A 68,410-nucleotide genomic window follows, 5' to 3' on the forward strand; every position below is an offset into this window, starting at 1 on the left:
AGAGCTTGGATATCCTTGATGATGTAGGGCAAGAGAGCTTCTGGATCTGGACACTCTTTACACACATGCCGGGCAACTCCAAGAAGGAGACGGTCTTCACCACTTCTAACTGGGCAGCTTTCACATACCTGTGGGACTTGACCTGTCTTGAGTAAGTCTGCTAGCATCTCCAGCACTGAAGAGTAAGAGGCGCAGCCATGAGCAGACATAGAGAGGTAACTCATACAATCTTGTCCCATCTTTTTCAGACATTCTTGCTGATCATCACTGAAACTCTGGTTCTGAGATAAATAATTGGTAACAAGTTGCAGGAATTGACGGAACTGGTACGCTTCTAAGAATTCACGTCCTGATTGAGCTTGATACAATTCACTCTTCACCGTCCCTGGCAGAAGGGAGAGACCCATTTGGTTGAGAATGTGGTTGCCTGGGTATTTAATGAGTGTTTTTTCGGCAGTATTGGTGGCGGCCCAGTACCAGGCATGTCCTCCAATTAGGAGCCCTCCTCCTTCAGCAACAAACCTCTGGATTTCATTGCAATGGTCATCACTGTATGAGGTGCAGACATAGACACTTACGTTGTCACTTAAGTCAGTCACTTGGCACTGCAGACCTGACCTGCTTAGGAGATCTGTTACCCAGCTAAGTTTGGGTGAAACACCAACAAGACCCTTGCGTCCCTTGTCCAGCCAGAGCACAGCATTCATTAAGAAGCGGGACAAAGGTTCATGACTCAGATAGGTTTCGTGGGTGGCAATGATGACGCGGCCCTGCCCATAGGTCGATCCAGCAAGGAAGGCCCTGCCGTCAGATGTGGTACCAATGGGGAATGCTAGAGGGCCATGGACGAGGACCTCTGAAGGTACTGCATCACCACGGATATCAAATTTCGTGACTCCATCCAGCAGCACGTCAAGGTCTTCTTTTAAATATCCCTTCACCCTGGATTGGAAAAAAAAATTCAAAACAGTAAACTACACATACAGTACCAGTACTAGGCCAATAGGAAATGCCGAAGACACTTACGACTTAAAGGACCATCGGAGGGGAATTTGTGGTTGGACAGATGTCTGTCCATGTGATCCATAGTGCTCAGTGAAGTAAATACCAGCCACACTGCACACCTTGTTTCCAGTATAGTTCAGCAGAACATTTTCTTGAGGATGCACTTGGTGCCAGTACCAGGCCTGGCCAGCAATGAGGACCCCTCCTCCCTCCTTGAGGAAATTCACCAGCTCCTTAGTAAATGGACCCACTTTATGGCCATCTGTAACATACACTCCAAGATCACTTCTGAATTGACAGACCTCTGCATCAATTGAGGAGGAGAGGTTTTCAACAACAGCCTGGCAGGTCGGATGGACACCTACTTTAGCCCTCCCAGAGGAGGGTTGAAGCCATCCCAGGGCATTCTTAACTAGGTCTGGGAAGTCTTGAAGGTGCACCTCATGTCCCATCACCACTATGCGGCCAAGGCCATAGCATGAGGCAGCTATGATAACCTGATCTTGGGCGTTCACAGCCAGAGGAAACGCATGATGACCATTCAGCAGCAGCTCACTGGGTACCGGTGGCCCTTTAAATGTGAGCTCCTGTATTCCATGCATCAGGGTGGAATAGGCTCCTTCTAACGCCCTGTGCAAACAATTACAGTGCGTACAGTAAAGAAGTCAAATTATTTAACCTGACATATAATTCTTAAATTTGCTATAAAATTGATGAGAATATGGTCAATGGTCATTTCCATCAACCTTAGTAGTATTATAAGTTATAACTTTGAGGAAGTCTAGAACTAACCCATCCTCCTCTATTGCATTAGAAAATGTTATGCATATCACACGTTTCCAGACAGGATTTCTTATTCAAATGGTTAAAATGTGCATGAAAACGTTGTCTGGAAACCCAGCTAGTGGTAAATAATCGAACATGTAGTATTTAGGACATATTTGTACAGTCAAGTCTTCAAACTATATAACAACACTGCACAAAAAGTCATACTTACATTGCCGACCAACTGGAAGGCATCCGCGATGGCACAGCCACAGATCCATGAGACCCATAGGTCTCAGTGAAGTAGATACCAGCCACACCAGACACTTTGTTACCCTGAAATTGGAGCTTTACATTTGCATGGGGATTTGTATGCTGCCAGTGCCAGGCCTGGCCAGCAATGAGGAGCCCTCCTCCTTCCTTGAGGAAGCGCACCATCTCTTCAGCAAATGGATCTATATTATAAGCATCAGTGATATAGACTCCAAGATCACTTCTGAATCGGCAGACATCAGCATCAACTGAAGAGAGATTCCCCATAATGCGCTGGCAGCTGGAATGGACACCTACTTTAGCCCTCCCAGAGGAGGGTTGAAGCCAACCCAGGGCATTCTTAACTAGGTCTGGGAAGTCTTGAAGGTACGCCTCATGCCCCATCACCACTATGCGGCCAAGGCCATAGCATGAGGCAGCTATGATGACCTGATCTTGGGCGTTCACAGCCAGAGGAAATGCATGATGACCATTCAGCAGCAGCTCACTGGGTACCGACGGCCCTTTAAATGTGAGCTCCTGTATTCCATGCATCAGGGAGGAGTAAGCTTCATCTTGGGCCATTTTGAACTGATTTAACTTTTATAATAGGAAAAGTAAGTAGGAATATCTTGTTGTAGCCCCTTTTGTTATAATGTACTGTAGCCTATTCTGTGCAGCTTGGTCTGGGGTTTTGCAGCACCATAAACTGTAACAAAGACATACAGTTGAAAAGACATGTTAGAGCAGCATGACTGAGGCCTGTTCAACTACAAATATAATAGAATACTGTATCGTTGATGGTCATCAAACTCAAACAGTAATAGTGACAGGTTTGCAATTTTATGTTATTTTGGTTTTGTCTTATAACAGACACCTGACAATTACTGCTAACTTTGCTCATATACAACCAGCCATACTTTCTTGTTGCTGTCAGAGGGACAGATGTGGCCACGCACGTCCACCACTAGGATACGTAAGACCCCAGGAATCAGGAGAATGATTTAATCTGTGCATGTGCGAGTTTCTCTTCCTGTTTATCACTAGATGTCACATAATGTATACAGTATACAGTACAGCTAATTGTAAATACGTTCCATACTTTAAAAAAGTTAATACTTTTCATCCACATTGTGATGTTTTCTCTTGGGTACAATCAAATGTAAAACCCAAACCTTCATCCATAGTCATGGCAATGATGTAAAGATGAAGACTTAAGTTCAGTATTCCTCAACATTCATTTGCTTTGCCTACTTACTGTTTAACTATCACAGGCCTGACATTGCATTTTTTTTTTAAAAATCTTTATTCTTTCCTAAACACTTGCATCTTTAAATGACATGTAATGCAGATACGCCACATTGAATGTGACCATTAAAACATTACTTTAACTTATGGTCTTAATCTATGAAATATGTTAAGGTACATCATTACAAAAAGATGTCTAATGGAAGTAAACTACTGTATGAAATACCAAGAAAAATTTTTTTTGGTCAATGTTTTTTTATTGTGATTTACACAAATAAAATAATACACAAATACAGTTAACACTTGAGACAAAAAACTCCACAAACAAACAAACAAAATAAAATAAAATAAAATAAATCATACAGTACACAGAGAAAGTCCACATAGTAGTAGTCATCTTGTACAACCGCTATTCAGAGCCAAGGTGCATTGTAAGTTGTTCCACATGTGAGATAAAAGGTTGCCATACAACATCAAACTTCCCCATTGATCCATTCAGTGTGTATCTGATTTTTTCTACCTTAAGAAAAAACATGACATCACAGACCCATCTGCCAAAAGAAGGGGGCTTGTCATTCTTCCAATTTAAAAGAACGAGTCGCCGAGCTAAAAGGGAGGAGTAGGCTATACAGTTTAGTTGTGACTTTTGTAACGGGAAATCCTCTGAAGGAATACCAAAAAGTCCAATGAAAGGACAGGGGTCAACAGTTAAACCTGAAATTGCAGAGTATACTTCAAATATTGAGGACCAAAAAGCTGTTAAACTAGAACATGACCAAAATGTATGGTACAGAGTGGCAGGTGCCTGCTTACATCTGTTACAAATAGGGTCAACCCCTGGAAATATTTTAGATAGTTTAACCTTGGACATATGAAGCCTATGTACAATCTTAAACTGAATAAGACTATGCCTTGCACAAATGGAGGAAGAATGGATTCTTTGAATGATGTCAGACCATTGACTTTCAGTTATGTTGGCATCCATATCCTTTTCCCAGTTTTCTTTTATTATAGACAATGAGGAACCTTCCATTTCAAATATCGCTGCATATAACCTTGACACTGTTCCCTTTGCCTCAGGAGGGGTTTCAAGGATGGAATCAAGTGAAGATTTTGGTGGGAGTGAGGGAAATTGAGTGATTTGATTCTGTATAAAATGTCTGACTTGTAGGTATCTGAAAAAGTTACTAGTTGGTAAAGAAAAATCCTGTCTAACCTGATCAAATGACATGAAAACACCATCCTTATATAGCATCTTGATATTTAAGACTCCATTTTTTACCCACCTTGTAAAAGTATTATCTAAAGAGGCCGGGAATAAATGGTTGGCTGTAATAGGAGAATAAACTGACATAGAAACTAGCCCATAACGTTTTCGGAACTGAGACCAGATTTTTAAGGAGTGAAGAACTACTGGGTTCTGACAAGACCGGGGTGAAGGTAGGGGAAGAGATGAACACACAAGAGCTGAAAGTGAGGTTGGACTGCAAGAACTAGACTCAATTTGTAACCAGCCAGGCAGATCCCGGGTTGATATATCCCACCGCCAGCACAATAAGCTTTTGATATTAGCAGCCCAGTAATACATTTGAAAATTTGGTAGAGCCATCCCGCCCTGTATTTTAGGTCTTTGTAAAAACAGTTTCCTGATCCTAGGTGTTTTGTTATTCCAAATAAAAGATGAAATAAGACTATCAAGCTTTGTAAAGAAAGTTTTTGTAAGGAAATATGGGATGCACTGAAACAAAAACAAGAATTTGGGAAGGATATTCATTTTAATTATACTGATTCGCCCAGCCAAAGACAAGGGCATGGTGGACCAGCGGGTCAGGTCCTGTTTGGTGCGCTCTATGAGTGGGGTAAAATTGGCCTTCAGAAGCTGAGAGTGGGACTTTGTTACACACACACCAAGATAATTAAATCTATTATTAGTCACTTTGAAAGGTAATGAATGAAGTGAGGTCTGAGTGGCAACTGTAGTAATTGGTAAGAGCTCACTTTTTCCAAGGTTGAGTTTGTACCCTGAAAAACTGCCAAAATCTTTAAGGATATTGATAATATGTGGAATAGATACAAGTGGGTCAGATATATAAAGAAGGACATCGTCAGCATACAGTGAAATTTTGTGTTCCTGATTTGCTCTGAAGATCCCTTTGATATCTGTACACTGCCTGATGGAGGTTGCAAGAGGCTCCATTACCAGAGCAAAAAGTAGAGGAGAGAGCGGACAACCCTGTCTAGTCCCGCGCTGAAGAGGAAAGTATGGGGAATAGGTGTCATTAGTTCTGACAGAAGCCAGAGGTGAAGAGTACAACAGTCTGACCCAAGAAATAAAAGTTTCTCCAAACCCAAACCGCTTAAGAACATAAAACAAATAATTCCACTCGACACGGTCAAAAGCTTTCTCGGCGTCCAAAGCGAGAAGTGCTTCTTGGTGCTGAAAGGTGGAGGATGTGTAAAGGATATTGAATACACGCCTGACATTAAAAAATAAATGTCTGTTTTTTATAAATCCACTCTGGTCTGGTGACACAATGGTGGGCAAAACCGATTCAAGACGGAGAGCCAGCACTTTAGCCAGTATCTTCACATCGACATTGAGAAGGCTTATTGGGCGGTAAGAGGAACAATCGCGGGGGTTCTTGCCTTTCTTAAGAAGAAGGGATATAGATGCCTGGCGTAGAGTTGGTGGAAGACATTGAGAATCTAGACTATCATCAAACACAGCTTTGAGTAAGGGGGCTAACTTTGCTGAGCACTTCTTATAAAATTCTGTGGGAAAGCCATCAGGGCCTGGACATTTCCCACTCTGCATACATGCAATGGCTTTGGTTATCTCTTCTAAAGAAACAGGGCTATCCAAAGATTCCCTTAACTTTTCATCCACAGTAGGGATAGCCAGGTCTCTGAAAAAAGTATCCATTAGACTCAGATCAGTGGGAGGTTCAGATGTATACAAATTAGAGTAAAAATGACAAAACTGTTGATTGATATCTGCTGGTTCCGATAATAATCCTGAATCAGAATCAATTTGATCAATGATATGACTAATGGAAGTATGTCGCAGACTATAAGCAAGGCCTCTGCTGGGTTTCTCTCCATATTCATAGGACATATGTCTAGATTTTAACATAGCACGTTCTGCCTGTCCAGTTGAAAGCCTGTCAAATTCAGCCTGGTGCAACATTCTTTGTTTATAAAGCTCTGGGGTTGGGGCCGAAGCATACGCCTTGTCCACCTCAGAGATGAGTTCAGAAAGTTCTGTCTGTCTGGCTATACGTGCTTTGTGAATACTGCCATTGAAGGAGATAATCATCCCCCTCAGGTAGGCCTTAAGGGCCTCCCAGAGCAATGAAGGGGAGGTCTCATCATTTGAGTTAGTTTCTAAGAATATGTCTATGTAAGTATTAACAAAGGCAATAAATGACTCGTCAGACAAAAGGAGTGGATTGAGCCTCCATCTGAATCTGTTAGGTCTATGGGTGGGGAGAGTCAAAACTAATGTAACAGGGGCATGATCAGATATCACTATACTATTATAATCACAGGCATTTACCAAGGGCAGTAGGGTTTTATGTATGAAGAAATAATCTATGCGTGAATAGGTGTGGTGCACAGGTGAAAAAAAAGAAAATTCCTTCTTTGTAGGATAAAGGTATCTCCATGGGTCAGACATTGCGCAACATTGTAAAAAGTCCTCAATGCATTCTGCCGTTTTTGATTTAGTGACTATGCGAGTGGAAGATCTATCCAATAAGGGATTAATTACACAGTTACAATCACCAGCTATTATAAGTTGATGAGTGTCTAAGTATGGTATACTTGACAGGAAGTTACTCATAAATTTAGAATCATCCCAATTTGGGGCATAAACACAAGCTAATGTCACAGGCAGACTATGTAGTTTACCAACCACAATAACAAAACGGCCATTAGGGTCTGATTTGATTTCAGACAATACAAATGGTACTGATTTATTAATCAGAATCCCAGCACCCCTGGCCTTACCCTGAAATGTGGAATGATATACCTGTCCCACCCAGCCTCTCTTCAGGCCAATATAGCCAGACCCACATAAATGAGTCTCAGTGAGGAAAGCTATGTCAGTTTTCAAGAGTTTAAGGTGAGCAAGGACTCTGGTGCGTTTAATAGGGTGGTTAAGTCCTTTCACGTTCCAATTGGTAAACTTTATTGGCAGCCCACTCCCCCTACAGGGTGTATTTGAATTAGCCATATTTGGAAATGTGGATATTGAAGTACGGCAATCTATTTTGTAACAGATGACATCTATGACTCAGGGAACAGTAATAATCAAAGTAAAGTGCAACCACAAGTGGACAAAGTGAAAAGAAAAATAACATACAAAAAACGAAAAAGACACTTACCCCCCACCCCCCAGCACTTTCCCAAACAAAGTGCATAAGCCCCAACAGAAACATGCTCAAAATCACTTGCTTGGGTCTCTAACTTAACCTAAACAGACCCAAAGCTCAGCAAGCAACCAAATACAAATATATAGCAGTGCCAAATACCATGCACACAGCATAAACAAATGGGTAAAAAAAAAAACTCAGGTAGCCTAGTGTAATAACAGCTAAGCTGTGCAATACAGTTACCCCCAAATCCAATGTTTAAACTACAAAAGTGCAGCCTTGAATTTTTATCTTCCTTTTACGCTCAAAACAAATAAAACATTTAGAAAAAAAAGTTCACCCGAACAACTCAGAGTCGAGTCAATTCACTATTATGTGTCACGTCCATGTACCTGATCATGATGATGGGAGGATGTTATCCTTTATGTAGGATACTGCCAGTTCGGGATTAGTGAAAGATTTCTCCTCACCTTTGAACGTGACACGAAATATGGCTGGAAAACGAAGACCAAACTTGACATCCTTGATACCTTTAAGGAGCTGCCTCGCCTCGACAAAAGCAGCTCGCTTCTTGGCTACTTCTGGTGCAAAATCGGGAAATATGTGCACACGCTTCTCATTGTAGAACAGCTGCTTCTTTTGACTTGAAACGCGGAGGATGCGATCCTTCACGTCTCCGTGGTGTACTCGAATTATGAACGGCCTTGGCCTCTCACCGTCTCGAGGTTTTGGTGCCAGCGAACGATGGCCACGGTCAAGGCGTGGTGTGTCTTCCAGGTCCAATATCTCCTTCAATGCAGCCGCACAGAATTGTCGCGGGTTGTTCCCCTCTTTCCCCTCCTCTATTCCAATTAGGCGTATATTCTGACGGCGGCTACGGCTTTCCAAGTCCAAACACTTCTCTGTCAAGCCACACACTTCTGACTGCAATTTTTTCACTGTAGTTTCGAGGGTCATGACAGTTGAGCTCCACTCTGTGGCAGACTGCTCCAGATCATCAATGCGTTTAGTGTTCTGAGAGTTAGCAGACTGTAGAGAGCTGACGGTGGTATGCAACTCTTGGCGAATGGAAGCTATTTCTTGACTAAGGGCAGCCGTCTGAGTGTCCATTTTTGTTCCCAGCAATTCAATCGCCGACATAATTTTCTCGACAGATTCCGAAGATATTAGTGATGCCGCATCATCTTCGGTGGGAGGGCTAGCACCCTTCTTGCTAGTCGAGCTAGCTGACTTGTGCGTGCGATTAGCCATTATTTTAAAACTAAACAAAATGTCCTGTCGAAGCGCTATATCCTCGTGTAAGTGACTCGACTAACGTTATAAGAGCGTAGGAAGATAAATTTCTATATTTATTTGTATAGGGCACGCCAAAAAAAAGGATTAAATTAAAAGTTGGATGCAGAGCTCAGGACCTCGCAGCCTTACATGTCGAACGTCAGCCGGAAGCCATACCAAGAAAATTTTAATGAAGTATTTTGTTATATATGTTATATGGGAAAAAATTAAAGATTAGTCGCAAAAAGTTGTATTTTTTTTGCTGATTTATTCACACATCGATATCTCACTGACGAAGGCCATAAGGCAGACATTTTTGTTTCTGTTGCTATAGTGAAAATAAAATATTTTGGAGTTTACTTTTCTGCAAGTTCCCTGGATCACGCACCCACAGAAACAAATGGGAGAGCGTGCTGTTTGCATAAAAGGACTGTTAAATAGAATGGATACATGGAGTAGGCTAGAAGTAGGCCTATATAGAGTATATTATCATAAACAGCTGACAGATAATTACAGAATTGAAGTGTAGCTTACCCAAAGGTCTTGAGCTCCTTAGTGCCTCAGTCATCCGCACTTCTGTTTTTATACTTTTCATGCTCAAGAGGTGGTTGGGGCTACTGTGCAACCTCCCTAGCCATTGGGTATGAAGTGCAGCATGCCACAACATGTTAGACTTGCCATGTAGCATTCTGATCGCCAAGAACTGCCAGCAGCAGCTCAATCAGTTTACCCCAGCCTATCTTTTACCATCCCGAGAGCTCCAGCTGTTATCTCAACTTTTACAGCACCCAAAAAGCAAAGGGCCCCTCCCCATTCTAAAGTATTTCGTAAACAACAACAATCTTTGCTGGCACATAACACAGCATTTGCAGTGAAACGTTTTGATAAAAGCAGCAGAAAACAAATCCATGTACGTTTATTCATGCATATTTGTTGAAAAGTATAAGAATACTTCACAGAGAAGATAATTCAGGCCTCATAGTTCAGTAAAGAACTATTTACAAACAGCAAATGGAAATCCTCTGGTACTTCCGAGGCGTTTAGCACTTATTTGCCTTACAAGGCATTTGTTTACCACCAGGCGACTTTGTGACATGAGTAAGCATTTTGGAGAGAACCTCACCTCAACATATTGGTATCTGTTGTTGTGCTGAGCTGCCTAATTCAATGGTTGTGAAATATTCAGCAGCTTTTTAGATACATCTGCAATTCAGTGCATATCGTTTTCCATTTATTTTAGGGCCAAATAGAGAGAGGCATATAAATCATTTCCTTTTGTGGCTCTTCTGTGGAGCACATGTGTCATTGCTACTTGAGCATTGTTTGCTGTGGAGCAGTTGTTAAAAAGGCAGACAAATGCCTCAAACGGAGGACACTCTGGTCAAGACAGAGAGCTTGAAAGCCGGACTGTCGGGATTAAAATCCAGATGAATGGTCCCCCTATACTGCATTTACTACATGATCTAAGTAAATGACAATTTAGTTGACATTGGAGTGTAGAATGAGAATAGGGATTGGTAGCCTAATTAAGATTGTGGCTAACTAAATTGTTGTAATCCTAGATGCAACTATCTTGTTTTTGCATAGGGTCAGTTAAAACAAGGGTGGGATGTCAAAAGTCTCTTTATAGAAGAACACTGATTGGAAAAATGAGAGAGCTGTTTCTTCCTCCATTATAGGATATAAAAAAGGAGAGATTAGAATAGATTGAGAAGAGAACTGAGTATTTTGAGATTTTAAGTCCAACTTAAATTGTACTTGCTAAGACAAGAGACAAGAGGGTAACTCATGCCTCCCGTGGGTGAGCACATAGGCTACTGTTTATGTGTGTGTTTGTGTGTGTTTCTGACTGGTCTATAATTGAGTCATTCTCCTTAGATACCAGGTTAGGTCAACACATGCATTTTCTCTCACACTGTGTGAACCCCCCGTCTAGTTCCCTCACAATGTGGGATCAACCACCATGAAAATATACATTTTGAAGAGAACAATTTGGTCATGTTGGTTGTGCTGAGCTGCATGGTATAGCAGTATTTCTTGCAAGAAACAGTTTAACACTTAGACATAGAAAATAAAAGTAAAGCTTTTAAACCACCATGCCACTTTGTGACATGAACGTATTCATCTAAATAGAACAACGTGGTAATGTTTGTTTCTCTGAGCTGCTGAATTTAGTGGATGTGGATGGAATATTGATCATCATCATCATCCTTCTTTTTTATTATTCTTTTTTTCTTGTGACTATGGCAGCTCCTAGAACTGTACAGTAAAATGCACCCTGAATGACAGTTTAAGTTGGCTAGAATGTGCTGGAAAAGGCACTATAAATTGCAGCACGTCTGTATGCATGTGTGTGTGTGTGTGTGTGTGTGTGTGTGTGTGTGTGTGTGTGTGTGTGTGTGTGTGTGTGTGTGTGTGTGTGTGTGTGTGTGTGTGTGTGTGTGTGTGTGTGTGTGTGTGTGTGTGTGTGTGTGTGTGTGTGTGTGTGTGTGTGTGTCAGCTGCTTCAGGTTCGCTCTCTGACATATCAACATCCAACCTGATGATTTAAGGGTCATGGTTTTAAGGGTTAACTAAAAAGTTTTAAATTATTTATCTATAGTGCATTTTTCAGAATTTGACATTTTCAGATTTTCAGTTGCGACGCTACAGTGTGAAACATTTGTTTCGTGCAAATAGCAATAGGCCTCCTATATTTAATGTGCAATTGACCAGATATGTCAGCAATTGACATATTAAAGTACAACCTGATGATTGTAAGGGTCTAGGCCTGGGTGCACTCATGTGGCCTACAATGCACACACCATCCGTTTCAACACCCCCCAAACAGACCAACAGTCTGGTTCCCACAGACAGGTTATTGCCTCATTATTGAATGACAACAAATGAGTTGCATTGTCTGTTTGTCTAGAGATTTGCTGCCACAACTGCCACGTATTTGCAAGGAATAGCCCTTGTGGTAAGATATTTTGATTGTTTTGGTTGGCTGACCCACAGCAGTGGTAATTGATGCAACTGTCGTTGGTGTATGCAACTGCAGTCACAAAGCTAACGTTAGCTGAGAAGGCTGCCAGGCTTCATAGACAATAGATTCAACTTTATTGTCATTGTTCGGATTACAAGTACAAAGACAACAAAATAAATGCAGTTTGCATCCAACCAGAAGTGCAAAAGAGCAGACAAGTGCAATGTGACATACAAAGTATAGACAGGTGGTGCATAGACAGGACAGGATATGTTGTAGTGTATAGTATATATACTCACAACACGCAGTGAACACACAGTGCACATGAGGTGAAGCACACACTAACCCAGGGCAGTGAGCTGCCTGCTCAACAGCGGCGCTCGGGGAGCAGTGAGGGGTTAGGTGCCTTGCTCAAGGGCAGACCCGGTTGTTTTTGCATCAGCCAAATGTAATGTATTGTAAATGTAAAGTAACAAGTATCCTATGAATCCTCTCTGATATCCTACAATCTCCTACATTTAATGTGTCCATTTTTATAACACACTTTGTGAACTATATTTGTTTCTCTCCAAAGAGTTGTGACACCTTTACTTTAATCAACTTTTATTTAAGTTTTTGATGCATATATATGAACAAAAAAGTCATCAAAACAGCAAAGCTGCAACCACCAAATATAAGAGAGTTCTGAAATATACAGTATTTAAGATAAATTGCACTTTTAATTAATCGAACATAATGTATGTGTAAGGCTTTAGTAAGAATATAGTGCACAGTTTAGATCAAGTGTCAGAGGAGGATGAGTAAGAGTCATCCTCTAATTAATCTTCCTTCACTTCCTTGATTGTAAAATAAATATGAAGCCATGCCACACATCTTCCACAATTTCTATAGATTTTGTTTACTATAAAATCATTCACTAATAATTCTCAGCAAGCTATGAAGATCTAGCCAAGTTAAACCTCGTTCAGGCATACTGGGCCATTGGATGATCACTCCAGATAGGCAGACTTGAGAGCTTCTCCTCAGTGGTGGCCTCTATTGGCCAGCCCCAGGCTTTGAAGAAAGGCGTCAGGTTCTTGTTCACCACTTTGGAGAAGGTCTCAGCATACTTATTCATCTTGCCTTTGTTGTCTTTAGGTACTCCCTCCATGGTATGGTAGGCAGTGAAGACCTTCTTAAAGGCATCCCAGCCAAAAGTGTCTTGAAGCTGGTGAAGGAAATTGTTTCAAAAAATTATACTAGGCTTGATCACACTCCAAACCACAGTTCCTCTACGAAATAACACTCATCATCTCTTCTATACTTCTGAAGCAAGGGGCTAATTGACTCAGCTCCAACTACTTGTTTCCCATTCACAAATGTGAACTGGAAGCACTGGAGTTTTGAATGCACACATAGAACAGAGAGCTAAGTTTGACCAAAAAATACATTGGAATTGCGGACGCAACCGGTAAGTGATTTTACCAGTGAATGCCTCATATTATTTTTTATTCGTCCTGGTCAATCATTTGCTTTGCTGCATTTTCCCTTATGCACTTCCATCAAGCTAGACTGCATGGGTAAAATGATGACTACAACTTTAGAGACCATTTGCATAAAGAAACAGTCCATACATTGTCAGTACCATTGATGCAATGAATTCACTATGTACAGTATAACACCGCGATAGAAATGAAGACGCTAACTGCTTACCTGCATGTAGGTTTCCAGGGCTACCCACACGCTCCACTCTCCCAGCTTTCGGCCGCCTTGGACGTACTTCTTTGCGCGACACTGTCTGTTCTCACGACTCATGTTCTGGTGGGCTTTGGCCCGGTCCAGGCCCAGCACTGTTTCGTGCACGTAGACGGACCACAGGTTGCAGGTGCACTCTGTGGTGTTCGGGGGAAACTCCCAGACTCCTCGCTGCTGATTGTGGCCCAGCTCGTGGATGGCGCCCCACAACCCTGACATCCGGGCCTTACTGGGGTTCACCAGCTGTGCGGCTGAATCGGAGTGCATCATGACCGGATACCCGGCGTGCATCCAGCCTTTCAGAGAAACAGAAAGGTCTCAAATAAAGGCACGGGAGTAAAATAGAATAAAGAATATTGTGATCCCCTTATGCATTATTCTACACTGAAAAATGTGTATCATGTGGAAGGTAAGCATGTGCATCTATGTACAGATTTCTTTATAGTATTAAATCAAAATTGACACCTCATTCTAGTTAATTGAAGGAATGACTACTATTTAGTTAAAGATTTTTAAACATAGTTACAAAGTCCACATTTCAAAATGTAGTCACCAGGAGTCCTCCCTACCTTATGGGAAATATGGAATCATAATCTTCATGCAACTAAAGCATGCACAAATTTGAGGATGAAGAATATATTTATTTGGGAACATCTTCTGTCACACAGATGTCAGAAATGATAACAAAGGTAGGCTGTAGGATTAATACGAAGGTAAAGTGTTTCCGCAGTACATCATAGTAGACAGTAGAGGGCAGTATGCGATCATACTAAGCCATAAATCTCACACAATACCCATGGGGATAATATATGATGTTGATAAAGATAGTCACATGTAGGGCCTTTCAGCTTTCCATGAAAACATTCCAAACAGCAACCATGTAACTAAACTGACCGTGAGAAATCTGGACGTCAGCCACAAATCGTTCTTTGCGGGGGAACTTGGCAGGCTTGGCCGCAAGGTCCGCCACTCCCCTCATGATGTCATCCCACATGGAGGCCACTTCGTCTGGCCGGTCCAGACCTCGGATGAAGTCCGAGTGAAGGGTCAGGATGATGTTCTCAAACTCCAGCTCAGCCCAAGGGGCCGGTGCATTCCGGATCCCATTCACCCACTGCTCTACTGTAGTCTCCCCTACGGGATGAGGATCAGAGGAAGAAAAACAGTGTGAGCTGTGGTATTATGCAGTTCAGTACCTGGTAAACTGGTGTTATGTTGTGTAATATCATGAAGAAATAAAGAATGACATTAAAAGTGTACAGTTAATTTGCTATCTTGGGGTACAATGTTGCCATCTATAAATAAGGAATGCATTTTGAGTGCAACATTTCAAGCTTAATTTATCTTGGTCCATTGCAGGCGGCATCAAGTTGTTATAAGTCGGTTAAATTCCACCATGACAATTTTTTGACAAGGATTATAACACAGTGACATTAACCGACTGTATCAAATGATTTGCATACAGTGCTCGATTTGCTTGAGTTAACTTTGCTGAAGTTTATGGCAATGACGCAGGGGCGTGTAGTTTTGCAGAATTAGAACCCAAACATGCATTGACTTGAAATGTGATGCCACAACAAAGGAAATATAAGGGCGAATAAATGTAATAGTTTGAAAAACACCATGGCCTGCAAAAGAAGTTGTGTACATTGTATTGGATAAGGTCTGATCTACTAAATAGTCAAAATACAAAAATATTGTATAGGATAAACTGTGAGACTGTGCAGACATTAAAGTAGTTGATGGCAGTGGAGGAGGATTGAAAAGAGACTTAAAGTGGTAAAAAGTTTTCTGCTGTCTGTGGTGTTCTCGCCTTTCTGCTGGTAAAGCACTTCACAATTCCTTAAAATAGTAGAACGAAATAATTTATTGTCTATAATAAAGGCCAGGAGCATTGGCATCAACAATTTTTGGAAAAAAAAAAGTAACTCTTGAATCAGCAGCAAAGATGTCTCAAAACCAAACATCCTACTAATTCCAGTGTCATTTCATGATTTTCTGTCTTTAGAAACCAATATTTCTCTTTCTCACCAGATTTATAGTAAGGTGCTTGAACAGCCATCTGCACCACCACCTCTGCCCCCTCCACGCTGCCATTGTTTGGTGCGATCAGGTAGATGAGACCCCCCCACAGGTTCCACACCTGCACCATCTCTTTATCGACAGGAAAGCGCTCACACACCACAGGGGCTCGTTTCAGCTCATTAGCCTTGCCAATGTTATCAGTCTGACAGCCAATCTGGACCTAAGGGAGGATCATATGTTATTATTCATATATAAATGGATAAGTAAGATAAGTTACAGTATGTCAGTTATTATCATCATTATTAATCAATTCATACATGTATAATAGGTGGTTATTTGATTACTGATTTTCAGAGGTCATACAGACTTTGTTCAGTCTCAGATGACAGACCATAAAGAACATTATATTATGCATGGGCAAACAGAGGTGAAAAGGAAAGGCGGTGAACTCACGCTCCAACCCTTTCCCACGATCTCCGGTGGCATGGCCATATACGTTTTCATTCCAGGGCAGAGGTATAGGCCAGTGCTGAGCCACTTCTCCCCACCTAGAGCACACACCCAGGTCACGTATAGGAACAAAGCAAACACAGGCAAATAGGACAATAAACGCTTAAGATAATAGGAAGATTAAAAGCTTTGAATAAGTAAATTGACAATGAGGCTAATCATTTTTTTCGACTATCTTGTTCATAACAGTGACTCACACTGACGGGACTGACGATATGCATAAATCATGCAAATTTGCTTATCATTTTGACTATCTTGTTCAAAACAGTGACTCACTCTGACGGCACTGACGTTGATTTGCATAAATATTTGTTTTTGAGACCTTTTGAGCAAGCTTTTGCAGGTATTCCAGTATGTGATGCAGCTTGCACAAAATGTTTTCTAAAAATCCATTACTGTTGTGCAAACATTAAAGATAATTTGAGAAATGTTACAAAGCAACTGAAAAAAACAAAATGGAGAAACTGCTGGTTTGTTTTTGAACACCAAAGCACCAGTACTGGACTCACCTCCAGAGTTTACACTGATGCGGACCCTTGTGTTACTGACCAGTGGCATTGTAGGCTGGTTCTTGATTATGTAGGGCAGAAGGGCATCAGGGTCCTGGCACACCTTGTAGACCTGGGCGCCCACCTTGAGAAGCAGATGGTCTTTGGCGCTTTTTACGGGGCATTTGTGGCACACCTGCGGGACGCCTGCCTTCTTCACCATGTCAGTCAGCATCGACACCATTGACGTGTAAGCGGCGCAGTGGTGGGCTTCCATAGCGAGGTAATGAGCACAGTCACTCCCCAGCTTCTTCAGACAGCCTTCGTCGTGGGCTGTGAGGTTGTGGCCTTCGGTCACGTGACTGGCAAAGCGCCGGAGCAAGCCTCTGAAGTGGTACGCGTCTGAGCAGGCCTTCTCCAGATCGGGCACCTTGTAGAGCCCTGAGCTAAGGGTGTCCCCCAAAACGCAGAGCCCCATCTTATTTAGGATGTGGTTGCCGGGGTACTCGGTCATGGCATTTCTGCCAGGATGGCTTTGAGCCCAGTACCAGGCATGTCCCCCGATAAGGAGCCCGCCGCCTTCAGCAACAAAGTCCTGGATCTCCTCACAGTGAGCATCACTGTACGAGTTGCAGACGTAGACACTGAGGTCCTCTTTGAAGTCAGTCACCTTACACTGTAGTCCGGATTTGGACAGAACGGCCATTGTGGATTTAACCTGGGGTGCGATACCCACTGCCCCGTTGCGTCCTTCGTCCAGCCAGCGAAGTGCGTTGGTGAAAAACTTGGAAAGGCTCTCACGGCCCATGTAGCCCTCGTGGGTGGTCACGATGACTCGGCCCTGGCCGTAATAAGCGCCAGCGACGAAGGCCCTGCCATCAGGTGTGGTGCCAATTGGGAAAGCGAGTGGGCCGTGGACCAGGACCTCTGAAGGTATTGCACCACCCTGGATGTCAAACTCTGGCACGCCATTTAGGACGAACTCAAGGTCATCTTTGAAATTCTTTCCAATCCTGAAAAAAGATGGGGGGATAAGTATTCTAAAATCATAAGACCTAGTACATGTACCGAGCAAAAGCCTTTCGCTAAGGTGTCTTTCCCTCACTAGGTAAAACAAAAGGAAGCTTTGCACAAATGTATTCTTTCATTTTCTCTTTTTTTCAAAATAGATTTAATCCCTCAGGATCTTCCTCAGACCTGAGGAAGACACTCTGTCTGGCACCTGGTCAGCTTTTGGATGTGTTTGCACACCTTTTCTTTTCTCATACATTAGAAAAAGAAATACATTTAAAATAATCTGACATCATTTTTTCCTGATTATGTTTACAATACTTACGAAACAGACAGCCAACTGGACGGTATCTTAGGGGGCACAGGGAACACTCCAAGCTCTCCGGAATGTTCTGAAAAGTAGATCCCTGCTACACTGCACACCTTGTTCCCTGGAAATTCCAGCAGTGTGTTTCTTGTAGGATTTTTGTCTGCCCAGCTCCAAGCCTGGCCGGCCACAAGCAGCCCACCCCCTGCCTTGAGGAAGCTCACCAGCTCCTTGACGTGCGTGTTCACACTGTAAGCATCGATGACAAACACGCCGAGACCAGCTTTGAGCTCACAGACCTCAGCCTTGATGCTGGAGTAGGTCAGATTCTCCACGACGGCCTTGCAAGAAGGATGGATACCCACAGCACCTTGGTCAGGCGACTGCATTAGCCAAGCCAGAGCGTTTTCCACTACGGCAGCAAAGTCAGTGAGGTGTTTCTCGTGTCCGAGAACCACCATGCGACCTTTGCCGTAGCTTGAGGCAGCCATTAACACCTGCCCTCTGGGGTTCATGGCCAGCGGAAAGGCATGGTCACCAATCAGGACCAGGTCACAGGGAACGTGCTCTTTCTTGAAATTCAGCTGCTGAACTCCATGCATAAGTTTGCAGTATGCCTCTTCTCGCGCCATGTTTGATTTTGTAGGTTTTGATGTGCTGGAGTACTGTGTCCTTCGCTGTGAAAAAATTGAGAGCAAGCCTGAGTATTGAAACGTGAACCACTTCCTTCCATCCTTTGAAAGGTTCCAAAATTAACCATGCAAAACACTCACATTTAGGACGTGAATATATCTGTCATGATGAAGTTACACTCATCCTCACATTCATTCAGCAGGTTGTAAAACCGCAGAGTGTAACTTAAAGGTACTGCTTGCCATCCTATCAGTACAACCGCCACAACCACAAAGTGGTCATTTCGTATATAAAATATTTACTCAGAATAAGACATATCACAACCTCATCTTTTACAATGACTGTTCAACTAATCTCTCCATACAAAACAGTCTTTTGAAAACTATAACCAAATTCAAAATTAAAATTAGTCTTACTAGAAGTGAGAAAGGGATATGCTCAGATGGTACAGAAGTCCTTTAGTAAAAGAGAGAAACATTAGCCTACAGTCTAAAGCCTCGATCAAATGGTAGGGGTGGCAGAAATTATCCAATGGCCTGTTTGTTGCACCTTCAGGAAAGTTACTGAACAGGAAAACTCCCATCATCACCAGGCTGCACACACACACCCTTTGTAGGCTGCTCACTCAGGACACAGCTTGCCAAATCAAACAAACACATTGCAGAGCAAAAGACAGCACACAGACCAAAGCTTATGACCCAGACCAATACACTAACCAAATACACTCAGAGTAGCCTAATTTGAAAAAGTCAGGGAGGGACTGGTCATTTGAATATATTAGAGATGTAACCAAAGAAAGGTGTGGCAATGAAGGGAGTGTTCATTAAATAAAAGGGAAAAACATTGCGTTTAGACGGATCATGCCTAACTTTCGATCATAGCACTATGACTACCGACTGGCAGGTCGCATTGTTGAAAGTTGGGTTTGCCGAGGGCGCGGATCTGCAACTATCCCTGGCTTTAAAACTGATCCCTTCTCTGCTTATGGGGTGATGGATCGATCCCGGACTTATCTTTAAAGCACTAAGCAGAAATTAGTTTTGTTCTAAAGGTAGGCCTACTGCCAAAAGCATTGCAAACAACCACCATAGCCCCTGTTCCAGCAACAGCAATATCGAACTGAACGTTTTTCTTACATTTTCGTGGTGTGTCCTAGTCCAGAACACAATTATATCCTGCGGCAATGTGTCCTCTGATGGGAACGACACAAACTTGCAATGTTAAAAGTTCTATTGCAGAGGGAACGAAATTGCCATCAGCTACGAAAGTGGATGGTATCTGAAGAAGGCCGTTGGCCGAAACGTTACCGCAATAAATAGTCTTTCTTAACTCGGAGTGTGCGGCATCTCTCTCTCCTTACTACGTCTATTAGTTGCCTGCACCTCATTTTTTGGTGTGCGTTTACACCTCTTTTTCATAGATTTCACACACAAAACTATTTGTGGCTAATGGTTTATTTCTGGCTGGTGATTTGAATAGTTGTCTGTCAGTGGCTGTTAATTTCCAACGAGTCCCATTAAAACAGGTACAAAATAAAAAGGTGTGTTCTTTGGTTTATTATCTCAATGAAGCTAAAGCGGAACCAAACCCTCCGATCATATACATCCAGTCGGAAATGTTTTCGTGAAGATCCTTTAAAGGTAGGCTAAGTTCTTTGCGCAGCTATCTAACTACAATAAGTAACTGCATTTCCACCTTTGCCAATGCTTCGATAAGCATTAAGTCATATTCATACTTTCCCTATCAAACTGTAGAAGCGTTTGTCTAGAAAAGTGTCTGTACATTTAACCGCAGTCACTTCACCACCAACTTTTGCTAAGCTATCACATTGCTAGCTAGCAAGAACGTGCATCATCTTCCTTCGACGTTACAATTCGAGCTAACACTTCTTATTCCCATAGCAAAGTGCAGAATGTCACATCCTATTAGCACTTTGGACCGCAAAAACTATGCTATTTATGCACGTGACGGTTTTAGTCTGTGTGAATAAACCATTATAAGCAAGGTATAGGGAAATCATATTAATTAGGGCTACTATTTTAATTGTGTTAGGTGGACTCACCGTCAAGTGGTTATGAAGGAAGTTGCCTGTAAATCGTAATCTGTTTTTTGTTTCGTTGCTCTCTAGATGCAATGTATGTTGAAAGGTGTGTCTGGAGCTCTCATCTCCTTGACTGACGGGCGGGCCTTGATATTGGGCCGTGGCCCTGAATCAGGAATATCAGACAAAAAATGTTCCAGGCACCAGGGTGAGTCACTACTACTGCGTGTAACGACTGTTCACTAACATCAATCTATCTGTTAGTTGTATGAATGGTATGCATGAAGCTGTCACTGGGAAGATCCTACCAACAACGCATCCACCTCTCTTTGTCTTTGTAGTGAAACTGGTCGCCAACTATGCAAGGAGTGAAGTACTTGTCACACAGGTAACATGACACACACACACACACACACACACACACACACACACACACACACACACACACACACACACACACACACACACACCACATTTCCAAACACAGTTACCTAAATATACCATATTATAAAATGTTGTTAACAAATAATGTTATTATGTGATAATGTTTCATTGTTTATTTTCATCAGGCTGTTGATTTTCCCTCAAATGTAGTCTGGCCAACTTTTTAAATTGTTCACTGTTAAGTTAACTATTGTGTTGTTGTTGTTGTTGTGTCGCTTTGGACTTAAGTGTCTGTCAAATCCTTTAACCATAACAAAATAAACTAGAAAATGTAATTCCATGGAAGGAATTACCATTGCATGTAAATGCAAAAGGGTTGCTGACTGTGTAAAACATTCCTATTAGGTCTATAGTTAAAAAGACAGGCTACACAGATAAAAATAACCCAATTACATTTCCACTGAAATTACTTGGAAAGTCACATTTAAAAAGTGATTTATGAAAATGCATCAAAATTGTGGATATAGGCTATTATGGAAAATAACTCTTCATTTATTAGAATGTAAGACTGAAATGAAGTTGGCAACTTCAAACGAGTTGCAAGAGCTGACACTTTAGTAGCCTACAGTGAAACGACTGGTAGGATAGCTTATATAGCCTTCATATCTACACTAATGCAGGTTAAAAGTAGGCCATAGACTTAGACACCATTGGAATACGGAATACAATTTCAAACAACGCCAATCAACTATGATGCAGCAACAGGTATGATATCTATAGCAAATGTAACGTTAGCTTAGCTTAGGCTACAGTAGGATATTTGTACAGGATGAGCTAGTATGTTCTTCGAAGTGTCTCCAGGTGTGTGATTGTCCTAATAGGAATGTACAAGCTGTTAACAAAGGTTTTTAATTTGTGAATGATACCGAAAAACCTAGCCTGGAGCAAGTTTGGTTGTCGTTAGCTAAATACAGTGTTAGATTTACGTTGACGTTAGGTTAGATTGTCTTTAGCTGTTGATAACGTTACCGAGAGCAAACCGGTTACTGTAACGATAGGCTATAAACAAATCAAGTTAGGAGTAGCCTAAAGCCCCATTCATGCTCAACGTAAAATACGGATACGGATACGTGTGGAGTGTTTCACACGTTCATTCCGTTGATTTCGTCCGTACTTTGACACGAAATTGAGGGGCTTATGATTACGGATGAAACGGATGAAACGTTGCAATACCGAGCACTACCACACGAATACCACACGAAAAAGTGGGGGCGCTATGCATTCACACGTAAAATACGGACGGAGGTATGAATACACCACCGGATAGAACGTGCGTACAAAATACGGACGTAAATTGCCACACGTTGAGCATGAATGGGCCTTAACAGGAGACAAGACGATAACGTCCTGGTTTACAGCAGCTATGGCATGGTAGAATGTTTTCATAGCTGTTAGTACTCAGTACGCAGCTACAGTTTAATGAGTAGACAAAACATTCAGGTTGCAGTGGCATGGCTTTAGTTTGGATCAAAGATCCTTGATTACTGACAGCTGAGCACTGACGTAACAATTAGTCTTTGCCGCCAAAGGATCTCAATGTAAACTCTATGGGAATTTTAAACTCTTTTATCGTAAATATCTCAAAAAGTATGAAGTTCACAAATGTCAAAAATACAATCGTCAAATCTCCGTTACAAGATTTTTGTAGGAGTGCTTGAATGACGTCAAACGGTTAAGTGGTTTTAGCGTTATAAATCGTTGATTTTGGTCGGAGGAAGAATAATTATCCCGATAATAAAAAGAACAGGGATAACAGTACATTGCATTTACATGCAATGTAATTAAGTGTAACTCACAGTAAAAGTCTTAATCTATAATCACACAGCTGGGTCCTAACCCTTCATCACTCAACCACGAATCCTTGTGCCGGGGGCAGTCAGGCATTCTGTCTGAAGATGGTACTCTTTACCTGGTCAATCAAAGCCACCCGTTCACTGTGCATTTCACTCAACACTCCAATGGCAGCAACACCTCTTCCTCTGCTCAGAAAAGGAAAACAGAAGAAAGAGGTGGAACAAATGAAAAGAAAACTGCCCCTAAACGGAACATACAGGATTTCTTCACAGCATCCCCCAAAAAGGTATGGAATGGAGGCAAAGACCATGTAGATAGATAGATAGATAGATAGACAGATACTTTATTGATTTCCCCAAGGGGAAATTCAAGATGTCATGGCATGGCATAAAAAAAAAATGTGTAGCATAATTGAACATATGGTGCAACACCAGATCAAATATCTGTGTATTCTTCTCCTCGGATGTAGTCGGTGAAGAGACCTCATAGCTCAGAGGAAGATGAATGGGAGCAGAAGCGTGGCCGCACCGAGACTTTCGACGACAACAACGACGACGACTCTGAGAGGCTCGCAGAGGAGAATCTGAGGAAGCTGCAAAGTTTTGCTGAGAAGGCCAGCTCTTCTCATCAGGCACCAGCGAAGACGACCCAGAGCGGGTCCTCAGCCTGCTCCAAGAGCCACTGGAAGAAGATCGGCCATCTCATACTGTACACTGCTGCAGGTGTTAGAGGAAGTTCAAAGGTGAGACAGCAGAGAAAAGCGAATGTTTAGGTCTATGAGTGATGACCACTTAGGTCTAGTAATTCACCTGACTCTCCATGTATTCCTGAGCATGAAAAAGCTTGTTGTATTTGAGCACCCGTTAGGTGTCTCCATCTTAGTGACTGCAATCTCTTTTTCACAGATGTCTTTGAACCCCAAACCTGTTGAATATCAGTATATTATTATTTGTTTCATATGTTCGGGCCACGTTTCTAATCCAGTATAATTTTCGTAAAATTAAGCAAAGCATTCTTCACAGTCCACTAGATATCAGTTCAGGGTGCATTCACAAAAACTCAAGGGTTGGTACATGTGCTGGCTTTGTAAATGGGAATGGATCCAGCCATAAATAATCCAAGCCAATTTACACAGGACCTAAAAAGCGTGCTCAGGATAGCTCTAATATCAATCTTTCATGGAGTTCATGGAGATGGAAATCAAATTACTGATTGCGTTCTGAGAGAGAGAGGAATAGACCATTATGTCTGATATTCCGATATGTGTTCTGCATTTCTCACTAGTAGGTAATTTTGACACTAAAAGTATGCTCCTACATTGTGACCCTCTATGATATCTGTACTGTTATCATCAGCATAGACATACAGTATATACATATCTTTGGTTATCAGTCTTTAACTTATCAACAAACCCATTTCTCTGCCTCATTTCAGATTGCTGGTTTTGACATTGATGGCTGCATCATCACAACAAAGTCTGGTAAAGTGTTTCCAACAGGACCAGATGACTGGAGGTGAGTTAACCCGTAACCCGCATGCTCGACAGATAGCTTACCATCCAATTTAACCATCAGTGCCAGTGTAACTAATGAATTGTAAAGGCTTGTGAAATACAGATAATGACGGAAGTGTTTTGATAGTTGGATGTATTCACGGCAATAATGTTTGTGCCCCTCTGAAGGTGAATTGAACCCATTATGTAGATGGCTTGTTTCGTATTGAAGATTGTGTGTGCTCATGTGGTGCGTCATTTAAACTATTGTGTTCTTATTCCTTTTGCAGAATTCTGTATTCTGAAATTAAGCCGAAACTTGCCAGTCTGCTTGGATCAGGTTATAAGGTGTGTATTCTGTTGGCGACTCAAATATACAAAGGAACTTTGGCAATGAAAGGAAGAATAATGAAATGCCCTGAGTTTTTTTTTGGAGAAGATAAAAGAATGAGTGAATGTGGCTGTAACGCTATACAGGATGGAAAACAGTTCAAAATGGAAAATGTTCTCTCAATGTCAACCAGGTGGTGTTTTTCACCAATCAAATGGGCATAGCAAAGGGAAAACTGAAAGAAGAGGTGTTTAAATCCAAAGTGGAAGACATTCTTGAAACACTACAGCTACCTGTTCAGGTAAGTTTAGCATCACCTTTTATGTGCCTATATGGTTTACAATACCCTGCTTCCTGTATGAAAATGAATCTGAGAATTATTAAAGCTATAGCTGAGAATTATTAAAGCTATAGCAAGCTATTACTCACAACCACTTAATAGTAGTAGTTTATCTTGGTGAATATATTGCACAAATACTTATTGCACACTGACATGCACTTATGTTTTAGGTATTTATTGCTGCTGGTCCAGGAACGTTTAGGAAGCCAGTAACAGGAATGTGGAAGCATTTGTGTGAAGAGGTATATGGCAGTCAATACTCATAACTAATTTGAAATACTGTGCTAACACTATGGTAATGTGATCTTGTATTGCTCATTAGAGGGAAAGGCAGTCGAGTAGTAGCAGGCTGTCTTCTAAACACTGAACACTGCCCCCTGGTGCATGTAGAGAGAGAAGAACCGGGGGAAATATTTGTGGTGATACGATTTGATGGTGTTGTTTGTCTCATACAGGCAAATGATGGAATCCCTGTGGACAAATCGCTGAGTTTTTATGTTGGAGGTCAGTATTTTTTAAAGAGTGCGATTGGAATATCATCAGTAATAACACCTCACTTTTTAACCCTAAATGTACTGTATGAGCCAGAAGAGCCTGATCACTTACAGTAGAATGCCCAGAAACACCAATACTTGAACATACCAAATTGTTGCTCTGGTCACCAGATGCAGCAGGGCGGCCGGTAAACTGGGCCCCTGGGAAGAAGAAAAAAGATTTCTCGTGCAGTGACCGACTGGTAAGAGAGGAAGCTAGGCTGTAAACCGGCCTTCCGCACAAAGTCCAGGAGAACATAGATATAGGTTATGAAAAGTCACATTTCCTTGGAGCTACCATAAAGCATGTCTAACATCTTCTAGGGTCAACAGTACACACACACACACACACACACACACACACACACACACACACAGAGTAAATAACTATTATTTTCCTCAATCATTGATCTCTATAATACATCATATCTTAGTGGTGACAGAATATGACAGAAAAGTTGGCGCTTTCATGTTGAATTGTTTCCATCATGTGGCCCAACCCTCCAGTTTGCCTTAAATCTTGGACTGCGCTTTGAGACTCCTGAGGAGTATTTCCTCGGCTGGAAGAAGGCACCCTACAGTCTGCCCACATTTGATCCAGTAAGTGACTCTCCTATGTGAGGTTTGTAACCTGCCAATGTATCATCTTTTTACACAACAAAACATGACATTTTGCAGTTGGATATATTTCATCAAAGCATTACTCCGGAGTTAAAACAACCTAGAGTCTATTTACAGTTGTTAACAAGTTTCATATGTTTGATTGAGAGCAAAATGACGTTAATTGGTGGAGTTTTTTCGCAAAGAGTAAATAGACCCTAGGTTGTTTTCTACTCCAGAGTTACACTGTAATCTCTGGGTCCAGCACCTGTATTTGCTGGAAGAGGATATTCACTGTGTGTATTGATGATTGTGGTTGTACTGTCTTGAATGGTTTATCTCAGAGGAAGCTGGATGCTAATGGACGGCTGTACGACCCCCCATCAGCCTCTCTCACCTCCAGCACGCCAGAAATCATTGTGGCTGTAGGATTCCCTGGAGGTAGGTGTGAGCTGTTATTTGGGTGGTTTAGTTTTTCCTGGTTTTGGTGACATGATTGCTGGAGCACCTCCTAATGCAAAACCTCTCTCCTCTTTTGTCTTCACCTTAGCTGGGAAGTCAACCTTCTTCCATAAGCATATCGTACCAAAGGGTTACACTTATGTGAACCGAGTGAGTCGAGCAATACGTTTACACATTCAATTACACATTATCTAAGGCAATTCACTGTGGCAAGGGAAATGGGATGGGATTTGATTTGAATATGATGTTTTATGAAATAAGGTTCAGAGCTAATGTTGCAAGATTTAATTAATACACAAATCACCTGAAAGTGCCTTAGTTCATTAAAAGTGATGTATTCATTTTTGTTCTTCTAATGCTTCTGTGGTGTCACCAAGGACACATTGGGTTCCTGGCAGAACTGTGTGTCAGCCTGTGAGAAAGCTCTGAAGCAAGGCCACAGTGTTGTCATAGACAACACCAATCCTGACCTCGAGTCTCGTAAACGGTACAGCTGCCACCACAACACTGTCATCACCACCACCCTAGCCAAACATAGCACGCACAAGTTAAATAGACATAATGCATTGTCAATATGCATTGTCATAGTATTGTGCATGACTGGTCTTTCATTTTGTACATTGCACATACATACATATAATAGCCATAAATGGCTATGTACATGTATTTGTGATATATCTGAATGATATCTATTTGAAATGTCTTTTTTATTATATCTAGTTAAAACTTAAAAAAAAAACCTTCCTGATATTTTGTACTGCAGGTACATAGATGTCAGTATAAAAGCTGGGGTGCCTTGTCGCTGCTTCAATTTCTCTGCCTCTATGGAACTGTCTAGACATAACAACAAGGTGAGTGCTTTTATTCATACTGTGCATTTCAATCAGGTCTGTGGCATCCTCAGGTTTTTGTTTGTGCACCGTTGACGTTGACACAGAAATAATAAACACACCAGTGTTATACATTAAATCTACAGTATATGCTGCTTGAAAGTAAATCTAGCCAGGAAGCACAAGGATACTGCCAGTAGCCTATCATTCAAATGGTTTGCATGTTTATTTTCCAGTTTCGGGAGATGGTTCCCTCTGACACAAAACACATGATTGTCAATGACATGATCTTCCACAGCTACAAGTGAGTAGTCTTGATGATGAATGAATAAAGTTAAAGTGAATAAATATTTCAACCTAGCGAAATAATTTGCCATTTAACATATCTGTTTCTAGTTTGGCCATTGTGCGTTTATGGTGTTGGTAACAGTATTATGTATTCCTCATCAGGAAGAAGTTTGTAGCGCCCAGTCTCTCTGAAGGCTTCTCAGAAGTTCTGCAGATCCACTTTATCCCTGCTTTCAAGAACAGCCAAGAGGAGGCTCTCTTCAGGCAGTTTAGTGAAGGCTGAACACAAAGCCGACAGAAAGAGGCGCCCAAAGTATTGCAGTGTTTGGAGGAATAGGAACAAAATGTTTGGTCTAATCTAGTCACTTTACTACACCTCCCCAAACTCCACGCAGGCCTTTCTTATTTTACACCTTTTTTCTACTCCACAGTACCGTCCAGGTCAGAAAAAGTGTAGATTATTTTGTGAGAATTTTAGAAAATCATGTAAATGATTTGGATGTAGATAATGAATGTAGAGCTGTAGTTGTAAACCTATGTTTTAGATGATTACATTAAAGTGATTTTTCTGAGTCTTGTTTGATGTGTGTGTGTGTGTGTGTGTGTATGTGTGTGTGTGTGTGTGTGTGTGTGTGTGTGTGTGTGTGTGTGTGTGTGTGTGTGTGTGTGTGTGTGAGTGTGTGTGAGAGAGAGAGAGTGTGCATATACAATACTGTTAGAAAACAATAGTAATTCATTATGAATTTATTGTTGCCAACAGACAAAAATAAGAAAACTATTTGACTACTGAAGGAAGGGAACTTTTAACAGAGAGTATTCTTTTTTTGTAGATTGGTACTACAAAAGTAATGTTTTATTACTGACAAGGCTGTGTTTTGAATAGCCCACTTTACATGACCGAATGCCAGGTAAGCGATCCACTCTGTGGTCTGCTTTGTGCCAGCATGGCCCTTGCCCTTATCCTTGACTGTGTCTGGGTCAGTTCTCAGTGGGCAGGAATGCCAGGTCCCGGTGGAGGTGTCTCCGAAGCCAGGGCATCAAGGAGAAGAGGCTGATGTGGAAGTCCCGAGCGTTAGGAGGGTTTTTTCCCGTTTTACAAACGTCAATAGTGCCCCAACTGAGAACTCCGACCTGGAAGATCAGACAGCATATACAGTATTCTAGGTGCATAGTATGAAATGTAGTGTTCAACCTAGCACTCTGCTGAAGAAAAGCTCTTAATCAGCTTTAGACATGCTGAACTTTTTTTTTGTATTGTATTACATTAAACAATTTGTCGATTTATAAAGTATATATTTTCCGAGCATGAATTACTCGTGCTCTTTGGTGCTACTGATAATATTGATAGGTCTCATCGAGGTAACAAGTTCCATCGTGTGTATTAGTCATCCTCACTCACCTGAAAATAGCGCATCCTCTTACGAAGGAACAAAGCACCTCCAGAATCACCTGAAAATATGAAATACCTCAGCCATCCACAAAATGTTGTAAGAATATAACAAATTCTGAAAGTCGTTCTGTTACAGAGTGTGCTCCATACGGCAAGTATAGAGAGTAAATTGCTTGTCGAATATCTGCGTCTTGATGTCTGTGCCTACCCCTATGGTGCCAACAGGAACGCTGTGCGAATACGCTGCTCTGTCTGGCACCTGGCTATTTTGTGTTTGTAATTGTCTGTATTTTCAATTTCATTTTGTGAAGCGACCTTGGGTGTCTTGAAAGGTGCTTTATAAATAAAATGTAATATATGTATATTATATTATTAAATGTATCTTATACTTACAATGCTTATTATTATTATTATTATTATTATTATTATTATTATAATAATAAGCATTGTAAGTATTAGATCATTAAGTATAGATAAGATAAAGGCATTGGCAGTTAGGGCTCCCTACAGTAGTTGGTGTGTATTGGTGTGTGTATGTATGTGTGTGTGTGTGTGTTTGTGTGTTTGTGTGTGTGTGTGTGTGTGTGTGTGTGTGTGTGTGTATGTAAAATAATGTGTGTGATTTTGAGTGTCTATCTAGTTACCTTGACAGGACACATCATCTTTATGTGCTTTTGATCCTCCGGTGCACATGAACCTGTCAGTCACGACGTCCGTCACAGTGGCATTTGTGTCCTGGGAGAAAGTGCCCTTAACCATCTCAAGGCACTCAGGACGCTACAGAAATCACACAATGATAATAATTGGACCACTCTGTCACCTATAGACTGGGCAACCACAACAAATAGGAAAAAAAGAAAATGGACACTGTAAGGAATGGAAACTAATAGTGAACCTGATGATAACATACCCTCTCATCACCCAGCTGGATGTGGGTCTGCATCCGTTTCATCCCATCACTATTCTTGCTCATGAAGTGGGCCTGTGTCTCGCTCAGATCCAATAGAGCGCTCTCTGCATTCGCACGCGTGTTCACATTCAGGTTAATTTAAGTTCATTCAAGTTTTATGTGTAAAAACAATTTACTGGTGAAAGTAAACGACTGGAAAATCAAATCTAATCAAAGTCAGAGAATGAAGTGGGTGACATGGTACAGTGTTCAGAAGGTAGGGCTAAAATATGTGGGCTGATAGGGAGTGACTTGTAGCTGTGCCACCAAGAGGATAGCTTGACCACGGAAAAAAGAATAGTGATATCTTACCATGCTGGGCACAGGTGGAGTTGACCATTTTAAGAGCTCGACTTGAAGGCACCGTGCAGGGTAAACAGATGGGCCTATGGGACATGGAATGCCAGTTATTCATGTTTGTCCAACTCAGACATTTGTAAGACATGAACACCTACAGTAGGACTTATCATAAGGTGTTAAAAATAATGAATGAAACACTTACGTGGGTATACTGCATGCAGCAATAATTATATATTTTTTCCATATCCATTGGTGCCTACCTTGTCTGGTACGACGCTGATATATTCTTCTCCATTTTTATTAAGGCTATGTCATAGTCATAAAACTCTTTCACATTCTTGGCCTGAAGCCCTCTAACATTGTAGTGTGGATGTATGATGAAGTCTGCTGCTTTCAAAAGTGCATTTGTCCCTGAGTATCATAGCAAAAAAAGAGCATGTGGGTGATAGCATGGATTTGGCATGTTTTCTTCTGTTGCCATGCAGCCACTGGGAACATTCATTTGGAATTCATTGTGCCCATATAGCTTGCTCAGTTAGCAGACCATAAAAGGAAAACTCTCTCTTATCTCGGTCTTCAAAATTGTCTGTACATTTAACAATTAAAATCAAGATACTTGATATATATATATATATATATATAATAATAATGATGAATAATAATCACTGACCAGTTGTAACTTCCACATCTTTAGCAACAGCAGTCTTATTGCCCCCACTCAGAGTGGGTATAGTCAGACAGTGTGCTGCTGTAAGGACCCATAATGGAGACAGCAGAGAGCCCTGGCACACTTTCCCATCCTGCGTGGACAGAACAGGGTTAGGACTTCCTTCTTGAAAGATGAGAGATGCTTTATTAGTCAGGTATCCTAGGGGTCTTCAGGTGTTTCTGATCTTTTTGAACATCAGACACCTTACCCAGGGTGAGTCCAGTGCAGTTATACTCAGCAGGGGATGTTTTATGTGTGACTGGACAATTATTTTAAAGCATACCTTAACCTTATTTAACATTACATTTTGGCAGATGCGTTTACTCAAAGCAACTTACAGCAACATTTACATTTAAGCTATTAACATTTAGCATTTTAACATTTAAGTTACATTAACCTTAATTACTGTCTCTTTTGTGTGCACCTACTGTACAGTATGTGGTTATGGTACACACTGACACTGATAGTCTATATTAGTGACATTTAAAAAATAAACACGTTTAATATGTGAAGGTAAATATTTTCCATCAAACTATTTCTCTATTGTCATGAATGTCTTAGCATCACATACATTTAGCACAACTTTCCTAGGAGGGAAATAAAGTATTTAACCCCAAATATATTTGAATATATCCTTTTGCTAAATGCCAAGTAGTGCAGAGTGATACAGTATTCCTCTGTAAACACTGCAAAAGCTTGCATGGCAACACATACAGTACACATACCCATCTGACATGGACATGCCAAGGCCTTGTCTCTGATGAGCTTTTTCCACCCCCCTCTTCCTCCCTGGCCACACCACACATAGTCACTGCCTTGTCACCTGGAAAAACAAGGGGGAACATTTACCATTTGGTGGTACTGCTAGCCATTAGAATATCTGACACGTTGATACTGCACCCACTGATCATTTTGTTGAAGACCTTTCCGAGTTGTTTGTAGTCCTGCAGAAGGAACACGTGTTCTTCCCCCCTCTTTTTGGAAGCAAGGTCATTGAGCTCCTTCTTGTTCACATCTTGTCCGACACCGAACACGTACACATCTTCAGAGGTAAGACAAAGATATTTAGTACTAGATACACTACCGGTGACCTGTAGAGGTTACCAAAAGCAAGACTCTCAGACAGGCATGGAACATAATAAGTATGACTCAAGAATAAACATTACTGAACCAAGAAGCCAACCAAATAATTCAACCACAAAACATTTAGGCAAAACGTTGTTGACAAAGATACATAGGAATTATGCAAAACAAAACAGCACTTATAACGATCTTTACAGATCATACAGTATATTAGATACACATTCCCTGGAGGTATAGTCTAAGTATTGAAAAGTATGTGGAACACAGCAGATTCTCATAATTGTAAACAGAATTTCTAAAATGTTAAATGTTATATTCAATAAATGCTCTGTTTATTCAGCAGCAAAATTCACTGGGTTTGTTAGACATATTTAGCAGTTGTAAATGTGACTGACCAAGGAGGCTTTCCTCTGTATGATCTGTGAGTGACGTATAACCAAACAGGTCACGAATTTGAAGTAGTACGGACTTGTGACTGCCTCCTGTGTTTGACTGACCTTAAGATGGAAAAGAAACACACACACACACACACACACACACACACACAGAGAGAGAGATGTTAATGCTGCTACACTTCACCTCACTTTATATCTACCTTGATGGTTTTGCCAAAAATAACAGAAAGCACAACCAAATTTTCGATAAGTGTGGTTGCCAAATTCTTTCAATCTGAATTTACCATCAGTTGTAATGAGAATAACGTTTGCAGTTTCATTAAATCCTACTTTTCTGGTCTTCAGTAATGACAATTGTTCATAAACACTCTTCAGAGCACTCTGAATGTTGGTTCCTTTTTTGTTTCCATGACCTGAAATTGAGAGGGAAACTGAGTTACTAGAATAATTGTCCTTGCTTCCTTAACAGTGTAGGCCTATATTGGCTTGGTTCACATGTTTTAAAGGACAGAAAATACTCAATTGAAAGGGCTGAATAAAAATTAACTGTTTTTGCTTTTAAGTCATTTGCCTGAAAAAATACACGGACTGACATCAACATGTATTCAAAAAGGAAAACCTACTTTCATATTTAAAATCCATAAGTTTGCTCAGAACTTGAGATGCTTGGTCACTGTCGAAACTAGTAATGGCCGCGATCACTTTGGCTGTGGATGCGAAGGAGACGATGTGGAATTTTAGGGTGACTTCATAACTGTCCAGCTGAAAGGCATTTGAACTTCAGTTACACTAATCAGACACATGTAACTTTGACTCATATCTAGTGCTAAATCAGCTTGTGTAAGACAAAGCATGGCACCAACTGTACCTTGCGGATGAGGCTGGCAACTGCACTCCTTGCCTCTTCAAAATGCTCCTGACTGATGCTGCCGGAGTTGTCAATCAGAATGAATACATTGAGGCGTCCGTGTCCCTTATTTACTTGCAAGATCCTCCCATAGTTTTTGGCTGGAAAAGTCAAAGATCATTTGGGTTAACACCCACACTCGCAAGTGCATGCATGCACACATGCACACGCACGCATACCCACAAACACTCAAACAAACACATACACACACACACACACACACACACACACACACACACACACACACACACACACACACACAGACACACACAGAGGGAGACACAGAAAAGCCATTTACATTCCTAAAGGGTGATAGCTACTTCCAGTAGCCGACTCAGGGCTTTAGCAGTAGAACTCAAACACAAAGCACATATCCAAATCATAAATAGTCTAAATTCCATAAACACATATGGACTAATTTATAACTCATTTACATCTCACATCTTATTTGCATTCTTTCATTTTCACATACTGTAACTTCTCGTTGTAGATGCATGAATATAGTTGATCATACCAGTACTTGGTTTTGACCAGCAGATGGCGATAGAGCACCAGAGAGGTGCTCACCTTGTCTAGTTTAAAATCCTGTCCCTTTTTTGTTGTTTTGTTCACTCCATGATTCATGGCCCCAAACAATTGACAAATCAGTGAGATGTGACTTGAACGGATTGAACTCCTCAACTGACCTCAGCTCCTTTATTTAGCTTCTCCATTAAACAATGGAGGGAGGACAGAGAAAGAGCCCATCAACCATTTATTCATTTTCATTTAGCAGACCAGAGGTGCCCAGATACTGCTTGACCCCATAACGGATCTGACCCAGATTCTCTGATTGCAGCGGATTGATTTCTGCTCGCGTTTGAATCCATCTGACCTTTCAATGTGACGTTGCCATTTTATAAGTCTAAAACATATGAACATAACATACAGTAATTTCCCGCATATAAGCCGCATTGTGTGTAAGCCGCAGGATAGTGCTTTATGCAAGTTAAAAGAAACAAAACCATATTAACACCATATTAACTGCCCCCCTGTTTTAACCTCATAGCGAAATACATTTTGCAAAATCAATGTATAAGCCGCGGCTAAAAGTCGGGAAATTACTGTATATATTTGAGCTTATGTTACCTTTCTTTTTAAACTCAGGAGAAGAATAGTCCATGATAGATGATAGGGATCCTCCCATCGCCTGGGCCACAGTGTTGGGAGAATCAAAACCATACCAAGCTGTCAGAAGAGGAACAACGCATGGGTTATGGTATTCAGTTTTTTCTGACATTAACATTTAAATATACACATCAAGTATTTTAATGTTCATGTGCTGGGTGCCCACAAGCGTAACAGTATCAGGATCCCCTTCTATATATCAATCGTGAGTTCAGCAGATACATCTATGTGGGTTAAGGTGACCAGATGTCCGAGACCAAAACTGGGGACATAATCCCAAAAACTGGACTATCAATCTGACTGAAATACATACAAGTTTTATCTTTTTTTAAAAAAACGGGGACATACAGTAAGTAATTTTTCTGTATTTTCCCAGGGACAGGCATCCAAAAACAGGGACTGTCCCCTGAAACCGGGGACGTCTGGTCACCCAAATGTGGGTGCATGTATGAGCTGGACACTGGTGATGGCACCATGCTAGCAGGCCCTAACCCTGGCAGCGGGCCGGTGCCCCACTCCACTCTCTGGACTCGAGACACACTCTCTCGGCGCTGCCCAGCAGATCGAGTTTCAGGTCACATCTGAACTGCACCTTGTCCCCGATCCGGAAACGACTGCCCGACCGCTGAGCCCCAGGTGGGACACCGGGATTGGTGCAATCATCCGCTACAATGAAGGACAAAACATGAAAACAGTTTGAAAACTGAAAACCCTGGATAGTTCTGCTGAAAAGACTAATACTCTGTCCAGAGTTTTGTCTCCAGAAGCCAGACTGTTATATGTTGTTGCTCTTCTGTATGTGTGAAGTTACCCATTGTGGTTCAAGCATCTTTTGTTTCACAGCATTTATCGATGTCTTGTGTGTAAAGCGCTTTGGGTTGCACTCTGTGCATGTTAAATGCGCTAAAATATCTTTTTGTCTCGGCTTCCTTGAAAACGAGGGCTACCCTCAATGACACTCCGAGAATAAATAAAGGTTGAATGAATGGTTCTCTGTTTGATCTTGTATTTTAAACACACTCATCTTGTGTCATAAGGTCTTGGCTTGTACTTGATTGCTCGCTCACCCTGATCGTCACATATAGGGGTTTCACCCGTCCAGCCTCCCCATACGGTGCATGTGCGCACAGCTGACCCTGCCAAGCTGTAGCCACCGTCACACGAGAATGTCTGATTCTCTCCCACCTTGAACCACTGCGGTCGGGGCGTTATGTCCCCATTGTCCAGCTGCAGCTGAGCAGGACACAGTATTTCTGAGAGGAATACATGAAGAGAGAGAAAGAAAGAGAGAGAAAGAAAGAGAGAGACAGAGAGAGAGAGAGAGAGAGAGAGAGAGAGAGACAGAGAGAGAGAAAGCATTGGGCATCTGTGAACATCATAGCATGTGTGATTCTCCATACCATTGTCAAAATATTTAAGACTATGTCCCATTTTTTCAGTTAGAAATACACAAGCTAAAAGCAGACCACTCCAGGATAGACAGACAAAGAGTTTCACAAAGACGGAACAACACAATAACATTGTAATTATTATTATACAACACGCCAGTGTTTTTATCAAAAAAACATTTTACATATCTGGCTCAAGAGAACCTTCAGACGTCCAGCACACCTTTACACGTAGCTCTGGACACAGGCCTCCCGCTGGGCTGCCTCATAGGAGTCCATTCGCCATCTCGCCCACACACACGCTGGCTGACCGGGTAAGGGGCGTAGTTCTCTGGGCACGTGTAGATCAGGACGCTGCCCTTCATGCCCCCTTTGGAGTAGGACACCTGACCTTTGCTGATGGTCTGCGATATGGAGCAGTTCATTTCCTCTTCCATGGAATCCTCCTCATCGTCTGGTGCCAGCTCTTCCAAAATGGGTAGGGGATAATCATGCATGAAAGATTACACACACACGCACGCACGCACGCACGGTCGCACGCACACACGCACGCACGCACGCACGCACACACACACACACACACACAATTACAATCGTAATTCACAGCATTCTATTACAAGACAATAAGATGGAGTCATTGTGCGTGCTTCATTTCATATTACAAAACAAATGTGTTGGGAATTTCTCTACTTCCTCCCATTATCTAAATAAGAAGAGTGCTTAATATCAACTGGTTCCAAGACACTAATTACAATTCAGCGACCTCACAGCCCTGTGTGATAAAAAAATGAGCTGACCACTAACAACTCCAACCATCATTCACACGTCACTTTAACTTTACCCCACTTTCCCTCCCCTCCCCTCCCCACTCCCAAATTACTTTTGCACTCAGCTCTGTCCACAGGGGTGCCGCTGGTTGAGGACATGCTGGACCATTCTCCATCTGCACAGCTTCTGGTGGTCACAGGGTAGGGCTCGAACCCAGAGGGACACTTGTACGTGAGGACACTGAATTCATTTCCCCCGTCAGAGTATTCAACCGTGCCTCCAACGATAGACTCGGACGTCTTACACTCTGTCGGTCCGTAGTCGTAATAATCTGTAATCAAAACATATCAGAGTAAATTTAACAACAGTTTAAAGAAAGCAATGTCACATTGTTTGATGTTTCACTGTGTACTGAAAAAGCTTTTTCTTTGCATTTTGCATTTTTATCTGATCTAATTACTCATCTTCTGGCAAACACCATCACTCCAACATGTCATATCTCTTTCATAAATAAGAAATCTATCACTTCTGAAAAGACATACAGTATCAACAGCAACAACAGCAATCATTTCGGCAACAACAACGCAGACATGATCACTTGAAATGAGCTTTACCATCAGAAAAAGTGGTGTGCAGCAAGGTTAAACACAGAAGGAGAACGCTGAACAGCTTCATGGCCAGCTTGTCTTGGGGGCAGTCCTCTGTCCTGATGTCAGTGTTGTCCCTGATGTCCCTGCTTAGACTGCAGCATTTCAGCTTCTATCACAGACTGTTATATTTGAGGAAGGTTTACATATTAACTGGTCATATTGAGCAACACTGGAGACATCCCCCTTCTTTTTTTATTGTTGACTGAATTGTGTTGTCTTTTCCAGTGACAACAACTTTCCCCTTGTAATTATAATCATAATCATTATCAAAACCCAAAACCTTCCCCCTACCCCCCATTTACACACACACACACACACACACACACACACACACACACACACACACACACACACACACACACACACACACACACACACACACACACACACACACACACACACACACACACACACACACACACACACAAAACATGAATTTTAAACTGGAAAATATATTAGGTTGAAAGGACATAATTCGGTTGAAATAGCATTCACATTACTCTCTGTCACTCTTTGTGTCTTTGTGTGTGTGTGTGTGTGTGTGAGAGAGAGAGAGAGAGAGAGAAAGTGTGTGTGTGTGTGAGTGAGTGTGTGTGTGTGTGTGTGTGTGTGTGTGTGTGTGTGTGTGTGTGTGTAAAGTTTGGGATTAGAAGATCATTACAAGGCATTAGTTGTAGGCCGAGCCCCCTGCCCCCCCCCCCCCCCCGCTTTTGGCCCTCTCATTCCTCTCAGCTGACTCGGCTTTGCTTCAACTGAGGAGGTCTTTACCTTTCTAATGGCAAATCACACACCCAGGAGGAGAAAGGTCCACCTCACACTGAGAGACCAAGCAGCCTACTTACAGGGCCATAAAAACAGTGGGACAATTGGACAATTCTGCCTCAAAATACAATTGGACAATTCAGCCTAAAAAAATGCAGTCTAGTGAAACTGTCTAGTCGTATATCAACTCAAGGATGATAGAGATGGCTTTTTCATTTGCGACTATATGGACTAAATAGAACTACGATGGTCAGTGGTTTGTTTGGCACTGTGAAGCTGCCCGTGGCCTTAACATCGGACGTCTTGATCCAATGGACGAATAGACTAAACTGTCACTGAACATGGGATTGATGGGACTGAACCAAATACCAATGGCTCCGAAACAACAGGAGGACACCACACAGACGGCTGTGAATTCCTCAGAATATCCTTTTCTGAAGCATTGTTTAATTTAGCACAAGCGATTTAATGTCTTGTGTTGACTGCTGTGATACCGCCCAGCTGGATCACTTACGGATATCTTCCTCAATTCCTTCCTCTTCCTCAAGCGAAGATGACTGATCTGACAGAAATATCTTTAGAATCAGAATCTGATATATATAAGGTAGACCATGCATCACTGCATTGCTGTTGAACAACATCTTATTTCATATATCATTTGTCCACAGGACTACTTTTAAGGGTGTTTTTTTTAAAGTCTTTCTAACACTTTGTTGCAATTTTCAGAATGTTTACTGCAATCCTGCCTTCGAGCCGGAAAATGAGAGAGAGGAAACACGGCAAGAATTCAAAACTCACGTTTCCTCACCAGAGGTCAATAAGACCCCTGAAACAAGTGAGGCCCACTATTGTGATAGACCGACAGGCCATGTCCTTAGACTGTCTCACCAAAAATAACAATTCTTCGACAGATAACTACTTTGAGTAAAAAGGACTTCATTTTTGTAAAAAAATTAGCTTTGTTCACTCTTTTTATCTGCTTTGTTTAGCCTATTTGCTGTGTGTTTTAACTTAAGGCCGGTTATTGTGTGCCTAATGTGTGGGTGACATTTCCTGTTTTCCTCTTGTCATGTCGCACAAGGTAATGGGATGCTGAGTCCTTGTGTGGTCCGCCTGAGAGGGCCATGGTGTAGCTGGGGAGCTGTGGTGGTTCTGGCGGCAGCATCACTTCTCCTGACAGCTTTGGGGCTCACTCTGATTCTCATTCTCACTCGTGAGTTGAGGATTTTAGTTTTTTAACCTTATGAACTGTATGGATATTATATGACATGCATTTTGTGGATGTGTTGAGGATTATTCTATTTTAGTTTGCAAAAGCCATTAACTTCATGTATTCAGTATTTTAGCCATGAAATATGCCACACTGATACATTGATTCTTTCTGAAAAACATTAACTCGGACTGCGTTTCCCGAAAGTGTCATTGAGCAATCACCATGCGCAGTGAGAGAGTGTTTAAATTATATTCTCTCTACCAGTTACCTGCAGTTGTTCAGCAACAATAGTCAAAATATTCACAACCAAAGAAACAAGTCGGCCAGTCTAAATACTACCTTTAAGGTTCATAGAGATGCAACAGATAGATGCAGCTACAGAGAGATGTAGATTTTACTGTACTTTTATATATAATGTATTGAAGTAGACTGCAAGGCTGCTTTATCAGTGTGGCCAATCTGATTTCTAAAACAGAACTAAATGGACCCACCTCAGAACCTGGCCTGGTGACACCTTTAGACTCGTGGAGTGGAGATGGAGTTCCACACAACACCCCACCAAGACCCACCACCTACTCCGTCACTCACAGCCCGATGCCAACTCTCACTGGGAAAGACCCCACCTCCCCTACCAGTACATGTTTGTTCTGTCTGTTAGAGCTATGTGTGAATAGCCAGCTGGATGTTAAGGCTAATAGATTTAAAAAGAAAATAAATGCTGGGTGGGAATTTCATACAGTGAGACTGGATGTAAAACAAAGGAAGACCAAGGTTGTCTGATACCATACCACATTATAATCAATATTAAGTGGAGGCTAATACTAGTACTACTGATACTCGCATTATAATCAATATTAAGTGGAGGCTAATACTAGCCAGATATTCACTGCTAAGGGGGAAGAACCAAGCTCTGAAATATTCTTTGTGAAATACTGTTGCTATGAATTGTCTTATACTGTATTTGTCCACTGAAAGGAACAGACTAACGAGGCGTTCAGTGGCGGTCAGATCACACAGTCACACCTTCCATGGTTTTGTGTCTCTAGAATGCGGGGGTGTCTTGGCAGACCTCGGTGGCACATTCAGCTCTCCTAACCACCCGGGCTCATATCCCCCCGATTTGCTATGTGTGTGGGTGATTCGGGTGCCACCCCCAAGCCTCGTGCAGCTCCATGTGTCATCGCTGGACATCGAGGGCCCATCGCCCTGCCTGTTTGATTGGCTTGAGATTCGAGAGGAGACCGAGCAGACATCCACTGTAACCAGGTGAGGGGAACAAACAGCCCTTTCCTTTACTGTCTCAAGCATTTGAAAAACACACATTGTGTTCATTGCTTTACTAAAAAGGGAAATCATATACAGCAGCAGGTATTTAGTCTGGCTATCACCATACTAAGCTCAATCTTTAAAAATTGAGCATTAGTCTGGGGAATCTGCGCTGTATCTCTACTGCACAAGAGGCGTGATCAATGGGCATAGTTAAAAATGACTCCGTACGCTTGGATAGTCCTTCAACCAATCAAACGATTCGGGTACACTGGTGAATAAGCCAGTTTGTGATTGAACAAACATTGACAGGAAGCAGGAGAGATAGATGTGCAGGTTTCCAGCCTGAGCTGCAGGGCGAAATCCAAACCGCTGGTAGATCAGACTGGGTTTACCAGCCTATCAGGTATTACTATTTCTTGGGTGAACAGAACATGTGTGACCTTTAACATTGTGTAATGCCAAACAAACAATTTCATATTAAGAATACCCTGTTCGATATTATGAAGGCTGAGGGAATGTGATATGGAAGCCATTCACCCTGTGCCAGTAATTCTAATTAGAGTAACTTATCTTTACTTCTTAGGTTCTGTGGTAATGTGTCCCCTCCCACAGTCAACACCAACAGCAGCACAGTGTGGGTCAGCTTTCGGTCAGACGGGAGCATCGCGAGAAATGGTTTCACCGCCCAGTACCATTCCATTTCACCTGGCCAGAGTGAGTATAATGGCAACTCTGGCAGAATAGGGAGGGACATACATGGACTTACATACACATTAAAATGAGGTACGCCTATCATATTGCTAAGTAGCAGATTTGTAGGCCAACAAAATGTACAAGAATACAGTGCACATGTCAGGGTAGTGTGGATTCAGCGAGCTTGTCAGCATGGCATTAATTTATTAGCAGTGGTTAGTCTCATTATTTGGACACATAACCTTGGCTTGCCAGGCAGTGGTGTATATTAGGAAGCGATTCACTCACTCTTAGGTGCTGAAACCCTCGCAGCGTTGTTACGCAAGTGTTAATAAGCTTCTCTTCCTGGCCCTGCTCTCGATCTGTATTATGAATGGTAGACTGATAAGCTGTTGGTATGCACTAAAACTCGTAATCACCCAATCTTATCTGCAGATTACCATTATGTTTAAATAAATCTGCCCCAGAGAGTGTAGGGGGGATGGAGATGTACAGGAGTGGAATGAATGTCTTGAGGATCTGTTGTGGCACTGAACACTGACACACTGTTGAACACTGAATGGAAAATTACTCTCACATAATAGAGCAAGGAGTCAAAATATTGGATGGCAATGTCACTGTTTTCTTGGTTTTATGTATGGAAGTGTATATGTAAGCGATTGTGTGTGTGTTTGTTTGTGTGTTTGTGTGTGTGTTGTACTTACCTTCAGAGAGCTGTTCCAGGGAAGAGTTTATGTGTGACAATGGTCGTTGTCTCCTGCCGGTGTCTGTTTGCGATGGTCAACCGAACTGCCAGGACCAGTCTGATGAGGCGAACTGCAGTCACAAGCACAAAGGTAGATACAGGGTCTTTTGTAGGCTCATAACACTCATTTGTGTTATGTCCTTTCTGTGAACTCATGGATAATGCAGAGGATCAATTCTGGTCTCTGATATTAATGGCCTATGGCTGTATAAGTGAGATGTGATAATTAACTTACTCTTGTTTATACTTTCATCTCAAGTCATTTTGAGATGAAACTATAGTTTCATTTTATAGTCTCATCTTTTTACTTTCCTCTTAGAATGTGGTGGCCAGAAGACTGGATTGTCCGGCTCCTTCTCTAGTCCAAATCACCCCAAGCCCTATCCTCACCAACAGGTATGGTAAACACAATCATAGCCAGGCTTGTTTGACTCCCTATGCCCCTTCATTATTGATCATTCCCTTTGACCACTCTGACAAGGTTGTCAAGTTTGGTTTCAAAATGGTATTGCTCACAAGCACCACCTTAAGGCCAATGCAAACACTTACTTAAAATTGCAGACAGTTACAGTACTTAAAATGATGTGAGGTTTTGTCAGACGCCTACTTGTTGGCTTCATATATTTCTGTGTATTGCTTGCAGTTCTTTGGTCTTCTATCTTACAGTAATGCTGACTGTAGGATCTTTTAGAGAATGATTGCATATCTGTGTGTGCAGCTGTGCACCTGGCATATATCTGTGGAGGAGGGCCATGTCATCAGGTTGAATTTCCGTAACTTCAGCCTGGAAACGCAAGACGTCTGTGAGTTTGACTATGTCGAGGTGCACGACAGCGCTGACACTGGGGACGACAGTGTTCTTGGCCGGTAAGACATCTATCAGCGCTACTTCCTCTTCTGGGCCTATTGAGCTTGTTGACCTTTGGACTTGTCTTCATTGTTGTTTGTGTTCTTCTTCTAACCCTTTCCAATCTTCCTTGTCCTAAAATAAATGCTCTTTCTCTGTCCCTTTATCTGTTCCTTTATCTGTCCCTTGATTTCTATCTGAAATGTTTGTTATTCTGCCTTCATATCAGCGAAAACACTTTCCGTACACGTACGTAAATTAGATAGATAGATAGATAGATAGATAGATAGATAGATAGATAGAAAGATACTTTATTGATCCCCAAGGGGAAATTCAAGAATACCATGGATAAATAGTCAGTGGATTACACAAGACAGATATGCCTTCTGACTCTGTCTAGTAATGCATATTGAGGGATTACCCAGAATCCTGTGCTGCTATAGGTACTGTGGATCAGGACTCCCTCCAGATCTGACCTCTTCAGGGACCGTGATGACTGTGGTGTTTGTGGCCGACGAGGGCGTGGCGGACAGCGGCTTCTACGCTTCCTACCAGGCCATTCCTCTCTCAGAGCGTGAGTCCCAATGTTTGTGAAGCTCCTGAAACGACCTTCTCTCCATAAAGGATGGAAACAAACTGTTCAGGGGGGTCACAGTTAAGTTAAGCTATAACAGAGTTAATGAAGTAAGTAATGTAAGTAATGTAAGTAATTACAAGAAGTAATGCTCCATTTTCTAACCTCTGAATGTAACTTCTTGCCACTTCGATCTAACTGGAGTGTAAAGAACTCTAATTAGAGTAGAAAACACATTTAGTCCCATTACCTATGCATTATACAAAATGTATTCCTGGCAAAAAGAAATTTCAGTACACAAATACACCTTAGGTAGTCTGTTGCATGTAGAGTGTGCATCCTGTCCAGAAGTAAGTGTTGTGAGAGTGTGCTCGTTCTCCTGTACCTCAGGGACCTGTAGCTCAGCTCAGTTTGCCTGTGGCAGCGGGGAGTGTCTGCACCCACAGTGGCTGTGTGACGGCTGGAACGACTGCGCTGATGGAGCAGACGAGCTGGACTGTGCCAACTCCACGTATCCCCCCATCAGTGAGAACACATGCCTATATCTCTTCTGAGCTGCTCCGTACCACAGTGATATGGGTTTTTGGTCATATCTACTGTATATTCATGTCATACACTACTCACAAAAAAGTCAGGGATATTCGGTTTTCGAGTGAAATTTCAGGATAAACCTAAAATCCACTATAACCTTTAGAGGTGGACCTTTTCTGTCCAACAGTTCAATGTTTCTGTACTTTCTGTACAAAAACATTGAATTTCACCCGAAAGTCAGATATCCCTAATCTTTTGTGAGTAGTGTATTTAGCCATTTGTTATAGTCTCATTCTATTTAAACAATTCAGATAAACCTTTTAAACAGATCTTAGGCTATTATGAAAGTAAAGTTGGTAGTGTGTGGCTTTAATGTAAGGCGTTGGATCATGCAGGAGATATCAATTTAGAAGGCAGCTTCAGATGTGGTAACTGTAACATTATGCAGACACATCTGTCTCAGACCACCTTGGAATGCGGTCTGAGGTATCGGATCTCAAATGCAGTACGCACACACTTGGCATTAGACCAGGTGTGAATGGGGCCATTGAGTCTAGAGGCTGCTATATCATGGAAAGTTATTGCTTTATTGAAACATATTTAATGGACCATTATATGGAGACTGCTGGACAGAAAGAAGTCTTCATCCAATTCAATTATACTGGTTGGATCACACAACATAAAAAAACACATGTTTAAGTGCTTGTAATATAACCGTTAAGTGATCAACCTGTTCCGTGCTTCCTCAGCGTCATCCTGTGAGCCAATAGAGGTGCAGATGTGCCAGGGTCTGTCCTATAACCTCACCTCTTTCCCCAACATCTGGCTCTCCATCGCCGACCAGAGGGAGGCTGCGGCCATGCTGCAACAGTACAGGGTGAGTGTCAAACACATCAGAGGTGCGTTAAAGTTTGGCAAACAGTAGCGAACGTTTGTAGCGAACACCCTTTCTCTGAACAATTCAATTTGAACGATATGGTCATACCATTGTAATGCTAACACTTCGTCCAGCTCCACTGTATGTTTGCAGAGAACTACCTCCTCAATCTTTTTTTTTTTTTTTTTTTTTTTAATTTAGTTTTTATTAGGGACCATGTACAATTTCAAACATAAATGTTGCCATTTCATGCATTGTACCAGAGTTAGCCTAGGGCTAATTTACATCTGCAGTCCCTGGCAGGACATAATAAAAGTAATAAAAAACATACAGACATACAAAAGTTCAACCCCCTACTACACCTCAGTCTCTCATTCCCGCACACAACACACACTCACACTCACACTCACACTCACACTCACACTCACACTCATACTCATACTCATACTCATACTCATACTCATACTCATACTCATACTCATACTCATACTCATACTCATACTCATACTCACACTCATACTCACACTCATACTCACACTCACACTCACACTCACACTCACACTCACAACACATTTTGTCAGCACCATGAAAAAAGAAAAGAAAAAAAGAAAAAGAAAGAAATCAGTGATTGCAGGTTTGAGTAGTTTTTAAGGAGCATTTCAATTGCGTTTTAAAGTTGCTGATGGAATTGCAGCTCCTTATATCCTGTGTTATTGCATTCCACTGTGTGATGGCTGTAAAGGAAAAAGAGGATTGTCCAAAAGTTGTGCGGTAAAAGGGCTTGTTACAGTCATACACAGAAGCTATTCTGGTGGATCTTATTGACTTGGTGGGGCGGTAGCAGACGAAATCCAATAGACATGCTGGGGCCAGGCCATGTAGGATCTTATACACTAAACACAAATTTGAAAACAATCTGAAGTTTTCTAAACTGAACAATTTGTGTTTCTCTAGGATATTGCAGTGATGGTAGTGAGATGGTTTTTTATCAAGAATTTTTATAGCTTGTTTATACAAAGATTCTAGAGGTTTAATGGTAGATACACTGGCCTGCCCCCAACAGGTAATACAGTATGATATATGTGAGAAAATTGAAGCATGCATAAATATTTTGGCTACATCCATAGGGAGTGACGATCTTATTTGTCTAAAATTTGCCAGGTGATATTTAATAGTTCTGAACTGAACTGATCTCAAACTCAATTAAGTTAAGTAAAAATAATGAACTGAATACGTCATGAAATTATTGGCAAATAGATGATAACTCAGTAACTGGGTGTATCTTGCAGTCCAGTGATATATTAATACATTTAAGTTATACTGAAAGTCAGTGCATGGAGATCACTGTGAACAATAAAACTAATTCCTAGGTGAGCACTAAAATCTATATGATAATGACTAGATTAATGTATGATACTTACATTTCATTTCTGTATGCTGTATGTTATACTCTTATGCTTGAAATCAGCCATGGAATGGCAGTAGAGTGCTGCGCTCTGCTCACCAGTGGTGTGTGTGTCCCCATGCAGGTGCTGATGGAGCTGGCATGCTTCGAGCCCTTGCGTAAGCTGGTGTGCGGCATGTTCCTGCCCCAGTGCAGCCCCCGGGGCGGCGTGCTGCAGCCGTGCTGGTCGGTGTGCTCGGCGGCGGAGCAGCAGTGTGCCCAGGCCCTGGATCTCTTCTCCCTCAGCTGGCCCTTCAACTGCCAACTGCTGCCCGACTCGGACGACCCCGTCGAGTGCTCTCGCCCCTGACCGATGGGGGAACCACAACATGGGTGCCTCTCATTCTCTCTTACATCCTCCCATCCTTCCTCGGTCCTCACTGATCTACATAAAGAATGATGGGGCGGCAACAATGGGATAGTCGATCCAGTGTTAGTTATAGATCAGTGGGAACGAGCCTGGAGGACCGAGCATCAAGGATCGAGGAGGGATGTTGAGAGAGGCCCCATGGCTCATGTGACGACTGTTGGGACATTTGTGCCTGTTGACTGTTTTTATTACAGCACTGTTCCAAGTGTTTGTGCTTCGGTATTTGCTCAGTTGTGGAGCAGATCAAATATCACATCTGTTCCCACTTGCTGGGCACAGGACTTTTGGGAGCAAACGCAGCCCAGAAGGATGAAGAAAGACACCTCTCCTCCATTTGGCACATAAAGATGCATGTTTTTCCAAGGCCACTGTGAAGAAAGGCTTCTAAGAGACCAGACTTTTGCCTTCTTACACACTTAGATGCCTTTCAAAAGATCAGACTTTTGCCCTCATTGGCATTGCCCACAGATTCCAGAGAGTGCCTGTAGTCATCTTTTGAGAAAAACATCAACTACCTCTCCTTGAGTCACTGACCACTTATTTTGTCTTATCATGGTGAAAAGATGTTCTTGCCACAGCTGTGGACATGCCTTCCATGAAACTGACTAACACACTGCCCCCAGCATTACATATTTTAGTTACAATTGTAGTCTTCAATGTTCACTAGCGTTTGCATTATGTCCCTGGTGGAGTGAAAGTACAAACATGGACAATCTAAACTTCATTCAACTTTCTTTCTTTTTTTTTAAACATTAATTAAAAGATTTTTTTGTTGGTGATATGACTATGAATTCACAAACAGCAAACTTATCAGGAATGATAAAACTTCACCAACATTTTAAACATGATGTCCTTAAATACATTTATTTGTTAAACTATTTTGTGTTAACACATCTCTGTGTGATAATGTATCTTACATGTGGCATATAAATATGTTCCTTAACTGCAAAAAGATGTCATGGCAACAGAGCACAACACGTATAATTGCATCATATACCTTAAACTTCCATGGTGACGGAAAACGTTGTTCCTTGACTAATTTCTAGTGATAAAAATAGATCCAGAGAAATGCAACACTGTTGAGTGAATTACCATGTTAACTTCCATTCTTACAATATAGAGATGTACACAACGGGTCAAAGTTTTGCAGTCACTAAGAAAATTCCATTCCATTCCATTCCATCAGACAGAATACCAGCCGAGATCAGTTAGATTTTTGATCATTGATTGAGGGCAGCAGTTTTCAGATTACATTATGTGCTTACATAATTGTAAAAGCGTTCTCCAATGTTTTCTCAGTTAGGCTTTTAAAATGATATCAGACTAGTAAACAGAATGTGCCTTTGGAACATTGGTTGCTGATAATGGCCAATGTAGATATTGCATTAAAGATCAGCCATTTCTTTCTTCAACAGTTGAGAACCCTTTACGCAAGCACATAACGTAATCTGAAAACTGCTTCCCTAATTTAAAAAAAACAAACAAAAACAATGCAACTAATCTCAGCTCATAAGTGCTAAAAAGTGACCCCAAACTTTCGACTGGTAGTGTATGCCATCTTATCTGGATGTCTTACATAATCATGACATCCTTAACATAACACGACTGCAATAATTCAGGTGGAAGTGGATGGCTTTTTATTCCAGTCTGTGACCATTATTCAAATTGCCAGGGAAGTTAAATCACAGGGGAGAAAAAAAGACACAACTCAGCACCACCACTCAGAAATACCAGGCTAGACCTATTGTGTTACTTGATCAGGTGTTCCAGAAATACTGGAAGCACATTTAACAATTTTCGGGATAGGCTTTAAACATGACTACTAGAGTGGCTTTTGTGTAGATCTGTTTGAGGTAAGGAATAAAATATCAAGTTACATTCCCAACTGCATTTTCACTTAAGTCTTCACAGCTCCGCATGCTTTGGCAGTAACAGCTGGGCATTCGTTTCCACAGGACAAATATGACGAATCAGCCTTGCTGGCCTGCTATGGTGGCACAATGAGTTTGAGTGTGTGTTCCAGTGCCACAGCTGTGAGACCCCAGACACGGTGCTTCCCATTACGGAACACCGGGAGAGTGTAGCCATAGCGGTCGCCTGTTCGGAAGTTTGTGTAGCCCCGGTTCTCGGGGTTGCAGACGTGAGCCAGGCTGAGCGTGAAAATCTCCTCCACCTGAAACATAGGATGTGTAGTTATTTTTCACTTTCATTTCAGGTTTCTTATTCTCTTATTTATTTTTATTTTTATATTTTAAAAGGAGTAGTGGCAACTGAAAGCCAACGTAACATACCTCACCAGGGTTAGGCCGAAATGACAAGGCCTCCAGAGGCCCGAGGTTAGCAAGTACGGGAGCGATCAACATGCCAGACTGGAAATAAGGAATCACACAAATGAGATGATTACAGTGTTCCATCACAGTGACTGACTGTGGCAACTGGAAACATTGAAATGGTCAACAGAGTGGGTTAACTTGTTCCTGTTGGCAATACAAACTCCAAAGACATCCACCATCTCCCTTCAATATGTGTACACAGACACAAAAATTGTATAAGTTTGAATAAGTGCCTTGGAGGTTTTCCTGACTAAGAGACTGGGATGAAATTACACTTGCTGATTACTGTATCCAGGACTCCTTGAGACAAATATGGGCCAACTTCCTTTACCATAAAGGCCAACGGCATCTGACATGCAGCACATCAACTGACGGAAAAGTTTAGAACTCCATTGCTTTTAACGGAGCAAAGCACAGTGGCGCCGTCTCCCCTGCATCAACGGCAAAGTTTGACAATTTTTCTATCTAGTCATGAGGTGCCCAATCAGACCAAATAATATCCAGGTGCGCCTGGTGGACAAGCTAGTTTGTGAATGACTCAAGCAAACGTGGACAGGAAGCAGGAGAGAAAAATGTGCAGTTTTCCAGCCTGAGCTGCAGGGGCGAAATCCAATTACTGGCAGATTGGGCTGGGTTTACCCAGTCTAGTTCAAACTCAGAGCATCAGGGGAATTTACCAGTGATAGCCTAAAATTGTTAGTCTGGTTTTCACCATACTAAGCTCAATCTTTTAAGATTGAACATTAGTCTGGGGAAGATGCGCTTTGATTCTACTGCAAAAGAGGCGTGATCAATGTGCATCATTCAAATGACTCCGTACGAGCGGGGCTAGTTGGTAAATTAAACTTTTAGCCTACCAAAGCCGGTCGGTAGAATCGCAAACACTTCTGTTGTATGAACTGTTCCAGGGCAAGTTTTTGTTCTGTTTTCAAAGAAAACTTGCCTTTAACATCTTCCAAAACAGAAGCGACAGCGGCTGCTGCTTTCGTTTCGTTGCTGCTTAAGTTTCGTTATCGTCACGTCACCGGCCAATAGCGTGCCAGGACTAGAGTATGGACGTTTCTGATTGGAGCCAAAGATTCTGGCAATGAAACAGCGAAAGTAGACCTGCTGATATCCAGCCTGAGCTGCCAGGCGAAATTCAAATTCCCCGGAAGTTCAGGCAGGGTTCACCCAGCCTATAAAATTGTATCTTCAGGGTGTGGCACAGGAGTGAAGAGCTATTCAACCCTGTGACAGAATCAATCCTGTATCCACTATGCTGATGTCCCACTATGCTGCTCAGGCAGAGCTAGACTGAATGACCTCTTATCTGGAGGTGAACGTTTTCTGTTTGAACATGGTCTACTCTAGACGCACCACAAATAAGACATGCCTCTGATCCGTCCAAACTTACCATGTCCCGCAGAGGCTTGAGAACACCCCACACCTGATCCGTCCTCACGGTGACTCCCAATTCCTCCTGAGCCTCCCTCAGAGCAGTGTTCACAACGTCCTTGTCAGCAGGGTCCTTCTTACCCCCTGCAAAACTGAAGAGACAAGGAGCGTCACTCCTAGTATACTGATCAGGGACAGAAATCAAATATTTTGTCAACCTGCCACTAATGCCAACTTCAAATCAACGCGATTTACCCTTATATTATGTGATCCTTACAGACACTTTCTTATTTTTAACTGTCAATGAATGCACACAAAAATTTGACCGGATCAGACTGTATATTTGTGGTATGCTAGCTCTATTTATTTACCAGTTTACCAAATTCACCCGCCAGTACACAAATTCACCTGCCTTTGGCAGGTGCCAATTACCATCCCTGATACTGATCATGATGCGATTGTGTAGGTACTTTAAGGATAAAATAGTCATGGCTGCCAGGTTTAAAGGAGAATTCCGGGGATTTTTCACAAAGATCTCGGTTTTCAAGGTCACATAGTACAATACAGTTACAAAAAAAACCCCTCTGAAAACAATCAACGGTCAAGTTTAACAGATAAATCATACAGCGTTGTTCAAATGAAGAACTCTACGCATCCAAAATCCAAAATCGTCTGCTGTTTCAGGTGCTTCTCAGTAGGACTTTCAGGAAAATCAATTAGGAAGGAGACTGGAGCACACTTGCAGTCTTTAATGGTGCAAACAATTATTGTTTGCACCATTAAAGACTGCAAGTGAAATCATACAGCGTGTGCTTATTCCAACCAGGTCTGTGTGCACAGGTACACTAAAACTACAGCCGCTACAACACGGCAGACATTCCTTCCAACAGAAATATACGAGCTGGCTAAGGAGCCTTCCAGGGAGAGCCTGGCATATAGGCAACTCCACTCACCTGACATCGCCCTTGTGCCTGCCCTTGAGCTTGCTGGAGCGGAGAGTGAACAAGAAAGCTGGCTCTCCCCCGTCAGTGCAGAGGCACACCAGCACAGCTGCCCAGCTCTTCCCCTTCTCCTTCTGGTACAGTGCCGCATTGGACTCCAGTCTTTTCCGACATCTGGCCTCGTTCTCGACAGACAGGCAGTACTCTGGGGTTACCTTCAGCTGGGTAGCACCATGCATACCACAGGCCTGGATCGCCAGGTGCTGTTCCTCCCACAACCTCCCTGTGACGATGCTGCTGCGAGTCCACAGTTTTGGTGTAGATAAAAGTGATCGAGGAAACAGAAGCTTATGAGACCCACTGAGACATGACACTGATGAATGAGAATGCTGCTCACTCTCTATATTGCATGATGTGGTAGCACCAACTTTCTGCTTACCGGCTTGGTTATGACTATGCAGCAAGAGGCACTTGTGGTCAGACCTGCCCGAGGTCTCAGCATTGATCACATACTCCAGTGAATTGGTTTGAGAGTGGTTGTGTGAAGGCACAGCTAACCATGTAGAAGACAATGGCTGTGCATTACAGGAAAAGTGTCTGTTAAATGATAGCTTCAGGTGCTGTGAACAAGGAGCAATGGTAGTCAGTTCATCTGGAACTGAAGGGCTGCGGTCAGGGGGGCCTTGGTTTGCTTGTATTTTTCTGATGTTTTTCTTCTTTTCTGCAAGGTCCTGAGATAGTTTTTCTCGAATATCCTCCTCCTTCTTTGAGCAACATGATTTCTCAACAAATCCCAGGGAGAGTAATCTTCTTCCATCAGGTCCACTCCTCTGGTGTCTGGGGCAAATGGACGGCAGGGCCTCTTTGGAGAGGAGTAGCAGTGATCTTTGGGTCCCTTTTAGGCTTGGTGAGGCCAACAGCTGGGGACTCCTAAACATCCTGACAAATCAGAGGAGTAAATCAAAAGACTTTTAGATTATAAAAATAGAATTTTGACATCCAAGTTGACCCACATTAAATTGACTATGGCTTAAAAACCTGAATTTTAAGCAAATAATAAATCAATGGGCTAACGTTAAAGCATCCATGCCAAAAAAGTTCACGTAGCCAAATTTGTTAAGGCCTCGGTTAGCTAATGTCAACGTTAAGCTCACTCACTGCTTAGCAAACAACTACAGTATCTAGAAACCCATTCTTAAATGAAACATTGGTTCTGTGGTTGACGTTAAACCCATTTGCCAGATCTCTGAGAAAGCAAAACAGTCATATTCAAAAAACCTAACGCTATTCTGTCCCTATTAGCCAAGTTAACTTACCAGCTAGCTCGACATCAGTTTGCTTTCGATAGCTAGATCACCCATTTAGAATTGAACTAGAACTTGACTCGTACCTTTCCCCTTTCCAGCTGGTTCAATGGCAAAACCAAAATAATGTTACAGACACATATTCTATGAAAGTAAAGTTACCGCTCTGATCGTGGACTAATGTTACCTGTCGAAGGTCTCAAATCGCAAGCCGTTAACGTTAAATTACCTTCTCAAACTTGTTTTAACACTAAACGTTAACATTAGTTAAAACAACTAGTCTAGTGTTTGCTAACGCTATTGCCTTGACGTTTACGTTACGTTATCGTTACTTAGCTCAAGGACGAGTGTTGGCTAAGCTCCAAACGGCAAAGAACCATTTGTACTCATTTGTAAGAACAAGCTTGCAAATAGCAGACACCAGCCAAACTAGCCACCCACAACAGTACACTACGGTTCATCTCCCACGCATGCGAAGATTCTACACAACAAACATTGTTATATTGTAACATTAAACTTAGTCAATGTAGCCGAATACCTCCTAAAATTGCCAGTGTCAACTCACCTTGTACCATGCTAAACTTAGCTCTACAGTAGAAACAAAACTACTCATGCCGTCTCTCCGATGGTAGCCTACAACATAGCGACTTGCCACTACTTGACATGGCTCCGAAGATAATGCTTCACTTGTATCCGGTTTGCCCTTACTATCTTAAAGCACCAGCCACCATATGTTTGACTGGCGAATCGTAAGGCATCAGTGGGCTAAATTAAAAAAAATATATATATAAATAGTCTGATGGTAACATTTTTTAAGTGACCACGGATTTTGATTCTTTGAAGCTACCTTTAGGAATTTAGGCCTATTCATGTGATTCATTCATCAGGTCCCTTGCTACATACAATCACCAGCAAAGAAAACTTTAGTATGGAAAACTCAAACAAGTTTGCTGACCTGCAAGTTGGTGGAACCATAGTGTCTTACACAGCCTGACCATTTTTTAACTGAAAACCTTTACCACTTAGTCTGGGTTAACTGACAGTTAAGCCAACCCGCTTTCTGGAATACCCCCGATGAACAAAAAGTTGCATACATTGGGGGTTTCTGCGGTTCTAACCTGGCAGAGCCAGTCTGTCCACTCTCACTGGATTCCACTTAGCTTGCCTAACCTAGCCATCCATCTACCTGCATGAGTGTAGTCATGTGAGTTTCACTCTTTACCTCAACCCAAAAAATATCCAGTGCTACCTGTTCTACCACCCTTGACCCAACCCAGGTCACTCCATTTAAAAGCAGGTTGTGGTGTTCAGTGGCACGCATATAGCTTCCAGGAAGAGTGTCAGCACATTGAGAAAACAGCATGGCTTCCTCATGGCCTCCAGATGAATTTGTTTGCTCCGTGTGTTTGGAAGTGCTGCGCGACCCAACTACACTGCCTTGTGGACACACGTACTGCATGCCCTGCATCAAGAAGCATTGGGATCAAGGGGCATCAACAAACTGCTACAGTTGCCCCCAATGCAGGAAAAAGTTTAATCCTCGACCATCTTTATCCAGAAGTACCGTGCTGGCTGAGGCCTTGGAGAAATTAAGCCAACGATCACGGCAGCAAACTGAACCTTCATCTCCAGTCTATGTCACTGTCCTACCATCTTTACCAACTTCTCAGGATGGTTCCTCCACAGCTGAGAAAGGATTATACCCACAGCTTCCAGTGTTTTCCCCTCGACTTTGCCAAGAACATCAGCAACCGCTGGACCTCTACTGCCGTGACGAGAAAGTGTTTGTGTGTGAGGACTGTGGACTGTATAAGCACAAGGGCCACCAGGTTGTCCGACCACATGAAGAGAGGAGAGAGAAACAGGTGGGTAGATGTGGATAAAAGCTGAGGGTGAATGTGTCTGGCTTTGTCGGCTTTGTCGGCCTGTGGTGTAATGTGTTCTGTTGTGTGTTCTCACATCTCGTAAACAGCAAGAGGTGGTTCAGATGCAGGCAGAAATTTTAAGGAGAATTCAAGAGAAAGAGAAAGACCTTCAGGATGTCCCAAAGGCTCTAGAGGTCTACCAGGTAAAGAAAGTTTTGGAAACTGAAATGTTGCTGTGTAAGCATAATCAAAACAACTGTGTGTTTAGAAATTGCTATCAAGGACCACAGCTGATTGTCTAAAGAAAACACACTAAATTGTCACTTCATCATCTCTTTATTATTAAAACTCCAATCCCGCTCTTTCATGTACATGATATTTTCTCCATTGATGCCCCTGGTATTTAGGACCAGATGCAAATGTTCAAGAATGATATTAAGGAGACCATTGGGGAGCTGGTGAAGAGTGTGGAGCTATTGGGCTCTCAGGTGGAGGAGGTTGTTCTTCAGGCCCATGAGGCCTTCTCGGAGAGCAGAAAAGAGGCCCACCTCAGTAGGCTGCAGCAGGAAGTGTCCCAGCTCCGCAAAAAGGACCAGGAGCTGCGTTCCCTCTCCTGCACACCGGATGACGTCAGGTTTCTTGAGGTATGTGTGACATGAGGCAATCATTCCATTGCATCATAGTGGTGTTTAGGTGTATGGATGGTGTAAGGTGGGGCGTGGCAAAATAGTTCAAGACTTACTGAATAGGTTATTGATACTCTAGTTTGTGTTAAAGGTAATGGAAGATCAAGGGGATCAGAGTGGCACTGTGGAGTATGATGAGTCACGTATAGAGTTTTTTTGTATCATGATTAACTGGTGTTCTAGGATTTAAGGTTATTGGGTATACGTTATGTTTTGGAGAGGTCTACTTACGTATATCTTAAATGTGACTCAACGTCTGGCTGCAATATGTCATTTTAATACACTTTGTCAACAGGAGCTTGGAACACTCTCTGCTCAAGGCCTGGGTGGAAGCGAAGAGGTTTTTGATCCACAGTTTGAAGCAATGAAGTCTGGAGTCAAAGCAAAACTAGGGAGAATGACAGACAGGCTACAGGATCTAAACAAAGACATTCTGGCTCAGATATTCAGAATTGGTAAGTCAATATGTCTTGGAGACTGTTTTCCGCAAGACCATCACACATTTTTATATCACTCGATCACTTTATGTCTTGAAACATATTTCCCCTGAGTGTGGCACATGAGATTGTACATAGTAAGAGTGGGATATGAAGCACCTATACATGTTAAGATTATTGATTTAAAAATCCTGCCATGAAATCTGAACTATGAGTCTATGACTGATATGTATACTGAGTAAAAATAAGGAGTCATTTGCAATCTCTCTCAGTTAATGATGCCAATTCAGCACGTCGCATGTCTAATGGTCATGAAACAAATGGAGGACCCACTTACAGTAAGTATCCAACCACAATAAAGCCCAGATTACCTGATTGATGTATTGACTAATTGGTGTCCAACAGTGGTTTTATTTGTTCCCATATAATAGTGAGTGCAGCCTCTGCTGAAGGTCCACCACTTCCATTACGGCCACCAGGAATGGCCCGCTCTGCGACTGTGGCAAGCCCAGGTTAGCTACAACAACTGAACGTTTTTGTACTTGTGCAATCACATGTGCAATGTGGAGGTTTTATAGACCCTTTCAACAAGAAAAAGATAATGCTTGAACATTCTATTTTGTTCCCAAACTACTTCCACTGCATTAAGATAACATATGGAATGTTAAAACGGAAACCTTGTTGGAACAACTATGACACTGATAATTTAGTTATATAGATATTTACTTCAATAATTTAGTTGTCATGTTTTGTGTTTTTTAGGTTTCAGGTGATTTTACAATATGTGGTATTGCTGAAAGTGTCGGTTCTCAACATAGCTGTTAACAGTACATTTCACTGTTTGTGCAGGGCATGGCAGATCTGACGTCCCACCCCCACTCCCAGAGAGACCTCCAGCCATGATGCGCGCTGCAACCCTACCTGGTACTTAGCCTTACGGCCAATGCCCACTGGCAGCGTCTGACGCAGTCAAGTGAAGGCAAAGTTTAGAACTCCATTACTTTTAAAGGAAAAGTTTAGAAAATTGTCTTAAAGGTGCACTATGATATATTGTATGGTTTTTAGAGCAATTTCATTTTTGTATCAAATCATAGCCATCTCCCTTTGATCAGCTTGCTGCCTGCTCCCTGAATACATTGTGAAAAAATCCGGTCTCTCTGGAGACAACACAGGGCACAGGCTGTGTACCAAAATATAACAAACTATATTTCAGCCAAACATCAAAAAGATGTTTAGGGTAGGGGTTGGGGGTTAGTGAGCATGAGCAGTGAGAAAACTTGATTTGGTAGCATGAATTGGAAAGTAGTGTTTTGTTCGTTTACATGGAGTGTCAACAGAAGTAACATCATTCAGGATCTCATAGTGCACCTTTAAGCGTCAAATCCATAGACCCGAATGATGTGTGGGCGTCGCCCTTTCTACCAAAAAAAACACTTTGGTGTGATTTTGTTAGATTTGTGTCGTAATGACTGTTGTAGAATTACGTTATAAATATTCTCTCTCTCTTGTGTCTCATCAGCTCAAAAGCCCACAACCAACCGTCTGGCAAACCCGCAGCCCAAAACCAGAGTGGAAATGCTGAAATGTGAGTATTTTGGACTATGGATATACTACACTAAATACGTAACATATAGTATACGTTACTATGCCTTGTGTTTACATTCTGCAGGAAAAAATAAAGCTTATGTTAAAATTACCTTTTGACAATATGATTATGAACATCTGCTCACCTTGTTTATTCTGAAAAGAAAAAAAAACGTCTTTGCCTTTTCTAAACTGCTTTTTTTTTTTTTTTTTTTTTTTTAAATGTATGACAATATGACCATACAGTGTTGATCAACCTATATTCCAAGATTATGCATGCATTGTACATCTGGAAAAATAGCTGAAAAAAAAATCACTTTGAAAATATCACTGGAGACCTCATTGGTATTCTTTTATTGCTTCGCCATTCAGTTCGATTTGGGCCCACACTGGACCAGAACACAGCATATCGCCACATCCGCATCTCTGATGGGGACCGGAAGGCCACTCTGCGGGCGGAGGTGGTGGATGCATCTGAGCACCCCGACCGCTTCCTTTACTGGAGGCAGGTGCTGTGTAGGGAACCTCTGGCTGGGAGTCCCTACTACTGGGAGGTGGAGTGGACAGGCCATAAGGTACTGTAATTACCAGTGCAGTGAGGCTTTTTTTTTTTTTAATTATTAGCTTTATTAGTTAAATTATTGTTAAAAGGATTAACTAACAAGAATATGTTCTCAGATATTTGTGAAAGTGATATGCAACACACTATTCCCAGTTTTGTTAGCTGAGTGCCACTTCTAAAATGTCAAAATATGAGGAAGACGTAGGCCTACAGTAGGACAACTGAATAACGTCTCCCTCCATGGATATGTGTGGTCACAAGCAGGCCAGCCTAGCCTGTTGAGGAGTGAATTATTTTCCAAGTTCCTTCTAGAATTCAACGCAAACAATCTATAGTTTCAGTCAGAGCCATATAAAGAGTCTTTATATGGCTCTGGTTTCAGTATTCTGTATACATTTTGTGGGGAAAATCTCGGAGGGTAATTGTCTCATCGTAATGCGGAACTCTCAGTTCACCGAACATTCTAATCACATATTTGTGACCGTACCCCTCAACAGGCTAGATGTCTTCAATAAGGGCTTTTCTCAGGCCAAAATGACCCTAAAATAGAGTGCTCTTTCTCAGTAAATCTATGTGTTCTACCCCCCCCCCCTCTCTCTATCACACATTACACGCTATACACAAGTGCCCAGGGATGGAAATTAGCACCAGCCACCAGCCAAATGCTGGTAAAATGTGAGAGTGGCTGGTAGATTTCAGACACAAAGTCATATTTTAACATTGAGTGGCTGGTTAATTTCACCAGAAATCTGCTATTGGCTGATAGATTGTCACATTTTCAAATTTTAATTTCCACCCCTGCAAGTGGCATAGATAGTTCCCACATAGTTCCCAATCTGCTGACTTTGATGAAGAGAAATAGATGTATTCTTCACAGCTACAACTTTTGAGCATCTCAGAATGATCAGTCCTAATAGCAATTCTCTGTCATGTAGGTGACTGTCGGTGTGACCTACAGAGAGCTGGAGCGGGCAGCCAGCGATAACAGCTCCAGGTTGGGCTATAACTCTTTCTCCTGGGGCCTCAACTGGTCTGGCTCAGCCTTCTCCCTCTGGCACAACGGCAAGGAGACTCCCCTGGCAGGCTCCAAAGCCCACAGGGTTGGCATCTACCTGGACCAGCAGGAGGGGCTGCTGGCCTTCTACAAGGTCTCCCATGGAAAAGCAGAGCTCATCCACAGTCTCAGGGAAAACTTCACCGGTCCGCTCTTCCCCGGATTCAGGTTCTGGACTGGAGTTGGTGCCACGATCACCATCCCTGAGCTGGAGTAAGGATGTGGGACATGGCAGTGCCAGTTCCGACTTGTAAGCCAGCCTGATGTCCAGTGAGTGTTCCAGTACACTGATGAGTTTTAGAATGATGGTGTAGGTGCAGATGGATGAAGGGACTGAAGAAACAGCTATGTTTTCCTGGTTGTTTTGTTTTGTTGTTTGTCTGTTTTCTTCTATTGTTTAACTCTACTCTTTCCTCACCCTCTCAGTGGAATTGACTCTCTACCTGTATTTATTGTTGCTGATCAATTTAAGCACAAAATTAGCTTTGGTCTTAGGAATGCATTTACATGTAGTTCTTCTGTCAAGTACTCCCCCTAGTGGAATTAGAGAGATGTACATGTTTAAACCATACTTGGAAGTGAATCTTTTAGGAAGAGGCCATTTGTGGCTTTATCCTCTGAATATGCTGGGCTTTGCTGTGAACTGGAATGTATGACTACTGAATGTATGAATGTATGAATTTATTAAAATTGACTCAGGTGCTAATATTTGTCTTACAGTTATCTACAGTTATTTTGTAAGAATATCACAATAAGCATTAAAATGCATGATGTAATCTAAATGGTACTTGCACACTGATTGCCAAGTGCTAACCAACCCCAACAAACACCAACAATTGGGATTGTGTTCACTGTTTTTGTTTGGTGTTTGTGTGATGGAATTCTTTGAGTTTTAAATGTTCTTAAGTCAATCTTTCCTATTACTGCCTGCAGTGTAGAACTATAGTGTTGGTTTATTGAAAAAGACTGCAACAAACAACAGCAAACATTAAAGATTCTCAGAAGACCAACTCCCTCTTCTCCCACATGTCTGCGGCTCTCCACAAGGCTAGAAGTAGAGATTGAGTTTAACAGCAGGACATGGACAGAACCTCTTTCAGTTTAGCCAGTGATAATCATTTAGTTAACACATCCCCTTCATAGATAAATTAATAAATTAACTGATACTTTCGTGCTTTTTTGTGTTGATGATTCTAGCAAATTTCACTAGCCCTCCCAGGCATGCTAGAGCAGTTTTAATCCACCGTACTGTAGGTCAAACTTCATACATCAGGAGAAAAAGTAGCCTTAAGCTTATAGTGCTTCTTTGGCTTATTTCTTATGCTTATTTGGCTTGCTTTCAAAGTAAGTTAATTAGACTGAATACACTAGATGATTAGATTTCATTGATTTGATAGTTTAGAGAGCATGATTTCCATTGTACTAGTATCTTTATATGTGTACCCCCCCTTAACCTAGCACTTAAAGCATTTTTGTGCTTGGTTTAGAGGTTATAAGGTTCTCAGTGCAGGTTTTGTTATGGTTTGCAAAATAATTTGAGGACATTGTAGATTTAAATATGAATTGGACCACTTCAACTTTACAGTGATGCTAATGGGGCTGGATGCTACGTGGCAGTCATGCAAATAAACGGTCTTGCTCAAAATGCCACCAATTAACGTGATTTTGCTCTCAATCAAAAGTTTTAAGTTGTTAACTAAAGTAAATAGACCCTTTTCCTCTGTAGTTACACTTTAATGTTATTTTGCAGTTAAATAAGAAAGAATGTTCACTGTTGACACCAACTTTTAATTTGATTCAGGTCTATTTTCACCTGATTCTAATCAAAAGTGACCCAGTTCCTGCTTGTCCTTTTGATAAATGTATTCTGTCGCCCTTATCTCACTGACACCTGTAATATTCCCCCTTGGCCAAAACCCAGAGGAGCAGATAGATAGCACATGATATCTTCTCCCATGCTTCCCTTCCCCATCCATCTCCATTCTCTGTCATCTTCCATCTAACCTTGCCTCTAAAGCCCCAGCCCTCTCTTCTTTCCATCTTATGGGCAATGGCCCAAATTTCCCACAATGCTTCTCTATTGTTTGTGACACCAGGCATTGTCTTCCCCACCAACACCAGTATAGCAAAGGCTCCTCATGCTCATGTTTTGCCACCTGGTCTTTTTTTCAAAAGAAGCATACAGGATTTCAAGTATGTTTTCATTTTGCATTATGTGCTTAACTCTTTCCCGACAGCCCATAGAGAAATCAGTACGTAGGTAATGATGACATAAATTAACAGTTCTACCCTTTTTTCTGTGATGAAAACACCCCAAAATCTCTCTGAATGTCAAGGGGGGTCTAAGCTGATCACACAAATTGCTCCATACTGGATTCTTTCACATACGTTTCCACTGGTTGGGTATAATCTCCATGTGTTCGCACATCAACCGCAATTCCCTCAATTTCAAGATGGCAACCAATGTAAAGCAACTGAGATTCAGTGGAAAAAGCAATATACTGTATATAGCTTTCTTGAGTTATTTGTAACAGATAGGGATATATATAGCCAAATATCAATGGATGGCAATTGACAAGAGAGGGTAAAATAGACCATCAAGTTTTGACTACCAGCCATATTCAATAATATTTTGACGGTTATTTGCGCCATGTACTGTACATTATTTCAAAATGTGTTTTTGAGGGTTGATTTCATCCAATTGCAATCAAATTTGCTATTCATCTAGCCAACAGATACAGTATATACAACTTTCTGCTATTTAAGTTTTCGATATCATGCTACACTGAAGCTGTAAAAGATAATTGTATGCACATTTAGGCTAATTAGTAAATATAAATAATATAAAAATGTCATGACAATGTTATTATTATTATTATTATTATTATTATATTACATTGTTTTATTCAAACCATTGGATTACTTGGATTAATTACAGATTCATTTTGTGTACTCCCGTGAAACATTGTCTGTCTTGTCGATAATGAGACTGAATGTGACACAGTTTTGACACCACTAGTGAAATGATCTTCTCCTCATATGCCTTCATTGACAGTGGAATGTAGGGGAAGATATCCACCAGCTATTTTTCCCATCACTTGAACCAATGTGATTTGCTGTCGTTGGGTCATGTGTCTGGGGACTCATATTCATCATCAGTCTTCATTGGTCCCAGGGGACCCTGTGCTAAATAACAGAATCTCACCTCCTCACTCAAGAGGCATCTTTGATAAAGTGTCATTGAAAGTGAGTATAGTTATGTACATTTCGATAATCATGATTTAAAGGTGATAAAAGGTGGAATTTAGAATGGATAAATTATGGGTGACCTATTCAAGTCTACATTTTGGTTTGTTGGTTTGTTTGTTCGTTTGTTTACCATTTCGTGTGGATGACCCACCGTACTGTACTTGGCAGAACAACAAACACATGCAGCAGGTCATCCGCGTGGCTCTCTGGAGAACCACATTGCCCAATGGCTTCAGCCTCGGTTCTAACTGTCTACCTGTCAAACAATGCCTGCCCCACATAAAGCTCTCCTGCAATGAGGACAAAGCCATCTCGGAGCCCAGCCCCTGCTCCCTGGGGACAGACGGAGGTGGAGCCGTCCTTCCGTTTAAAGGCCCATGTCCAGCACCTACACAACCAGTACAGCTCACCTGTTGCACTGTAACCGTCAGATATCGGCAGACGTAATCCACCTGTGACAAGATGAAAGGTAAAGGCTGAACCAGGAATCCCAGGCAAACTCAGGGGCAGGGTTTGCTTTGGTGGTAGGACCGTAGATGTGAAACTGACTGTTAAACTGATCAGGCCATTTTCATGGTTATTGGCTGCTAGCCAGATGGGGAGGGAAAAGTATGATTAGCATACTTAGTTAAATTGTAGGTTTAAGTTTATGGTAGAAGTGGCAACATTCTCTCTCTCTGGTTGGGAAGTGTATTGTGAACAATTGTTGCTCTGCTCTTGCAGACATTGAGGCTTGTTAAGATGTTGATTACTGGTATTTTGAATGAATGGAGTCACATGCTTTAATTTAAAGGTAGATAAGAAAAGATAGATGGACACTGCACAGATGGAAATACAATTGTGAAATGGTGTGTCCGACAGTCTGTCAGGACAATAGAGTTTTAGATATCAATGGCAGTTTTCCATTTCCTGGTAATCTAATATCAATCTGTTTTCCTTGTCAGCCATTGTGATGATGTGTTTGCTGGGAGCAGTTCTTGCTGTCGACCATAACTACTCTTGGAATGGACCAAACGGAAAAGAAAGCACTGACCCTGCCACTGATAATGGTGAGTGTGTGGGCAGAGATGGGGAGAGAATTCCGATCACAAGTCACCGAATCCATCGATCTCCCAACGACTCTCAGAAAGTCACAGAATTCCTACAGTATTTACTAAACATCTGTCCTCCATCTCCCGAGTATTGGTGTGTTTGTTGACCGGTCTCTATCGTGTGTGTGTGTGCAGTCTGTCTCATGGACACAGCGTCCTGTGGCTGCTGCCTGATGCAGAAGCAGATGAACAGGATGGAGACCTTCTTCAACGCCTCCCTCGACGAGCTGCAGAAGGACCTGGAGAAGGCTCAGGCCGCACTCCACAACCTCCGCGGTGAGTGGACCTTTCATTCGGAATTTAAACTGACCATGGTCATTTTTACTGTGCTTTATGTTTCACTATACACACCCAGAAGGCCTATAGTTATACTATAGGCCACCAAAAACTCTTTTGAGAGGGTGAGACTAAAAGCCTTAAGATATCAATATTTTGATTTTCAATGCCTGTTTCCCTCTTGGAATTCTCCGCTCCAGCCAGCCGTAGCGCTTTCTCCGTGGCTCTGACCGACGCCCGCCGCTGCCTGGGCCCCTTCCGCGAGGACGCCGTCATCCAGTACGAGGTGGTCTTCCTCAACCTGGGCGACGGCTACAGCGTGTCCACCGGCGTCTTCACGGCCCCGCGCGCCGGCGTCTACAGCCTGGCGCTCACCGTCTACAGCGACGCCGGCTCCCCGGGGGCCACCCTGGCCGCCTGCGCCCGCCTCCGCCGCAACGGGGGCGTCCTGGCCGCGCCGAGCGAGAACAACATGCAGGACCAGGAGGACAGCGTCAGCGTGACCATGGCCGTGCAGCTGAACGCCGGCGACAGGGTGGACGTGACGCTGCCCGCCGGCTGCTTCCTGTGCGACAGCAGCAGCCACTTCAACACCTTCACCGGCTTCCTGCTCTACGCCACCGACTGAGCCTGAAATGTTGTTGCTTTGTGTTCAATGCCTGTTCTGTGCTGCCCCTGAATATCTCTGCATTCCTGCCCTTGTTGCCCTTATTGCCCCCATACTTATTGTCCCTGCTCCTCTATTCTATGACTATATAGATTCTTTGGCTCTAAAACAAGTGACTCCTGCCTCAAGTCTACTGGACATGAAAAGCTTTACTGAAACCCCCTTTCACCTTTCCCCCTTACTTTGAGTCTCATCCGTTAGATTCATTATTACAATTTTCACTACACTTGTAAATTGCTGTATCATGTCATAAGAAATAATCATTGCATTCTTGTGTGTTCAAATGCTCAAAATCTGTTTTAATCCTGATTAACTGAGAGGCTTTATTTTCAATACCTCTGTTTTATGGAGACTTGCATATGTGCAGGATTTTTTTCTGAAAATAAATTTTGACCTTTACAACAAGCACTTGTTGAGAACTATACTTGACTATCATTCAATTATATTTATACCTCTATCCTACTATCCTATCCTGCTATCCTACTTTATAGGTATACTTAATTACTATATTTTGCCACAGAATGAATACCAGATCAAGATACAATCCTTAAAATACCAGTACAATGAGACCATAATATATTCTGGGTTAGTTACGAAAAATTAAAAAGAGGAATTTATGTCATTATCAAACACATAAAACAAAGCAGAGGTGTCAATGGGGTTTATAAATACTTTATACGGTTCTGAAGAAGACTGACAGGTTGAAGCATTGTCCAGGCGGTATGACAAAATCAAACACATTTTTAAAAAGGAAAATATTGGAGACGTGACTTTTTACGCATTTACTGACAATGTTTTGTGCACAATGACCTCCATAAGCTGAGCATCAGTGGATTTTAGCCATGGTTAGAACAGAAGTCATTTCCCTTAGGACACTATTCCTGGCAACCCTGCTATTTGCAATAATATGCATAATATTGCATAATTTTCCTCAATAATGTAAAATTGCACACTGACAACAGACCTGTTATCAACTTCTTTCTATGCTATACAATGGGCAACTAACACGTACTTCATAATGACACAGGGCAACAAAGGACAAAACTGTGACATCAACATGCTCAATTGTCATAACAGACAACAGCAATTGCTTGAAGTTTAAAGTTTAAAAATCTGTATAGTCAAGGTGACAGTCGATATTTTTGATGCTGTTGGGCAGTAGTCTGCCAATAAAAATAATTAATTATGAGGTGCTTCTGAAGGTTTGCAAAGCAAGTCGAAGATGAATGCTGGGGTCTAAAAAGGTCTTGAAATATTCCATATCCCTTACATGCCTTCTTGTCATTTCTTTTGAAATAAACGCTTTTGAGAATCTCTTGGTGAACTAGGTCTTGACAGAGACATTACAGGAAAATATGAAAAGTAAAAGGCTGATACCCTGGAACTGAGTCAGGGACGAAAACAAAACATCCGATTGCTGGAATTGAGGTTGCGAGACGCATTAGCGTGACAGCCGTATCAGATGGGCCCATTTCACCAGAGCAATTCAATGCTGCGCTGACCAGCTATCACAATGAGTAGGATCATAAGCTGACTTATTTTTCTTATTTTTTTTTTTACTTCTCCACACAACATAGTGCTGTCCCCGAAGACTCATGCAATAGGATCCAGGTGTCGTGGGGAAGAGAGACTATTGTGGAACAAATGGCTTTTCAGAGCTTTTCAGATGCTCCCACCCAGCGAGGATACTCTGTCATATCAGTTGGATCTAGGTGAGTGTGTGTGTCTGTGTGTCTCTGTGTGTGTGTGTGTGTGTGTGTGTGTGTGTGTGTGTGTGTGTGTGTGTGTGTGTGTGTGTGTGTGTGTGTGTGTGTGTGTGTGCAATATGGGTGTGAGACCATCCAAGGTGAGTGCCCTACTTACATGTGCACTAGTTCTCAACACCTGTGTGTGTTGAAGATCTTCAGGCACCCAGAGTGACACCACCCCCTGCATAAAACTCCCAGCACTAAGTTCCAGACCAGCACACTGCCCGATACGCTCACACACTCTACCTGGCTGACAGGAGTCTTCACTGGACACCCCTGTAAGTAGAGACAGAAAAGAGGAAATGTAAAGTTGTAAGCCGAGTGCAGGTTAAATTATGAAAATGAACGTTTTAATTATTATTATCATTGTGGGCCAGGGGATATCAAGTTCAGTGATAGACTAAAAAGTCAAAATGAGAGCTATGTTTTCTACAAATTATTGTCCGCAATTATTTTAACTTATTTTACAACTGGTGTAGATTTATATTGCCCATACTTTCAAATAATATTGGCATACTAAATTAGTGATTCTTGTTATTTTATTCAATTTTGTAATGTTAAATCATGATTGTGCTTGTCACTTTGCCAAATGAAATGACTTGTCTTTGTTTTAAAATGTATCATTGGATTTATGTTTGTGTGCTGAATGTACAATTACAGTTTTTAAACATAAATAATATATAAACTACAACAGTACTCTAAAATAGATTTTTGTAAAATAACTGAGAATTCCCTCCTCTAATCCTGGGTGTTTACAGCAGCATTTTGAAACACCGTGAATCATAACAAGCCCAGACCATGAGGACTGCAGGAGCTGTACTTTGCCTGTTAGGGGTGCTGTTTGTCAAGCAGGATGCAGAGGCGACCACCGCGTTTGACCTCCTGAGAGAGACAGCAGGTTTGCTCGCCCTCTCTGGTTATATTAGATGAATGCTTTGTGCTTCCTCCCTTGTGCCTAGAATAGATCCATGAAATACGTTTCTGCTGTCTGCGTGTCACATCTAATAGGCCTATCTATCTGTGATAAAACATTTCAACCGCACAAAAAAAGTTCCTTCATGGACTGAGTAGGCTAGTGCACTGCAAACTGTACATTTCTACCTTAGATATTCACAGAGCGCTAAGAGTGGATATACCTCATTGATCTCCATAGCTCTCACATGTGCTGGAGTAGTTGAGGTGAGTTGGTTTTGTGTCCCCGTGTTCGTCAGTGTCGTGGACGGGGAAGCTGCCGTGCGGTGACTGGGACTGCGACTGCGCTTTCAATCGCCAGCGCGGATGCTGCTGCGTTGCCGGCAGCGTCTTCCAACTGGAGGAGGATCTGTTCACGCGCATGGTGGGTCTGTGGCAGGGACTCTCCACTCTCAACAACCAGATCGGCGAGCTCACAGGTACTATTACAGACACACACACATGACATATTCAAATGAGTACATTTTACTACCTTTAATTATCAGAAGGGATCAGAGGTTGTCAGTCACAGAAAAGATTAAAAGAGGTCCAAGCATTACATACTGTATGTTTTAGCATATACCTATGTGATCCTATGTGTATACATTACTTCAGTATTCTTTAATGGAGTCTTCAGCACAAAAAATATATACAACAGAAATGTCAGTCACTGAAGAGCACTGTGATGATTCACTCCACTAAAATACCACTTATTTTCTTCACTGAGAGATCTAAACAAAGTATTCATCTTTGTCTAGGTCCTGGCTGCAAGGTTGCCTTCACAGCGGTGATGTCCCCGATGTCCATGGGCTCACAGTGCTTTGGGCCCTTCACTAGCCACGTGCCCATCTCCTACATGAACGTACTGCTCAACCAGGGCTTCGGCTACAACCCAGCTCTCGGTAAGACACACTCCTCCTCGGGTCAGTGGTAGCACTTTAATGTGCACAACATACTGTAGTATCACAAAACAAAAGACAAAGATTGCATCTGAATGTAAAATGTAGAAACAAAATTCTTCTTTAAAAGTTTAAAGACTTTTAAAGATTTGTAAAGATCAGGTTTTTCAGACTTCTAAAGACTTTTTTTGTTTTGTTTAATTGATCGTGTAACATTTGGTCATTATAATAAACAATGCATTGATTGAGTCAGACTGACTCAACATTTTGTTGAATATATTTCCCAATTTTGGTGCCCCATAAATGAAAAGCCCCATAGAGGCGTTCCCACTCCAGAGTCACCCACCGGTCTTTGGTATTGCAATGGTGCCTTCCAGGCAGCGCTGCCTTCAAGGCACTACTCCCCTCAGTTTAGGGGTAGGATGAGGGTTGAGGGGGTTAGGGTTAGGAATAGGGTAAAGGTAGTGCCTTTTAGGCTGTGCTGCCTGGAAGATGCCGTTGAGGGCAAAAAAACACCATTGTCACCCACCCACCCACTCCTGTGCCCCCCCCCCCCCGCCCCCCCTCAGGCATCTTCACGGCCCCGCGCACGGGCGTCTACTCCTTCTCC

General features: G+C 42.0%; 9 protein-coding genes and 1 long non-coding RNA gene across 16 annotated transcripts in view; 5 read left to right on the top strand and 5 right to left on the bottom strand.

The window, feature by feature from the left end:
• LOC134100127 (TRPM8 channel-associated factor homolog) overlaps positions 1-9,645 on the bottom strand; it is a 15,267-nt gene extending 5,622 nt beyond the window's left edge. Inside the window, exons 1-4 of the mRNA XM_062553195.1 lie at positions 9,453-9,645; positions 2,003-2,731; positions 1,027-1,635; positions 1-942 (exon numbers count right to left, since the gene is read on the bottom strand). The exon at positions 1-942 is cut by the window's left edge and continues 47 nt beyond it. Of these exons, the coding sequence (XP_062409179.1) occupies positions 1-942; positions 1,027-1,635; positions 2,003-2,607 (2,156 nt within the window). The 5' untranslated portion in view covers positions 2,608-2,731; positions 9,453-9,645. The remainder of the gene's footprint in view (positions 943-1,026; positions 1,636-2,002; positions 2,732-9,452) is intronic.
• Positions 9,646-12,033: 2,388 nt separating this feature from the next.
• LOC134099043 (TRPM8 channel-associated factor homolog) lies at positions 12,034-20,901 on the bottom strand. Of its 3 annotated transcripts, none has more exons than XM_062551721.1 (8): positions 20,653-20,901; positions 17,976-18,634; positions 16,661-17,652; positions 16,095-16,189; positions 15,648-15,861; positions 14,511-14,750; positions 13,575-13,912; positions 12,034-13,089 (listed from the first exon to the last, which is right to left on the bottom strand). In XM_062551721.1, the coding sequence occupies exons 2-8, from the start codon at positions 18,587-18,589 to the stop codon at positions 12,847-12,849; spliced, it is 2,736 nt and encodes a 911-aa protein (XP_062407705.1). In that variant the 5' UTR covers positions 18,590-18,634; positions 20,653-20,901; the 3' UTR covers positions 12,034-12,846. The 3 variants fall into 3 exon arrangements, with proteins under 3 accessions (XP_062407705.1, XP_062407706.1, XP_062407707.1); XM_062551722.1 differs by lacking the exon at positions 20,653-20,901 and adding an exon at positions 19,727-19,876; XM_062551723.1 differs by lacking the exon at positions 20,653-20,901 and adding an exon at positions 19,007-19,091.
• pnkp (polynucleotide kinase 3'-phosphatase) lies at positions 20,173-28,317 on the top strand. Of its 2 annotated transcripts, none has more exons than XM_062551727.1 (18): positions 20,173-20,230; positions 20,719-20,839; positions 20,973-21,019; positions 22,901-23,155; positions 23,339-23,611; positions 24,304-24,383; positions 24,652-24,709; positions 24,886-24,993; positions 25,203-25,274; positions 25,488-25,536; positions 25,698-25,768; positions 26,073-26,165; positions 26,510-26,606; positions 26,716-26,777; positions 27,005-27,114; positions 27,391-27,478; positions 27,694-27,761; positions 27,908-28,317. In XM_062551727.1, the coding sequence occupies exons 2-18, from the start codon at positions 20,719-20,721 to the stop codon at positions 28,026-28,028; spliced, it is 1,773 nt and encodes a 590-aa protein (XP_062407711.1). In that variant the 5' UTR covers positions 20,173-20,230; the 3' UTR covers positions 28,029-28,317. The 2 variants fall into 2 exon arrangements, with proteins under 2 accessions (XP_062407711.1, XP_062407712.1); XM_062551728.1 differs by lacking the exon at positions 20,173-20,230 and adding an exon at positions 20,442-20,595.
• A 156-nt stretch (positions 28,318-28,473) lies between these two features.
• Positions 28,474-37,575, bottom strand: si:ch1073-280e3.1 (complement C2). The gene is made up of 19 exons (XM_062551725.1): positions 37,416-37,575; positions 36,914-37,132; positions 36,257-36,499; positions 35,713-35,898; positions 35,138-35,311; positions 34,607-34,705; positions 33,440-33,579; positions 33,195-33,333; positions 32,856-32,984; positions 32,572-32,673; positions 31,998-32,135; positions 31,819-31,916; positions 31,055-31,184; positions 30,645-30,795; positions 30,397-30,470; positions 30,046-30,149; positions 29,780-29,912; positions 29,145-29,194; positions 28,474-28,876 (listed from the first exon to the last, which is right to left on the bottom strand). The coding sequence occupies exons 1-19, from the start codon at positions 37,474-37,476 to the stop codon at positions 28,724-28,726; spliced, it is 2,523 nt and encodes an 840-aa protein (XP_062407709.1). The 5' UTR covers positions 37,477-37,575; the 3' UTR covers positions 28,474-28,723.
• Positions 37,576-39,648: 2,073 nt separating this feature from the next.
• On the top strand, positions 39,649-46,858 carry mfrp (membrane frizzled-related protein). Its single transcript, XM_062551940.1, has 11 exons — positions 39,649-39,655; positions 39,902-40,060; positions 40,473-40,684; positions 41,256-41,409; positions 42,099-42,224; positions 42,453-42,529; positions 42,852-43,000; positions 43,424-43,554; positions 43,945-44,079; positions 44,835-44,962; positions 46,492-46,858. Exons 1-11 carry the CDS (start codon positions 39,649-39,651, stop codon positions 46,714-46,716), a joined length of 1,503 nt encoding a protein of 500 aa, XP_062407924.1. The 3' UTR covers positions 46,717-46,858.
• Positions 46,859-48,396: 1,538 nt separating this feature from the next.
• nudt8 (nudix (nucleoside diphosphate linked moiety X)-type motif 8) lies at positions 48,397-53,798 on the bottom strand. Of its 4 annotated transcripts, XM_062551733.1 has the most exons (6): positions 53,687-53,798; positions 51,867-52,366; positions 51,440-51,724; positions 50,506-50,638; positions 49,068-49,145; positions 48,397-48,949 (listed from the first exon to the last, which is right to left on the bottom strand). In XM_062551733.1, the coding sequence occupies exons 3-6, from the start codon at positions 51,664-51,666 to the stop codon at positions 48,764-48,766; spliced, it is 624 nt and encodes a 207-aa protein (XP_062407717.1). In that variant the 5' UTR covers positions 51,667-51,724; positions 51,867-52,366; positions 53,687-53,798; the 3' UTR covers positions 48,397-48,763. The 4 variants fall into 4 exon arrangements, with proteins under 4 accessions (XP_062407717.1, XP_062407714.1, XP_062407715.1 ...); XM_062551730.1 differs by having other exon boundaries at positions 51,440-52,366; positions 53,687-53,797; XM_062551731.1 differs by lacking the exon at positions 53,687-53,798 and adding an exon at positions 53,297-53,413 and having other exon boundaries at positions 51,440-52,366.
• A 4-nt stretch (positions 53,799-53,802) lies between these two features.
• ftr86 (finTRIM family, member 86) lies at positions 53,803-59,625 on the top strand. The gene is made up of 10 exons (XM_062551726.1): positions 53,803-54,596; positions 54,704-54,799; positions 55,004-55,240; positions 55,578-55,737; positions 55,992-56,057; positions 56,151-56,231; positions 56,569-56,643; positions 57,239-57,304; positions 57,676-57,878; positions 58,801-59,625. Exons 1-10 carry the CDS (start codon positions 54,093-54,095, stop codon positions 59,134-59,136), a joined length of 1,824 nt encoding a protein of 607 aa, XP_062407710.1. The 5' UTR covers positions 53,803-54,092; the 3' UTR covers positions 59,137-59,625.
• A 2,887-nt stretch (positions 59,626-62,512) lies between these two features.
• cbln20 (cerebellin 20) lies at positions 62,513-64,163 on the top strand. The gene is made up of 4 exons (XM_062551734.1): positions 62,513-62,637; positions 63,113-63,217; positions 63,395-63,535; positions 63,736-64,163. Exons 1-4 carry the CDS (start codon positions 62,631-62,633, stop codon positions 64,161-64,163), a joined length of 681 nt encoding a protein of 226 aa, XP_062407718.1. The 5' UTR covers positions 62,513-62,630.
• A 686-nt stretch (positions 64,164-64,849) lies between these two features.
• LOC134099052 (uncharacterized) lies at positions 64,850-68,318 on the bottom strand. The gene is made up of 3 exons (XR_009941105.1): positions 67,087-68,318; positions 66,066-66,226; positions 64,850-65,892 (listed from the first exon to the last, which is right to left on the bottom strand). It is a non-coding gene; the product is annotated as an uncharacterized LOC134099052 (long non-coding RNA).
• The window catches only part of cbln18 (cerebellin 18), a 2,059-nt gene continuing 395 nt past the window's right edge, over positions 66,747-68,410 (top strand). Inside the window, exons 1-4 of the mRNA XM_062551742.1 lie at positions 66,747-66,848; positions 67,162-67,341; positions 67,660-67,803; positions 68,370-68,410. The exon at positions 68,370-68,410 is cut by the window's right edge and continues 395 nt beyond it. Of these exons, the coding sequence (XP_062407726.1) occupies positions 66,749-66,848; positions 67,162-67,341; positions 67,660-67,803; positions 68,370-68,410 (465 nt within the window). The 5' untranslated portion in view covers positions 66,747-66,748. The remainder of the gene's footprint in view (positions 66,849-67,161; positions 67,342-67,659; positions 67,804-68,369) is intronic.

Source organism: Sardina pilchardus, chromosome 13 (assembly GCF_963854185.1).
Source record: "Sardina pilchardus chromosome 13, fSarPil1.1, whole genome shotgun sequence".
Lineage (NCBI taxonomy): Eukaryota > Metazoa > Chordata > Actinopteri > Clupeiformes > Clupeidae > Sardina > Sardina pilchardus.

Coding starts and splice junctions, on each gene's coding strand:
- LOC134099043 (XM_062551721.1), bottom strand. CDS start 18,589: ATGGCGCGAGAAGAGGCATACTGCAAACTTATGCATGGAGTTCAGCAG. Junction 15,862..16,094: donor TCGTGGGAAAGGGTTGGAGC/GTGAGTTCACCG, acceptor ATCCTCCCTTAG/GTCCAGATTGGCTGTCAGAC. Junction 13,913..14,510: donor TGACGTCCAGATTTCTCACG/GTCAGTTTAGTT, acceptor TTTCTCTGAAAG/GCTGGATGCACGCCGGGTAT.
- pnkp (XM_062551727.1), top strand. CDS start 20,719: ATGCAATGTATGTTGAAAGGTGTGTCTGGAGCTCTCATCTCCTTGACT. Junction 20,840..20,972: donor AAAATGTTCCAGGCACCAGG/GTGAGTCACTAC, acceptor TTGTCTTTGTAG/TGAAACTGGTCGCCAACTAT. Junction 25,275..25,487: donor GGAAGCATTTGTGTGAAGAG/GTATATGGCAGT, acceptor TGTCTCATACAG/GCAAATGATGGAATCCCTGT.
- si:ch1073-280e3.1 (XM_062551725.1), bottom strand. CDS start 37,476: ATGAAGCTGTTCAGCGTTCTCCTTCTGTGTTTAACCTTGCTGCACACC. Junction 36,500..36,913: donor GGACAGAGCTGAGTGCAAAA/GTAATTTGGGAG, acceptor CCATTTTGGAAG/AGCTGGCACCAGACGATGAG. Junction 35,899..36,256: donor GTCCAGAGCTACGTGTAAAG/GTGTGCTGGACG, acceptor TATTCCTCTCAG/AAATACTGTGTCCTGCTCAG.
- mfrp (XM_062551940.1), top strand. Junction 42,530..42,851: donor AGCCCTATCCTCACCAACAG/GTATGGTAAACA, acceptor CTGTGTGTGCAG/CTGTGCACCTGGCATATATC. Junction 44,080..44,834: donor CTCCACGTATCCCCCCATCA/GTGAGAACACAT, acceptor GTGCTTCCTCAG/CGTCATCCTGTGAGCCAATA.
- nudt8 (XM_062551730.1), bottom strand. CDS start 53,706: ATGGTTCCACCAACTTGCAG. Junction 49,146..50,505: donor TCAAGCCTCTGCGGGACATG/GTAAGTTTGGAC, acceptor CCTTATTTCCAG/TCTGGCATGTTGATCGCTCC. Junction 48,950..49,067: donor TTCGGCCTAACCCTGGTGAG/GTATGTTACGTT, acceptor CCTATGTTTCAG/GTGGAGGAGATTTTCACGCT.
- ftr86 (XM_062551726.1), top strand. CDS start 54,093: ATGGCTTCCTCATGGCCTCCAGATGAATTTGTTTGCTCCGTGTGTTTG. Junction 56,644..57,238: donor GCGCGCTGCAACCCTACCTG/GTACTTAGCCTT, acceptor GTGTCTCATCAG/CTCAAAAGCCCACAACCAAC. Junction 57,305..57,675: donor CAGAGTGGAAATGCTGAAAT/GTGAGTATTTTG, acceptor TTCGCCATTCAG/TTCGATTTGGGCCCACACTG.
- cbln20 (XM_062551734.1), top strand. Junction 63,218..63,394: donor TGACCCTGCCACTGATAATG/GTGAGTGTGTGG, acceptor GTGTGTGTGCAG/TCTGTCTCATGGACACAGCG. Junction 63,536..63,735: donor CGCACTCCACAACCTCCGCG/GTGAGTGGACCT, acceptor TCTCCGCTCCAG/CCAGCCGTAGCGCTTTCTCC.